A 72,089-nucleotide genomic window follows, 5' to 3' on the forward strand; every position below is an offset into this window, starting at 1 on the left:
ATCCATTACTTCAATGTGAATGGATGATCTGAGAAGGGGATGCTGAAAACTATGTAAGGGGACCTAGCATGAGGGCCTTGAGTGGAGCACCACCTGAGAGCATCTTACACTGATTAAAAGACACACCACCAAAGTGAAAGTCAAGACAGAAAAGGGAGAACAAGGAGGCTCCAATGACACAATCTTTACCCTTCACAGTTTTGCTTTTGGACACCTCTGTTCAAACCCCTAGTGAGGGGGTCAATAGAAACTGAACGGGGTGGAAGGAGTTGAAGTCAGCTAAGACCATAAAGGAAAGTTCCTTATGTCTTATTAAATGAAAAGGGCCCTGGGAGGGGGCATGAGGGCTCTCCTAGAACCCTGTGCCCTAAAGACAATGGCAGAAGAGCAAAAGTTAAAACGAAAACTGTACTACAACTTGTGACCATCTGTCTCTCTTCCACCCCACCTCTCTGTGCTGTTGACTGTTGCCGTGTATCTGTGGCAAAGAAAGAAGACCATGCAGCAGTCAGAGAAATCAGAGGACACCACTTCAACAATTTTCCAAAAATAGGACAGACACCTATCTGCCTGCACTTGGACGCGTCAGGTCATTCAGCTTGGCTGCACAGCTGGAGAAGTTGTTTTGCCATTATAGGAAAAGGTAGGGGTGGAGAATGATGAAAAAAAGGAAGAGACATGACTCAGAGTGGGAAAGAGCACGTAACCAAGGGCAAATATTTCTCCCAGACATAAATGGATCAGGAAGAGATAGGAGCTACAGGTCCTCTCTGGAGCATTCTTTTCTCTCCCTGCCTCTGAGTAGCTTGTCATCGAGCACCTGCCAGTAACAAAAGGGGAGAGAAGGGCAGGAGGCAGGACCTGCCTCTCTAACTGAATGGCACACCAGTTCCAGCCAAGTGCTGGCTCAGCTAACTGGGACAGTGAAACAAGGAGTCATTTGGAAAGTTGCAGGGATAAACACAGCATTTCCCAGGGAGGCAGGTGGCAAAGATAACATGTTTCTTTTACTGAGGAGGATACCGGTTGGAATACTTCATGCATTACAACAGTGGGAGAATTCTGATCTCTGGTACAAATAAGAACATTTCCATTTGTTAAGCATTTATTACTTGCTGGGCATTTATTTAATCTGCACAATAACTCTATGATGTGGGTTCTATTATTGTTTTTCAGATGAGAAAACTGATGTCCTTAAGTTGAAGAATTTTCCCAAGATCACATGGGAGTCAAGATCTGAGCCAAGAGAGTCTGACACCAGAGTTCAGGCTCTTAATCACTACAGAGATTATCGGCTATTTCTAGGATGTGGGTATGGCTGTTCTAATGACTAATTCTGCCTTCCGACCAAAATCTTCGTTTTCATTCATTGTTCAGTCATGTCACCTCTCCTGCTATGAGAAGCACCTTTTTTCTTTCCTTTCTCCCGTAAATGGAGTCAGTACAAAGTCCTCAGTGGTGGGAGCTCCCTACAACCTGGTATCTGGGCTCCCTGTACCTTCCTCACTCTGCCCCCTTCTAATCCCTGAGCCCTCCCCTAATCCTATTCTCTACTTTCCTGAGCACACCATTTCCTTCCCTGTATGATCTGTGCCCTAGGCCCTAACACTCCAGCTAATGTCAGAAAAATATCTTTCAGGGACTTCCCTGGCAGTCCAGTGGTTAAGACTTTGCCTTCCAATGCAGGGGGTGCGGGTTCTATCCCTGGTCAGGGAGCTAAGATCTCACATGCCCCAGGGCCAAAAAAACAAGACATAAAACAGAAGCAATATTGTAACAAATTCAAATAAAGACTTTAAAAATGGTCCACATCAAAAAAAATCTTTAAAAAAATTTTTTTAAAAAGAAAACTATCTTTCACATGCTATTATTCCCATGTTTTGTAAATTTCATAAAATTGTACTACCTTTAACAAAGACTTTCTTATTATGTATCAAAAACACAATGATGATCTTTCTCCTCAATACTAGACACCTAGACATGTAAAATCTTAATAATTACAGTAATAATTTCTAGTTAGGCTAAGCATATACCTTTCGAGATAGGGGCCGTATTTCATATCTTCATTTGGTTGGAAATTTCTTATCAGTTTGTACAGCTTTTAGTATGTTATCCAATCCTACTCTCAGTTATTTTACCTTGAAAATTCTAGGGAAAACCATATATAATTTTATTTTCCTCCAATAGGATAATTTGCTCACAAGAAATTTTAAAAACAGAAAAACCAGATTGGCATATACAATCATATTAATGGCTTGGTTGTATATTGTCATACTGCTTTTCAATAGGCTTATACAATTTACAATTGCAATAGCAATGTATGTGTCTCCACACATTATCAGCATTCATATGTATATATGTATATCTTTAAAAGTTACACATATATGTAATTTTTACTAAGATATTAGGTTGTATTATAGAACATTATAGTATTCCATTTTGCACACATAAAAATTTAACAAACATTTTTCTACAGTGATAACTAGTATTGTGATCCCCACACTCATTTCTTCCCCTAATTTTTCATTCACCTTTAATATAGTAATGCTGTCTGTGCTTTGCAATAACGGTTATGCTGAACACCTATCATAGGGCATGGTGTTTATGTTTCCCACTATTGGCAATGGCTAGCAGAGATCCACCCACTCTTCTGCTCTTCCTTCCCTCTTTCTCCTCCTCTCTGCTCTCATCCAGTCCAGTTAAGTGAATATTTTAGATGGCTTTGAAGGGTGAAGGCTTACAATGTTTTGCTATGAGACAAAGAAAAACTCAATGGATCACACAACATGATATTGATTTCTTTAGAACTCTGTCTTAAATGATCTAACAGTTTAATATTCTTTCTGATTGAAACTTTGCAAATAGTGCACCAAAATAAAGAAATCACCAAATGAACACGTCTGCAAAAACAAACATTTTTTACATACATATTTTCTCACAAAGCAGTTGTGGTAAACTAGTCAATATCAAAATAGGGAGCCATATGTAAAATGAGAAGTCATGACACTGGAATATATAAAAAGAAGCATAAGATACAAGCAAGCCTTCCTCCCCAGTTTAGATATGACCGTGTTGAGGCAGTCACAGAAATAGCACACATTATTTATGGTTAGGTAATATAAACTAAATGAAATCTCCATGAATATCTAGCATATTTGATCAATTTCATGGTAGCCTCCGTGTGCAGGAGCCATGAAGAGGGTGGAAGGGGTGGGGGAGGGCCATGATCAAAGCATTGGAAATAAAACATCAAAAAAACTTTTTTATCATGTAGAAAAAACAAGTGAGCAATCAACTGAATTATTTATGTACATTTTATTTAGACAAGAGGAAGATCTTATGATAATTATAAATTTGAAAATAGACCCCTGAAAAAGAGCCAGAGTTGTTGATATTATTTATTCTAAATGTGAGTAAAGGGCCACATAAAAGATGAAAAATATTGTACAAAGAACGATTTTATTAAAACTATTTTTTTTCTGAGAGAAAGACTAAGTGGGGTCATCTTAAGTGATAATTTTATTAGAGTAGGCACACGCAGAAAGAATTGTGATCCTAAATATATTGAACAAGAGGAAATGGCAAAAAAGATCATAAACTATTTTTCATGTTAGAACTTTTGGAATGATGAGACAGATCAGATGCAGGCAGTCTCTATGCTGCACGATGAACTAGGGATTCATGTAAAGATTTCCATGATTTCATGATTCTTAGAGTTGAAGAAATATTCAGAATTGGAAAGGAAAATCCTCCCAGTCTTAAAATCTTCAATGAAGTTGGCCTAGCATGACATACTTTCTGTGCAGGGTAGGTTTGGGCTACTTTGAAGCCCTCCCTAAGGCCAGTGCTGCCTCAGCTCTTGCCATAGCCAACATGTTTTGGGTGTGGCTAATGGGAGAATTTAATACAGCTCAACTCCTTTCGTAGCAAACAAACAAACAAACAAAGCAAAAAAAAAAAAAAATCCAACAACAACAAAAACCCATCCTGGCTGCTGTCCAGTTTGTAATTCTTGATCTCACATTCCAAGAAGACTTCAGTTTATAGAAATGGAAAGAACTGCCAGTTCTCTGCAAGCAACTTGGCCAACTTAGCCTGTAGGGTTTCCCCTTAAAAGATGCTTCCTTCAATTTCCTTCAAATACTTCTTTAATAGTATGTTACTTCCTTTTCGGAGTTGGGATTCCCTGTAAGTCATCCAGGCTGCCTTACTACTGCTCTTCCTACGATGATGTACAAGCTCTGTTATGCATGTATTTGTGGAGGTTTTTCTTCATTCGTGGTTCTTATTTATGAGGATTTTTTGTTTTGTTTTGTTTTTTAGTTTATTTGCTGACATAACTTCTGCCTTTTTTTTCATTTTCCCAAGACTGATTGATTATTTAATAAAAAGCATGCCACACTGTATAGAAACCAACACTCTCTCCCATAATTCTGTGTATATGGGACTACAGAAATGTCACTGTCCCTGTCCCACATCTTCAAATTGACATTCTCAGGTCACAACAATAAGTCTTCCTAAAGGGGACCTTCTGGAAAAACAAGCTATTTCTTCGGCTCATATTTCCCTCTTTTTGTAGCAGGCACCAGCCATCTATCCAAGAAGTATGTATTGGGGAATAAGGAGGGCATCCATCAGCAAGCCCACAGCTGTTGACAGCCATAAGATTAGGGACAAGCACAAAGGGATAGGTCAACATACTGGCAAAAAATCCTGTGACAGCTAGGGAATAACTCATTTCATTCATGGGGGAAACCCCACCATTTGGTGCAAGGACATTGATGAGGTAGGCCACTGAGTTACAGAGCCACAAAGAAATGATGTCACCTAGGAGGCGAGGAATAACACCCACAAAAAATCTTAGTATGCCCTCTTCCTGATAGATAGTTACTATGGAGTCACGAAGTCCATGGTACTTGGATTCTCTGCCAATGAACTGTACCATAGATCTCAGGGTGCTCATGTGAAAGGGATGAGTGATGAGAGTAGCAGCAGAAGAAGCCATTATCTCTCCAGTTGTCTCCTTGATAACTCGGTCAGAGATGAAACTTCTTTCTGTACATTTCCAAATCATGACTCCTCAACCTTGTCACACTACTGGTAATGTTGTAAAACTTTACCATGGACCACAGTTCCAAGGACCCCTGAACACAGTCTTGGAGTTAAGCCTGTGAACAACCCACGCTTCCCATGGATGCTTGCAATGTGCTGAGCCTAACAAAAAAGACCAGGAAGCTGACATACTTGCCACCCCAAAATATTTCGTCCAACTGTTGGAGGAAGAGGCTCATATCCCACCTGGATGAGCACCTTCACATACAAGAGCAGCTGGGACAGGATGGTGAGACAAGAGCCCAGGAGCACCTGACTGGCCGCGTCCGCCATGATGGCACCCACTGAGGGACATACAGACTGAGCCACCAAGCAACGGAGACAGTCTGGGATCATGTGCCAGGGCCACGGGCTTCACTTGCCCGCCCTCGTGCACGCACACTCACCCTCGCGCACCTCCCTGCCCAGCTTCTGCCTAACACCTCCCTAACACCTTCAGAGAATAAGCATTTTCAAGTTTCCCCTAGAACGCTGCTTTTCAGAGTTTAATGTGCATACGAATAACCTGGCGATCTTGTTAAAATGCAGAGTCTGATTCAATAAATCTGGGATTGGACCCGAGATTCTGGTTTATAACAAGCTCCCAGCTGATGCTGCTGGTGATGCTGCAGGTCCCTTTGGGTAGCAAGGCCCTAGTAATTAGCTTGAGTAAGACATGGAGAGAGGTGAAGATGAAGTAGCTAAAGACAGAGAAAAGAAGAAACTGAAAGACAGATTATTTGACGCTCTGAAAAGATCCTAGGGCTTACCTGGTGGCGCAGTGGTTAAGAATCCGCCTGCCAATTCAGGGGACGCTGGTTCGAGCCCTCGTCCAGGAAGATCCCACATGCCCCAGAGCCACAACTACTGAAGCCCCCGGGCCTAGAGCCCGTGCTCCTCAGCAAGAGAAGCCACCGCAATGGGAAGCCCGTGCACGGTAACGAAGACCCAACAAAATCAAAAAAGAAAAAAGAAAAAAAAGATTCTACAGTCTGTCCCATAACTATAATCCCCCATACTAGCTTTAAAACACATTCACATTCCCTCTGAAGTAAGTTGAATTGATTGACAGTAAAGCCAGCAGTGCCGAATTAAACCCATCCTCCAGTATGTACAAAAGCTGATGTTACAGACCCAAATTTTCCCTGGAATTGGTTAAAAACAAAAAAAACCTTCAATATACTCAATATATAATTATAAGAAAGTAAAGTTCTCTATAAAGACCAGACCACTTAATAAATGGTCAATATGAACTGATATATACTTTTTGAAGAGTGAAATATTTTATGATTAAGCATTGTTGCCTCAAGGGGAGTGGTTGTAGACATAAATTTCCCCCAGGTAAAAGCAACTCCTGGTAAATAGTTTATTTACTAGGGAAAGGGCCAAAAGGAAAGAGTGTTTCCTTTGTTAAATAATGGAGCTCTGACAAAGCCAGATGGGTTGGTTACAAAACAAAGGGCTTTTATAAAGGACTCCTCCCAAATATTTACATTAACTTAAGAAAAATATGAAAGTTTTACAGTGTATATCTCCTTATAATTTCATGGTAGTGTTCAGGGACTACTACCATTTTTATTCTTTATCACTTCATTAAAATAGAATTTTTAAATTAATCGTTCGTTAAAATAAAATATGTGATGTTCTAAATTTAGATTTACTTGTATGCTGTTTAAACACTCTACTAGTATACTATAAAATGCCATTTATCTCAGATATATATTATATTACATTATATATTATATTACATTTTGCTGTCCTATTAGGTTTTCTGAGCGTTAGGCACACTTTGAATAAGATTTGTGGAGTTTCCGTATTTATAAAGGGTGATCAGAATTTTGTTTCACTTGAATAGGAGGAAATGTAGTCATTGTCCACATATCTGAAATTCTACTTCTCTCAACTAGATGTAACGTAGCAATCTGGCTCACCACTTGACACCAATTTTTCTGAAAAAATTGCTATACCCGAGCCTCATATTAAACATTTTCAATCTTGGATTAGCTAGGACTGTAATTAGCATTGCTTTTATTATTGATATAAATCTACCTAGGTTAAAAAAAAAATGAGCCAAATATTGTTATTTTTTATATCTTTTCACGCTTTCTGAACATATTATTCCTTGATTATATCAGTGTTTGGACTAAGAGTTCCTCTCTTTAATAAATGCTGGAACAATTATTTTGGTAGGGCTATTATCCAGTTATTAAAATAGTCAAGGTAGGTAGATCCCCCAATTTCATAGCAGTTAGTTTGATTTCTTATATGGTATCATGATGAAATGATGAATTGAACCTGGAATTTTAGCACAAATAAGAAAGAACTCAATGTGATTTGTGTTCGCTTACATTTAGCATTTTCTCAATGTTTAGATTTACTTGCATGCTGACAAATCAGATTGTATTATGATTTTGTTTTTAATGTAATTTATGGGGGAAAAACTCAAGGAAAAATTTACATATAAAAGAAAAAGGAAGTCTGTAAATTTTGAATATCCACTCTTAGAGACAAAATTTCACTGCATTTTCGAAGAAAAATCACAAGTTTCATCATATTGAGTTCTAAATCTGGAACAATAATGACGATGACAATAAGATGGCCTAATTTTTGAAAGTAAGGTAGATTGTCAGCTGCTTTGAAAATCATATTCTGAAATCTTATTTCAATAATACTGAATAACCAGTCAGATTGATTTGGTCTTGAATAACAAAGATTTGATAGGAAAATTATATAGCAAACTGATACAGTAAAAGCTAAAGACTAAAGATATTATTCCACCATCAATATTTTGAGCTAATTAGAAGGATAGAAGCCTTAATATAAGGCTATCAATGAAATATAAACGTTGGCAGAAGTTCTAAAGTTACATATTTGGAATTTGAACTTGAGGGTTTGTTATAATTCAGAAAGACCAGATAGATCTTATATGTCACCAGCAAAATCTTACCAGGATTATGTTTTCTTCCAGTTTATTGAGATATAATCAATATACAGCACTATATAAGTTTAAGGTATATAGCATGATGATACATACATCATGAAATGATTATCCCAATAAGTTCAGTGAACATTCATCATTTACTATAGATATAAAATTAAAGAAATAGGAAAAAAAGGTTTTTCCTTGTGATGAGAACTCAAGGTTTACTCTTTTAACAATTTCCATATATAACATACAGCAGCGTTAATTATGTTTATCACTCACACATTACATCTCTATTACTCTTATAACTGGAAGTTTGTACCTTTTGACTAGCTTCATCTAATTCTCCCTCCAACGGAAAGAGGAAAACTAGTGAATGATGACACTTTTGAAAGGTTTACTGATGTTCTTTTCTGGATGCCCATGGAGCCTTCCCCTACCTCACCTCCCACCATACCTAGGGAAGGATTATTACAACGAAAAAGCAGAGATAAGGCTTCTCTTGATTCCAAAAGCCTTGGTCCTGGGGGAATTCAGGGCATTAAAGAAATTGAGTGATATATGAGCAAGGCTTCCTGCTCAAGGGAGACGAAATTAGGAAAATAAGCAAAGTAATTTTTGACACATGTGCATCCCTAGCATGAACCCAGATAAAGGAGGATCTAAGAGCAGAGGTACTTGTGCCTCCTGCTTCTGAGTAGGGCCTGTAGAGATAGCAACCCTCTAGAGTTCCTCTGCACGGTGGTAGGGCATTTATTCTGTTCTCTACACCACATTTACCATAGGAGGCTCCGTGATGCTGCATCAGGCCTGCCCACCCAGATTCATCAGACTTGAAAAGAGCCCCAAGAAAAGGACAGAAGTAGCAAAAGGTGTTTCTAGCCCTAAGGGTCATACTGAATCAGCATGAGGACATTATAGCAGCATCCTGAACGGACCAATGACAGACAGGATATGTACCTATCAGCAGATCCAAGATGTACAACTAAGGAAGAGACTCTCCTCCACAGACACCCTGGGACTCCTTGGCAATAAGCCCCTGGAATTTAGATGCAATACAACCTTAACAAAATGGAAGAAACTAGGACTTGATTGAGGTGAAGTTTCTGCCACATGAAGGAATGGGGTTTGTAAAAGAAATTAAGTTCAGTTATTAAAAAAAGAGAAAGTTATACCTCACAGGGGACCTGAATAATATCTATGTTTTCCACTTTAAAAATCTGAAGCAAACCAGGCAAAACAAAATTATTTGATCAGGCTTATGGTGAGTGTTCATTACACTATTTGGTTGAACTATTTTACAACAAAAATACTATAAAAGAAAATACATTTATTCCAATCCTGAATCTGTGGACTGAAATTTGTCTCCTTAACCCTAGCATCTGTTTTGATTTAGGCAGTATCCTCAGTGGTTTAAATGCATCACCTCATTGACTGTTCACGGCACCCCTCTTGGGTAGACGTCAATTATATTTTTCATTTTACAAATAAAGAAAATAAAGCTAATTTAAAGAAACAGTATAAAAAGAATACTTTTTCAGCCATCTTGATCAGATTTTTAAGATGTAGAAATAGTTGTCCTTTTTTTTTTTAAGAAAATAAATAGAAAAAAATCATTTAAGAGAGTCAAAATGGAAAGACCAATGAATTCCTCAAACTGAGGAAGATTCCAGTGAGGCCTTCAAACCAGAACAGGGATAGGAAGGGACTGGGTGATGAGGCAAAGTCTTCTTCTAGAAAGCCATTTCTTTCCATGTATAAAATGGAATGTATGGAAGAAGGTATGGCAGGTATGGGAAGAAGGCCTGAATGGGATCTGGGATATGGGGGTGAATAGGGGAAGGTATGAGAGGTGGTGATGGTGAAAACAGGGTAAATACTCAGCTGAAACACAGATTGTAAAAATATTGCCATTTATGTACTTGCGTATAAATAGTCACTGCTCTAAAATGTACTCCCTCCCCTCTTGTCCTTCTCCCAAGGGCCCCCAACTCCCAATAAGCCAGCAGCTAGCCGGCAGGACACTAAGGCACAACTCCAGAGCTGTGACTCAAGCCTAGAATGACTGCTTGGTGGCTCTGCCATACTAGTTATTAAACTGTTTTTATATCACACCTAGTGATAATCCTTATTATAATCTAAGCTACACTCCCTTTTTTGAACTCATCAACAAAGGCACATTTGGGCAGTATCAAGCTTCTGAGTGTTGAGAAATCTTGGAAAGATGACTGCTTTTTTAAACCTTCATATCATTATAAGTGGTCAAACCTTAGACTCCTAATCCTGGAGCGGGAATTAGATGAAGCCAGCTGAGAGTATGAAGAGGACCTAGGGTGGAAGGGATGGGAAGAGGAAGCTGTGCTCAGGGGTTAGGGGGCCTAGAGAAAGAGATGAGAGAACACAAAAGACAACTTCACAGTATTGCCACAGCCTTCCATGTCATTACACTACTTAAGAATCCCACGCCCCGTAAGTTGTTAACAGGTGCTATAGTTATTTATGAATTTTAAAATGTTTCATTGCCCCACAGAACTCCTTAAGAACACATCATTTTCATGTACTTAAACTTCAGTTTCCTTATTTCGAAGATGGCTGGTTTGATGATCTGTGTCCTTTCAGCTCTCTATATAGTAACATATAATGCATGAGCTGACCTTTAAGGCTGCTTCCTAAAAAAAAAAAAGTAGAGGGCAAATGAGTTGCCATTTACCCATTTTTTTTTTTTAGTAAATGATTTGGAGAAGTTATTAACTTGCCTCTAAGCCTAAAGTTATCTCTGTGGGTATCAAAGAAAAAATATATATATTTTTTACATCATCTATTCATTTCAAATCTCTGCTAACAGTGTTCTACTTCATCTTTTCTTTGTATCTCATAAAGCTGGATGGAGCCAATTATCCCAATCAGCTATTATAACGAGAATATGATCTGTTTCTCTTTGGTGCCAGCTTCTTGTTGGGGCAGGTTAATGAAGAGTTTGTGGTTTTTCTTCTCATTAGGAATTCATTTTGGCATTGACAACGCTTCACTGATCATTATGATTCCATGTGCTGTGCTGACTTTGGGGTGGACTTCCCCAGGGAGGCTGCTTTCCCTCCTTTGAGTGCTAGTTAAGCATTCACTCACAGGCCTCGCCACAAAGTCCATTCCTTGCTGGAATGCAGGACATGCTCTCTCCCTGTTCCTGTTGACTTTTTTCACAGTCAAGATTACTCATTGCAGCTGAAGACTGAATAACAAAAGATGGGAAACAGCTTCCACATTTTTCCATAGAACAAAACTCAACTGCTTTGCAGCCAACATTTTTATGAAGGAGGAGTTAGAGGAATAGCAATCTTTTCGCAGTCATTAGAGGTAGACTAGGCACTACACAACACACTGACCCTGACACCTCCCTTTTCTAGAATATCATGTTTGTTAACATGTCATCTGTTCAAAGCATTTAGAAATGCAATTTGGCAGAAGTAAAATTAAGAAAACCCAACTTTGGGAAGATCTTTAGTATTCTAATGATGACTAGTCAGCATAATTAAAGTCATGCCAACATTTGTGACATTTTCCCTGCCATCTAGTTGAAATTGATCTTTTCTTCAAAAACTGTATTGCCTTTCTGCTATCAACTATAACAAAAACCTGTGCTTTGTCATTCTCTTTTATATGTTTATGTCTTCTCTCCACCTTGATAATCAAGTCTAGGAGTTCCATCCTCTATTTCCCTTTCTCCTCCTCCTTTTGTGTCCATCCCCATTTTCCCTTTTCTAGACTGCCAGTATTTTTAATATATCCTGTGCCCTTTCAGGTATAGTCCCAGCTTTTTCATTTCAAGTCATAATTTGACTTTCGATTGCATGTGGAACATAATGCAAAATGTCCTTTCCATTTTTGGATGGTGAATTTCCTTATTATCGCCCCAAAGTAAAACGACTGATTATTGCTCAATTCATCTTGTGCCACTTTATAATAAGGTAAAGAAAACCCCGATTTAGGAACAGATAAAATATTTTCATTGCTAACAACTTTTTAAAAAATTCTGATCAATTACTAGAAAAACTAAGCCTCTTCTAACTCACAGCCAAGCACTTAAAAAAAAAAAAAAAGAATCTTCTCTGGTAAACTTGAAACTCCAATTAAATATTTGTACAATTGTAAATATTTTATGTATTTTGTAAATACGGCATCACCTGTTTCCTTTGTTCCAAGGGAAAAGAAGTAATAAATTAATAGAAAAGTTAAACATTTTTATTTCTTATTTCAAAGCATTTGAGAGACATTTCAGAAGCGGTTGGTAAACGTTAAATTCTGCATGCCTGCTTCTCCAAGTTTCCATCCACACAGACTAGATGTAAACCAGTGTCACCAAAAGCACACCACACACGCACCCACACAGATTCCTTCCTTGTGTTTAGATATGAAATGCACCTAAAGGTTCCGGGTCATTTTTCATCCCTTCCTCTGTGAAACAGGGAGGTAGTTGTGTCTTAAGCAGCGATGGAACGTGGGCGATGAGAAGAAAAGGCTTAGAACAGGGCAGAATTCTTTCTGAAGCTCGGTTGCCCATACTGGGCATCTCTGCAGGCAGTCGACTTCCTCCACTCCCCACCCCTGCTGGGATGATGCACTGCGAAAACATTAGCTCCCCCACCCCCACCCCCAGACGCCTCTCAGTGGCTTATAGTTGGAAAAATGTTGCCCCAGGTTTAAAATATCTGTCCAAGCAGCCCAGCCGGTGAAAACGCTTTCTCATTGCTCTTTATTCCCGGCGAGCGCTCCCCGCCCTCTGCTGCCAAAACCTTGGGGATGTGCCTAGACCCGGCGCAGCGCACATCCCGGCCAACCGCGAGCAGAACAAACCCTTGGCAGAGAGCCAGGAGGCTCCCTCCCAGCCACCGCCATCCCCCCACGCCAGAGCCTCCCCCCCCCCCCGCTCCCCCATACAATACAAGATCTTCCTTCCTCAGTTCCCTTAAATCACAGCCCAGGGAAATCTCTTCAGAGCCTTCATCCAGCCACGGGCCAGAATGTCGGGGGGCAAATACGTAGACTCAGAGGTAGGCTCGGGTGGGTGTGCTCCGGGATCGCGGCGCGCAAGAAGTGCTGCTTCTGCTATCTCCCACTCCAAATATTCCGACTGCTTTGCTTGCCCCAGCCCTCTCTCGACGTCGGAGCACTCCTCTCCCCTGGCATTGCTGAGGAATGGGCCTGGGCGGGGAGGTCAAGAGGAGGCAGGAATGTTTTATGTTTTCCTGTTAGAAAGGGGGCCAAGGCAGCCCCTAAGCTAGAGGATCGCGGAAAAGGGGGTCGTCGGGGTCCTCAAGTTGGGTCTGCCAGACCGAGGGCGCGTTTCTTAATGGCGCAGGGGCACTGCCTTATTGCGGGACCCCCACGGTCCGGCCCCAGTCTGCTGGGAGGCAGAGAGCCAGAGCAGAGGGTGAGAGCTCATTCACTCGCAGTCTTGGGGACAGTCCCCCCGACTCCCCGCCAGGCGCCTGAACCGGCTGGCCGGGGCGACAGCGCGCGTCTTGTTTGCACTTTCCAAAGCTCTTGAGCCACCTCAAGAACTCTTCCTGCATCTCGGCGCCTGGCAGGCGTGTTTGGAGAGGAGCGGACCTCCCCTCCCCCTAACTACCACTCCCCCCCCCCCGCCCCCTTCCAACCACCTCCCGGCGCTCGGTCTCCGCCTGGGTGTGGAGACCTCTTTTTCCCAAACTCAGCCGCCGTTCGGCGACCGGCCGGCAGCCTGGGAGTGACCTGAGGGTGGGTCGGGGGGTTGTGCAGGTTAGATACCGTTCTAGAGAGTTTAGGAGGGTCTGACACTTGTCTCTACCCAAAGATGGGGGATGCGGGATTGTGAGCACCAAGGGAGTGGTGGGAGCTGCGCAGGAACAGAGACTGCAAAGGGAGGGTGCGGGATGCGGGCAGGTGCGAAGGATACTCGGCTAGGAAGGAACGAAAATGGGGACACTCCATGGGTCGGGGGGTTCCAAATGGGTCTTAAGGATGAAGCCAGAAGGGATTATGGAGAGAAGGGAAATGGAGGCCAGGGACGGAAACAGGTGAAGAGCTCAGGTAGAGGGTGGCGTGGCGGAGAGAGGGGCTGGAGAAAAGTCGGAAGTCTGGTCCTCTCCCCTGCGGGGGTCTCCGCGGGGTGCCGCGGGCAGGGCGTGCGCAGGGCTGAGGCCGGGGCGGACCGCACGGCGGGGTTTGCCCTGACCCCTGGCGGTGGCGGGCGGGGGAGGCAGGAGCTCCCTGCCTGGTACCGAGGGGTGTGGTGTCCTCTCCTCGATCCTCTTAAAAAGCTTGCGGCGCCAAGGAGTTTACTGTGCGCGGAGCCACCGCTTCCGAAGCGGTTAGTTCGATTTTGAGCCTCGAGGTTTGCCGCGCTACTAGGCTGCCTTTTCTGATCGCCGGTTTTTCTTTTTGAAATTTTCTTCCCACCGCCGGTGCCACCCTCCCCCTCCTGGCCGTCCGCCCTCCGCAGGGACATCTCTACACTGTTCCCATCCGGGAACAGGGCAACATCTACAAGCCCAACAACAAGGCCATGGCAGAAGAGATGAACGAGAAGCAAGTGTACGACGCGCACACCAAGGAGATCGACCTGGTCAACCGCGACCCCAAGCATCTCAACGACGACGTGGTCAAGGTAAGGTGAGGCGGCCAGCAAGGAAGGGATGTGCCCCGAGAAGACGCTGAGAGGGCCGGGACAGCTCTCCTCTGTTTGGCCAGCAGCCTGTGTATCTTTCCCTGTCTTTGCCACACACTCACCATTTTCTGGGCTTGATGTGCGGGAACTCCCGCGGTCGTCAGAAATGTTACACCTCCCCTCCCCGCTCCTGCCGGTTAGTTCAGCTGGAATTTAGCTAACCTGAGTTTTGTAGGAGTTCATTTAACTGCACCCTTCTCCTGGCAAATGAACCTCTGGATCTCAGCAAGAGACAGCCCCGCACTCCTTGAGAGGGTGAGATGTTTGCGCTGCAGGTCACCCTTTTTCCGTTTTCAGGTTGAAAGTCTAAGTGAGGGGTGGCGCTCCACTGTATATAGAATTAAGCAGTGAGATCGTTTGGTAAGGTCTTGTGCCAAAGGTGACAACCGGAATACTAAGTGAGCAGGTTCCCTCATCTAAAATTAAGATAACCTGAAGTGATTTTCTTAAAAATAACAAAGTAGGTAGAAATGCTTCTGACTAAAGATGAAATATATATATGTGTGTGTGTGTATATATATGTATATATATACAGAATAGAACCAAATATTTAATATTTATATGAAGGGTATTTAACTGGAAAAACATGGCGCTTGTTGTACACAGCTATGCATATTTACACAACCAAAATAATATGTGCCTTTTGATTTCTCCTATAGACCTCTAGTTAGGTGTGGAAAGTTGCTTCTTTAGTGACTGCTTGGGTAAGCCTTCCCTGAGCTAATGGGACGTTCAGGTTGGAGTTCCTTTTTATACTTTAAGGATGTGCTTGGTGAGATTAAAAATAGGTTAACTGAATGGGTATTGGCTAAACTTCGATCTGACTGGGTGGTCAGTTTTTGATTATGATTATGTTACTCAACTTTGACCCTTTGAACAAATCTCATCAGAGGAATTTGTTGCTTAAACCCATCTTGATTGGGAAATCATAGGCCTGAGCCATCCTTGGCAGAGGGTTTTCTTTCAGGAAGGGGGATGACCAAGGAAATTCCTGGCCTGGAAGATTAAAGTGTGAAGACCCCCAGAGCAGCCAATGGGGTGGGTGAGCAGTTTCCACCCACCCAGCCTCCTATCCAGGATGGGAGGGGCCATAGTTCAGAGACTGTTCACATTTATGGATAATATATTTCAAAAAGGGGAACAATTTAATCTGTAACTGGAAGGAAAATGTAACTGTCAGAATTGACTCTCTTGGCTTGCTGGTGGAGGAAACAGGAAAATTGGAGCTTTAGCAGGCTTTTCTACTAGCCAGATTATGGAATATTTAAAAGCAGCAGTAATAACAAAAATAGCTTATAACTAGAAATTAGAATTGCTAAAAACTATTTACTAAAAACATTGCCTTAAAGGAGGAAAGGGCATTTTTGCTTGTTTCCCTTCTCACGTAGCTTTGGACAAGAAGGAAAAGTGCCAGGAAAAGATGCAGATTTCAGAAGGGCCTAGCTTCATTAGAGCCTCCCTGGTGTTCCACTGCAGTGTTGAGTGGGATTCCTGAAGCAAGTGAACCTCCCAGGATGAGTCAGAGAAGCCAGCAGTGTAGATGTGGGTCTCCACACATAGCATGACTAAGTTGAGAAAGAAAGGCCCCACTGGGAAAAGAGACTTCAACACAAATGGAAAAAAGGCATAACAGACTTAGTGGAAATAGTTTACAAAATAGCATTTCAAAGAGCAAGTGTGGGGATCCTCATATTAAAGAAATTAAAAGGAAGAGTTAGAACAAGCTTCTGCTGGCCTAGAGAAAGCAAACCCCACCCACTTGCTCATAGAACTGTGAGCAAAACAAAACAATCAGACAGAAAAATCTACCTCGAGAAGAATTTGGTAGGCCCGCTTACTCAGATGTCTTGCTTAAAGAGGCCTTCAGAGAATGCCCTGCAAAGAGAGACGCAAAGAGTACATCTGCCAGTAGGGCCAGGAAAGGGGGCCTACACCCAATGGAGACTCCTATTTTATAATTTTTTTTCTTTGAATCCAAGCACAAATGTAATGATAGAAACAGTGATGATCCTCTCCGTGTTACCGAGACAGTAAATAATAAATTTCTCTAAATTTTACTTTTGATTACATAGACTTCTTAAAATAATAAAGACACCCAAAGCTTCACTCTTAATGCATGGTAGCTTAAAACTTCACATGATAATAAAGAAACAGTGGCCAACTGAATCTACTGTTAGAGTTATCAAATCAGGTAAGAAAAGGTCTGTTCTAAAAGCAAGCAGCTCTGTAAAAGCTGCCAATTCTGTCCGATTCTATAGTCACTAGCCACTTTTGGCTATTTCCATTTAAATTCCAAGTAATTAACATTAAATACAATTTAAAATACAGTCTTCGGTCACACTAGCTACATTTTGAGTTCTCAACACTTAAGGCTAGTAGCTACCGTATTGGACAGCACAGATTTAGAACACTTCCACCTTCATGGAAATTACTATTGGACAGCATTGGACTAAAGTGTTCATTCTCTATATATTAAAAATGTCCCCATACCAAGTTTAGAAACTTGTAGATGGAGAAGAAATGAAACACTGATTTACAGTGTGAGGAGCAGCATAGTGTATCTGCACAGTATCCTTTTAGTCCCATAAAACAGCTATTTAGGGCAGGGAAGAAAACTCAGAAGATGGATGCGCTCTGAATTTATACTTCAAGAAGGTAGAGTATTATCACCTATTCCACTAGTAATAATGACATAAATTAGACTGAACAATTTAGTTCCAATAAAGTTGGTTTCTTATTTCACTAAAGGTTTGCTACACCATATTATGAGATGTCTGTATAGACATTTATTGAGAAAAAGAGTAAGTTATGAACGCTTTTTAAAATTTCTTCTAATTAAAATGGTCATACCTTCAGACTGTCCATTCTCCCTCTGAGATTTCTATGTTTTCTTATGCTCACATTTCATTCATATGTTTATTATGTACTATTTTGATTTTCTAATAAAGAAAATGGCTTCAAATTTATGATTCTGATATCACATTAGCCATCAATTTGTTAAACTCATCATATGCTAGACAAGACACTGTGCTACGTACTACAAAGTGTAATTCCTAAAATAAGTCCTAGAAATCACAAAGATTAGAGTTAGTGAAGACAAGATGCGTACAGATTAAAAATACACACACACATACATACACACACAAACACACACACACACAATATCACAACAGTAAGTCACTTCCAAATGCTATCTAATTGGTCCTTTTTTTATTTGCCAGGAAACATATAACTAGATTTTTAAGTTTCATTAATCCATGTTACTTATTCTCTCTCACATATAGGTTTGAATTTTCACTTTCTTTTTCAACTGGCATGATTTTTATGTGGTCTCTATTGTAAGGTTTCTCATTATCATTTTGGAAATATACCAAATATATACTATAATAAATCAAAAGTAAGTAGTATTGAATATTGCATAATAAAAAGTTTATTTAAAAGTGAATCATATTAATTATCTTGATCTTGGTAATCATTTACAATATGGATGTACATCAAGTCATCATGTTGTACACTTTAAATATTATATTTGTCAATTATTCCTCAATAAAGGTTTTTTGAAAGTGAATGGTACTGATATTAAGTGTTAGGGCGACCCTACTTGGATAGGGCATTAGGGTGAGAGAAGGATGCATTATAGATAGTTTAATGGAGAAGGGCATGAAGGAGGTGCAATGTGAGTTGGGTCATAATGAACAGATGGAATGCAAATAGCTGAGAAAAGTACAGGAGGACATTCTAAATGACAAGGCATGGAGATGGGAATGTCACACACAGGGCATAAGTCTGGAAGGTTTAGCAGCCCATTTTGATTGAAATTAGAGTTCATGTGGCATAGTGGTAGGTCATAGAGATGAAACGACTGATCGTGGCCAGATGATAGAATCCTGAATCCAGTACTCCTGATAAGTTTGAACTTTATCATGTCAGCAGTGGGAAGCCAAGAAGACTTCAAGCTTGGAATGACATGATGAAGGTGGGCTCTTTGGAAGATGACTGGTTAAGGTACAGGATGTAATAAAAGGTAGCCAGTCTGGATGAGGAGCAAACAGTTACGATGTAATTGCATCATGGTCTGGACATGAAATGAGAAGAACAGTATGCGGTGGCACTGGGAATAAAACCATATAGGCGCAAAATGACAGAATTTTAGAATTGGAAGAGAATGTAGTGGTTACCAGGTTAACCTCCAATTCCTTTTTTTAACATTAAGAGAAACTTAAGGGTTAAAAAAGTTTAAATTTCTATCCACGTTTTCACATGGTTAGTGTCCAAAACAGATATTTTGAAATATATCATAAGGCATGAATAGATAAGATTATGTGATTTTCATGGATTATTGTCATGAGAGGAGAAATGAGCTGAGATGATTCTGAGCCTAGCTCTGAGACAAATCAGTACATCTGAGAGGAAATCTTTGTTGAAAATAAAAATACGCATTTGTAAATTTCTTTTCTAAAATGTGAATGTAATGATTCTTAAATATACACGGATACAAAATTTTCTTTAGCAGTCCAGAAAAGGGATGCGCATGGTAATCAGTTTGGGTTTCAAAATAACGGCCTAATGCCGCCATGATCCCTTTCAACTATAAAGCATTCTAGAGCAATTAGTAATTAATATCAATATAACAGAGATCTTAAATTTCATGTTTGCTCAATATAATCAAAGCATAAAATTTAAAAGGTCAGACTGGCCCAAAGCACTCAGCACCATGTTAATAGTCTCTTCTGTTGGAATTGGTATTGGTTTTGCTTATTTGTTTGTTTAGGAGATAGCCTCACAAGATGGTGACTGATACTCTGCCACACATGAGATCATGCATGGGATTCAGAATCCCCAGCTTGTAAAAGAGCACTATGGTCATGTGTGGTGGGAAATTATTCTCACATCACTGAGCAAATAACAATATTAAAATGGGGGACATTATTCATTCATAACCATCTGAAACACTTTCAAATTCAGTCAACGGTGACATATATTTTAAATGCTTATTAAAAGAAAGCATTTTTTCTTTCTCCACCTCCAAATTGTGGTCAAAAAAACCCTGAAGAATTAGCTCAACTTTGGTTCTAACTGAATAAAATTTCATATTATTTATTAAAATTTAAGATAAGATACACCAAATATTCTTGAATTATGAAAAAGTTCATGATGTGGGTTATTCTTCCAATTGACAGCAGTGCTGGCTACCTTTTAAAGGGGTTTGAACTAAGAACAGCTGCAATAGTAAGCAGCATCTGGAAAGTCCAATAATTTCAAAAACCACCTGCTTATGCATCCTGCCCACTCAAGTTCATAAAATAACAGATACGTTTATATTCTAAATTAAACTGCTTTTTAGTTTGCCCTACTTTTAACCGTAAGTTATTGTTCTCTATGATGAAATATCCAGAGTGAGCTGATCTCTAGAAGAATAGGGCTGTGTGCACTGGGCTATGGGCTCCTGGGCCCTTTCATGATCCTCCTGGCCAGATTTGCAGCGGGCTGCTATTTTCATACAAAGATGGTTTAGGCCAAAAAACACACACTCTTCTTCCACTCTCTGGACCCTATATATATTATCTAAGTTACTATACACTAAGGCCCTGGAGAAAAAGATTTGCATGCTATACTTCTGTTAAAAGAAGTTTTCTAAAAAGGTAGCCCTTAGCACCTAGAAATATGCTTAACCACAGGTGTTCAGAGGCACCTGGACAGAGTAGAAAGAGTCCTGTGCCAAGAAAAGAAATTTTTGTGACTTTTGTTAACTTTCTTTTTTAAAACTTGAATGTAATGATTCTTAAATATATAGACACAAAATTCTGTTTCTTTAAAAATGAAGAAAAGGCATGCACATAGTAATCAGATCAGTTCTGGTTTCAACCTAAGGGCCAAACTAGAAAGTGTCTCGTCCCATTAGTGTGGGACACCAAGGAAGGAGGGGGAAGGATGTCAGGGCAACAGATTTCTCTTCCTCAGCAGTCCCTGAGAGTGGAGCTTATAAACAAAGAGCAAACTTGTTTAATCAAAGCTAATAAACACCAGCCTTAAAAATATTTTGAGCAAGCTACTTTACATTTCTATGCTTCAATTTCTCTAACTATAAAGAAAAGAATGAGAGTCATTCTCATATAATAGCATTCCCCTCCCAAACCCATTCACCTTTCAATAAATGATTATTATAAATCTATTATTATGTGCCGTGCACTACAATATGGAACAAAGATAGATATGAGCACTGCCCACTAAGAGTTTATGACTGTCTTCCTTGTCTCTCTTCATTGCAGTTTCCTTTGAAAACTTTTGCTGAAATTCCTTTACCAAATTCTACTGTATGGTAAAATCTTAAAATCTTTGAGGCATAGTTTAAAACATGCCTCATCTATAATGCCTCGAATTGTTCCTGAGCCAGTAAGTAAGGCTAGGGGAAAATAAGGAACATATATTTATAATATATATATAAAATATGTAATATATGTATATTTTTTTAGAGTCCAATGTACCACTTTTATTTAGGAAAACACCAAAGGAACATATTTTTTGAACAATTTGCCCCTCTTTTGGTCCTATAAAAATTATAATTAACATAGAAAATATTTCAGTTCTTCTCTAATATTCTCCCTTCCCATATTGGTGCTTGACTTTTAATCTTCCTATTGAAAATTTAAAATTTTCAACCTTTTTAAAACCTCATATCCTCTTTACAAACCCAAGAGGGCTCTCATATTCACCTGGGCATCAGAATCATCACAGGAATTTTTAAAAATACAGATGTCTGGGCCCACTACATAGTTACTAAACTAGAGCATCTAGGGATGGGGCCTAATCTAGGGCCTCTATGCTCCCTAGATTGTGAAGTCAGGCTTAGAAATGATTGTACCCAAGGTTGGCTTAAAGATATACACTTGAATGGTTCTACCCTAAGAAAACAGTTCAGTCACACTATGTAGTTCTAGATGTTCTTCCTGCCAGAAGAACACTTGAAGGTTAGTCCAGTTTAAACTCTGCCAAGGAGTTCTGAAACACCATAGAGGGTTCCCAAATCAGCCTTGCTCAGTGGTCCTCCATCCCTTGAGGCCACTTGGGCTTACAGCCAACTGCAAGCTTAGAGCCTCAGAGTGACCTAGGGGTGGGGTGGCCATATGTTCTAGGTTGTCCCATGCAGACCAGTTAATAATGGTCAATAGTTATCCTGAATAACTATTAATTATTTTTAATTATTAATTATAATTAATTATTACTAGTGCCCCTTTCATTCTCAGAATTGTCCCAGTTTGGAAGAAAAATTATATGGTCATGAATGAATTGGCAATGACCTGTCACTGATTCCTGTACCTGAAATACATTGGAAGTCCCTACTTGCACTATTTTTTTAGCAAAATGGGCAAAATTTCCATTTAAGAATGTCATGCTTTTCTTTCCTCTCCAGTCTCCAGTGTCACCTCTCTCCTATCCTTCATTGGCCACCAAGCTGTACTATAACTTGGAGGAGTTGCTCTTAAGTGCCAATCTACTCTACCCTCAGACCTTAGTTTCTTTCCCTGCAACACAGGGTTAATGAAACTGACATCCTTCCATCACATATTTTGTCAACTACTCAATCAAAGATTAAAATGTTTAAAATAGTTTTAATTTTTTTCAGTTAGTCCAGGAAACGTAAAATGGCATGCTTTCACATGAGCCATTGTTTAGAGTGGGGAAGTGCTTTTAATTTTGTCTTAAAGGAAATCTGCATGATCCATGTACTGAGCAACTACCAAGGGAATTTAATTGGTAGAACAGATTTACACCTGCACAGAATACATATTTCCTGCCTCTCCTATGCTGATGCTTTAGATATAAAATACATTTTGTTTTCTTTATTAAACCTTGAGAAGATGTCTCTTGTTGGTCATTATTTCATAGCAGGGGAGGTACATATTCCTAAAGACACAACTAAGCTTCCCTTTAGCCACTGTTAGTTATTTAGGGAATTAAGAGCCAGGCATTTTTAATTTTGAGAAGGCTTAAATAAGTTTTGATGGTGTATGTATGTGCTTAACATATTATTTCATAGCAATTTAAAAGTGAAAATTTTAAAAGGTACATTCAGTATTTAAACCTTTCTTGAGCCCAGCAAGGACATTATAATACAAATGGACATTGATAGATTCTATGTAAAAAGATAAATTGCATCTAGAGATTACACCGGGTCATCTCACTGATGTAGGCATCAAACACAATTACGGTTTCTCATTTATAATGAAGAACTGAAAAAGATTCTGATTTCTGAACCCAAGTAGTGAGAAAGTAGGAAACTGGGAGGAAAAGAAGCAAAGACAAAGAAAGGACAACAAGGCCCCTTCTCCCTGCCCTGCCACCCGCTCTGTGCTGGACTGGGCTTTGCACGTGCCAACTCCAGGAGCCTCCCACATCCATTGCTTTGCACGGTGCTGTCATGTCTGATGACACGATCAGGTTCAGGCATTGACTGAGTATTAACTCTCAGCTCCTGCCCCGAAGAGTTTATCAGGAAAGCAAATATATAAACAAATCTGAGTAAGGTCACTGTAACTTAGGGATGCGCTATAGTTGGGCACAAAGCAGAGGGTTCTCAACAATCTCCAAAGCTGAGCACCAGGCATGTGTGGCAGGAAAGGGATGCCAGCAGAGGGAGCAGCAGGGGCAAAGGTACAGAGACCTGAGGGCACCTAACACGTTCTGGGCACCAGTGGCAGGTCAGTGTAGCCAGAGCAAGGGACACAAGCAGGAGCCAGATCAGCATGACCTTCTATGCCCAGCCAAAGCACCTGTCCCTTTGTAGGCCACAGCAACCCACAGAGGTGTTTTTAGGCCAGGAAGTGACCTGATGAGATATGACCTCTGCTAACAGAAAGGGCTAACTTCAGTGCAACGGGGCAAACCAAGGGATGCCAAATGTGCAGGTGGGAGTGAAACAGGACATGGAAGCCTTCCTCCAGCACTTTCTACAGGCTAGCTTGCTGGCACAGATTATTTTACTTACTCCTCCAACGGCCCTTTGAGGAGGTGCTATCATTTTCAGTTATATTCATCTGGCAGATAAGGAAATTCAGACCTGACCATTTGCTCAGGATTTCATAGGTAGGAAATGGTACACTCAGAATTTGAACCCAGACAATTAGACCCCAGGACCAGGGTTCTTAACCACTGTGCTCCAGTGCCTCTCTGTAATAGATCATGATCCAAGCAGACAGTGGTGTCTCCATAGTGAGGAAAGACATGACTGTGTTCTCAGAGTGGCTGAGCAGCATTTGGCAGGGGGATTCCAGACATGGTCTGTTTTGGGAGTGACAGGCCTACAGTTCTAAGGTCAGACTTTAGATCCTGGTAGGTGAGCTGGGAAAGGAGGAGGAAGGACCAACGTAAAGACCAAGATAAAACCCCACACCTCAAGAAATATGCAAGCTGGGTGAGCTCCCAACAAGGCAGGGAGGGTCAAATCCCAAAGACAGAAGTGGGGTACAAAGTGGGGATGTGTCCCAGTGATTAGAAGTGGAACACACACTCAGGACCAGACAAGCTACAACGCTGGCTTGTGTTGAATTACCTGAGTCTTTAAAGCACCCTGACTGCCCAGGTTGGCCACAGCTCCTGGGCTGCAGCTGATCCTGCCTGGATGTGCAGGGAGGGCTAGGTGTGAGAAAATGAAGCAGGTCCTGACAGGCACTTTGCATCTAATAGCTTCATTTAAGGTTCTCAATTTGCCTGTTCAGTTTCTACAGATATTCGTGCCGTTACAGCAATACCTTGTAAAAATAGGAAACAATTGAGAAAAATCCTAGTTTTATGCTAGTGGGAGAAATGCCTATTTAATCCTGAAAGTAGTTTCTATGAGACTTCCTCCTTAATAACTACATATTTGTTCTCAAAAACAAATACCAGAAGTAAGGAACAGTGCATTTTTACAACGTACCATTAATCTCTCAGAAGAACAATTAAAATGTTCCATCAATCATGGCTCACGGTTTTTTTTCTATATTAGCAATAATAATATATAGCTGGAAATGGGCATACCAAAACGTGTCAAGGAAATGCAACTGCATTCATTGGATTTCATTGCCAATTATTTTGGTTAGGTCAACAGAGCCCTCTTTCTCACTTGTTCTTAAGTGTCAGGCTTTTTAGTAGGGAGAGAAATTGTTTGTCTAAAATGGTTAATAACCACCAGTTCACCAAAATATTTTGGGTAAGCCTATCATTCTAGTTATAAAGGTAGGAATGAGAGTCATTCTCAGATGGGTGCTCCCTAGAAAGGCCATTCAGCAAATATTTAGGAAGCACTTACTCTGCACCATGCATGGAGCCTGCCATGCATCCTTGTGCACCAGAGCCTGCCTGACAGAACCACAGCCATCCACCAAGGCTCACCTCAGATATCTGGGCCTCTGTCAGCCTTCCCTGACTGCCCTCATCAAAACTGGTCATCTCTTTTCTTGGCTCCCACCACATTCTGTTTTTGTTTCTATTTTAGCATGTATCAAAGCCCTCTAAGCATTCTGCTTCTCTATCCCCATGCCTCTCTCCCCTCTTCTCTTCCCACATCATGTGCAAGTCCTTCAGGACAGAACAGTGGCCCCTGGTGGCCCCAGGACTGTGGCTGCCCAGTGCCCACCCAGGGCCCCACACTGAGTCTGCTGTCAGAAAATGGATGCCAACATCATCAAAAAATCTACAAACAATAAATGCTGGAGAGGGTGTGGAGAAAAGGGAACCCTCTTGCACTGGTGGTGGGAATGTAAATTGATACAGCCACTATGGAGAACAGTATGGAGGTTCCTTAAAAAACTAAATATAGAACTACCATATGACCCAGCAATCCCACTACTGGGCATATACCCAGAGAAAACCATAATTTAAAAAGAGTCATGTACCACAATGTTCATTGCAGCTCTATTTACAATAGCCAGGACATGGAAGCAACCTAAGTGTCCATTGACAGATGAATTGATAAAGAAGATGTGGCACACATATACAATGGAGTATTGCTCAGCCATAAAAAGAAACAAAATTGAGTTATTTGTAGTGAGGTGGATGGACCTAGAGTCTGTCATACAGAGCAAAGTAAGTCAGAAAGAGAAAAACAAATACCGTATGCTAACACATATATATGGAACCTAAAAAAAAAAAAAATGCTCATGAAGAACCTAGGGGCAAGACGGGAATAAAGACGCAGACCTACTAGAGAATGGACTTGAGGACACAGGGAGGGGGAACGGTAAGCTGGGACAAAGTGAGAGACTGGTAGTGTATATATAGACATATATACACTACCAAATGTAAAATAGATAGCTAGTGGGAAGCAGTTGCATAGCACAGGGAGATCAGCTCAGTGCTTTGTGACCCTCTAGAAGGGTGGGATAGAGAGGGTGGGAGGGAGGGAGATGCAAGAGGGAAGAGATATGGGGATATATGTGTATGTATAACTGATTCACTTTGTTATAAAGCAAAAACTAACACACCATTGTAAAGCAATTATACTCCCATAAAAATGTTAAAAAAAAAACAAAACAAAACTTCGTGTCTAGAGGAAAAGTGGACATGCAAAAAGACCAATTAAATAAAAATTTGCATGTACTTTAGTAAAAAAAAAAAAAAGAAAGAAAGAAAATGGATGCCAAATTGAATCTGCTGAAAAGAATCTGAAATTTCTTTTTTAAGTAATTGAATGTCTTCAGTGAGCTAAAAGACAGTAGGATTATGTCATTGAGTGTATTCCTTTGCTCCTTTTCTCTACAGTGGCCACATTTAAAGCCTTATAAGGAAAAACATATCCAAATAATTAAGAAAGAAATCCAAAAACATTCACTCTATTTACTAAGGTAAAGAGAAAACTTGCTCTAATATGTATATAAATTTATTATTTAGAATTTTTTAATCTCCAGTTTGAAGAGGACACAGATACATCTCTCCTGAGCCTTCCAATAAGCAGGCTGAGGCACCTGGATGACTTCCCAGGGCCTGCAGAATAAGGATAATCTCCTAAGTATCTGGCAGGCAGGGCAGGCAGATTCCTAGAATGCCAAGAGATGCCATTGCTGCTGCTTGGCACTGCCCCCTGGGGCCAGAAGTATGAAGGCTGAGAGCTGGGTCTCAGGCCACATGAGAGCTCCCCTGCCAAGAGAGGGGTAGAAGGACTCCCTGTCAGACTCCCCATATATCTTTGGACAAATGCAAACATCAGAGGAATGACTAGGTCCAGAGACAGTCCTGAAGAAAAATCTAAAACCTTTCTCAAAGCCTAAAGGAGACAACAGCTTTGAGAAACCCAAGCCTCTTCTTCCTTCTCTTTCGCTTTATTACTTCTAGATATTAAGTACACAGAGATCTGAGATTTTACTAGCTGGGATGTGGTATCCACTATTTCAACAGCATAGAAGTTTCTTTGTACCGCATAGGTGGTCTCTCAGAGATCTCAGATCTGTTCTCAGAAGAAAACAAAAAAAACAAAAAACCAGCAAAACACTTAAATGTTTCTAGAAGGGGTCAGACATCATTTGTTTCATTATTGATGTCTGGGCCAAGTGAAATGAATGTTAGCTCCTTTTCCAGATATGCTTCTTTCTATCATTTCCTGTGATAGGAGGTCGATTTACCATAATAAGGATAAGAGTAAGACGTGTCAATTTGACCCCAAATAGTTTTCTCATCAGTAAGCTAAGTATAGGAAATCAGGGTCATTATTCAGTTAAGCATAGATAGGACTAGAAAGTTGCCATTAAAAAAGGGTGATGATGTGTAATGTGAATTTTAGGTGTGACTGATATCTAATATACAGCCAAGACCACAGTCCTAGCACATTTAATACTTTATCAATGACTGGAATGAACAAGTTAAAGAGGACTCTCAACTTACAAATGACACCAATTACAATGACCTTATTAACATATATAATAAAAATAACATCAAAGTGATTTTTGGCAAATTACAAATAGCCCATAAAAATAAGATAAAAACCAATACAAAGTAAGGTAATGTTAAAAGACTAGGAATAAAACGTATAGCTATTAAGTGGGAAACAAATAGGTAAATATATGAAAAATAAGAAAATATCAGGAGAGAGTTGTCATTTCTGTGGGAGCTTGTGAAGTGGAAAATCAAGATGCTTGGTAAACACAACAGATATGGAAACCCCTTGTAATAATTCCACAGCCCCTAAGGGACCAAGATCTCCTGGGTGAGAATCACTATTGTAAACACACCCTTAAATGAATCCATCATGCTCCATACCCCTTGAGCAATAGGGGACCAAAACTAAGTCTATCAATTGTTTCTGAACATTAAACATCTCAATAATTTAATGATATTTTAAAGGAAGCACAATGAATGGAATCAAAAGGAGGATGTAATCCAAAAAAAAAACAATGTCACAGACAAGATTCTCTACTTTATTTGCTATTGGTCAGACTTATTAAATATAGGATCTGTTTTGATCTTATGAGGGAGGTAGAGATGCTGGAAAGATCCTAGGGAAGAACAAAAGGAAAGAGATAAGAGATGAAGAGAAACACCCAGGTAGGGCTGGGGAGGGACTGTTTTGTCTGGCAGTTTGTTAGATGAGTTGAAAGTGAACATAAGATGACAACTGCCTTTAGTTACTGCTAGGTTCTTAGGAGACTTACAAGGAAAATACTGCTCAGACACAATCACCATTCAGGACAAGGAAAAAGGAGGAAGGGGTTAGTTTAAAAAAAAAGAAAAGTTAGGTTACATGGGAGAAGAAATGCCAAGTAATAAGAGTGGTTAATCCCAGGAATGTGTCACAAGAGGTTGTTTTGTAAGAGTAGTGTGTTAAATTACTTACTTGTCTATGTAGCTTCGCAAATCCTTCTACTTCTACAGTTACAATTTGGTGTATAAGAATACTGACACAGTCTCATAATTAAGCACAAGCATATGTATGAACACTTTCCTCTATTCCTGCAGGATACCTGGTTTGTTTGGGGGCAAAGAGGAGTTGATGTGGCATTGTGTTAACAGTGGTTGAGAATGCAAGTGGTAAACATCTGAAAGTAGAATACTGCAAAATGCATGCATTGTATGTACCAAAAGGTCAGTATGAAACATTATCTTTATGGCAAGCCTGCCCATCCAATCCCTCCTACACATTGCACAGTCACACAATTTTGCTGCTTGTATAAATCCCTATTGTGATTTAAACTCATGAGAGAGTGTGGCTTCTGCAAAGGGTGGCTGTTTTGTGACTTTAGACCAGTGGTCCTTTACCCTAGCTGCAAATCATCTGGGGAACATTTAAAAATACTGTTGTACCCTCTCCATCCCTAGAAATTCTGATTGAATTGGTCTAGGATGGGGCCCAGGCCTATGTATTCTTTTTTCTTTGGAAAGCTCCCCAGGTGATGCTAATGTACAGCTGGAATTGAGCCTGGTTTTGACTCGCAGAATTTCTTAATAATAAAACTGTGTATCATGACAAAACTTTCAGTACTGTAAGGGCTACAGTGGGGAAATTATTACTTCTCTAGGTCCTCATCCTGCAGAGTCCTTAGAATTTTTATTAGAATATGATATTTATCACTCAAATTCCTATTACAAAAAAAATGCTTCTGGAACTCTGCTATAGCAACTACATAAGATAGACTTTGTATGTGGGATAAATCTCATGTCACTTATGTAATTCAGTCCTGGTGTTTTTCCCTTTCCTTTGCTCATTCTTTCTATTCTCCCCAAGAGGAAGATTAGCAGGTTAGAGTGTCAGAACGTCATCCCTAGCCCTCTTTTTCACTTGGGTTCATGGTTCAGCCATACTAGGAATGGAGCTGACAACATGCACTGGCTTTTCTCCTAATGGTGCAGAGCCCACAGGAAGCTTCACTGGACCTAGGGATGGCAGGTGTCCCACATTTCTCCAGGGCCTAGCACAGAGAAGAGAGAAGTCACTGAGAAGTGCTTTACTGATGCCAATCACTCCTCAGAGCAGATGGGGAAACTGAGCCTCAGATGAAACCTGAATTCCAGATCTCTCTTGGACACTGACCTCAAGTGTTACCTTGGGCCTTGGAAAAGTCACTTGGACCCTTTGGACAGCAGTTTATTCATCTAACAATCAATAAGCTGAACTAGAAGATCGCTAAGTCACTTTTATTTCTAAAATTCTGTGATTCCAGTTAACCAGTATTCATAAAAGTGTGGAACGCTGTAAACGTGCGTAAAAGTCCATGCAGAGATAACGGTGGAGGACCCCCCTCATCAATACTATTTTTATTACCTTCTTCCTAGATTTTACCAATTGTCATTCTTACTCTTAATATTAAGGCTGTGGGACTTAACTAAATCATCTCTGAAATACTGAGCTATCAACAGATGGCATGCTGAATGCAAATATACTGCAAATAAATATTTGGTCCTGAAGAAGATCAAGAGCTGGAGTTCATTTCCCCTTCTCATTTGGGCTCAGAACTCTGCGGTCTTTCCTTTTATTGCCCTTGCCTCCAAACTGGCTGTTTGTGTTCAAAGATGGATCAGAAAATCAGTTCCAAAGTTGGTTACAAACTTTCAGTAATTTTTGTTTTTTTATTTTTTTTGTAACCAGCCAGTTTCTCTTAGTTCACATAACAAAGAAGCGCATAATTATGTGCAACTTTAGTTAGAGCAATGGTCTTAAAAAGGTCTAGCTAAATAGAAAATGCTCAGACTTTCTGAGTGCTGACAGTTATCAAATTCACCTAGTTCATATGGCCACATTTCTGAAGTTCTTTTAACAGCCCATCTGTGAGCAATAGGATCAGATGACTAAGAACTACAGGACAGAAGCACTATTACTTTGAATCATATTTTCCCATTACCCAGCTATAAAGAGTCTGTTTCTCTCTGACCCATATATAGTTCAGAATTTAGGACCCTATGTGATTTTTAATCCCATCATTTAGCACCCCAGCTGTATGAATCTGAAAGTAAAAATGAAGTTGTTTGAATTCCAGCCCCCCTGAACATTCTCAGGGAGCTCATCAGCCCCCTTAAGCTAAGCTACAGGTTTAAATCTAAACCTAAATCTGTAGGTATGAACCCAAATTTCATGATAAACAAAAACTGAATAGATCTGTCTTCCCTGTCATTACTCACCTTTTGATCATTCTTTTACCAAAATTACTATGACTGGGTTAGAATAACAGAATGCAATCAATAAATGCAATCACTAGCCCCTGGTCAGATAATAACACATTCAGAACTTTCTTTCCTAAAGGAGATTTTATCATGTTTGTGCTCTTGTAAATAGGAGAAAGAGAGAAATATAACTTAATAAATTGAAGCATTCACTAATTTATTCATTTATTCAACAAATATTAATTTAGTATCTACTACATTCCAGGGAGCTTACAGTCTAGTAGCAGAAATAATCTCACACACATACAAAATCAAACCATTAAATAAGTGTGGGGTGTGGGGTAGGCTGGATGAAAAAAATGGTCTGGTCTACATTCAAGAGGTTAGTGATTTGGGGAGGGGCAAGAAAGTGACTTCCTCTATTACCTTAAAAGTAAGCTTGAGTAGCCAGAGGCCATGTCTATTTTATTTGCACTGTCCCCTTTTCAGTGACACCCGTAGCCAGCTCATAGACCCTATCCTGGCTCTGTTTGCTCGGTTCATTTATTCCATCCTCAAAAAGTAGGTATTTCATAACTACTGAATGAAGGAATGAATGAACTCACAAGGCCACAGTACTGTAAACCAAAAGTGCCTGCAATAAATATGCATGCATTCTAGGCTATAAATATTTCTAAAGTTCAGGTACTGTCTCATCAAATTGTATTCTGATTTTCTAGAGCACCAGTTTGCAACCAGGGATAATTTTTTGCTCCTCCTCCCAGGGGACACTTGGCAATGTCTGGAGACATTTTTAGTTGTCACAATTTAGGAGGTGCTACTGGTATCTGGTGGGTAGAGGACAGAGATGTTGCGAATCACCCTACAGTTCCCAGGACAGCACCCTCACCCTAACAACAAGGAATTATCTGGCCCAAAATGCCAACAAGTGCCCAGATGGAGTAACCCTGTGGTAGAGCTTGGGAGCTGTGTCTTGGGAGCCACATAATGGGCTGTGATTATCCTTGCTTAGAACTTACAAGGACCCTAGTGTAAATCCTTTTCCTCACTAGCCAAGCAATGTTCAAACCTACAGAGATTTATTTCATTAATTTTCTATTTGTTTAATAAACAGACTTAAAGCACTGGAGGGAAAAATATTCAAGCAGTGAGGTAAGACGAAAACTATTAGTAACACTAGTTTGACTTAAGTGAATGGTAGGAAACAACCTCTGCCATCAGGAAGTGAGTTGTAGAAACTGAAAAAAAGTTAAGAGTGTTTAAAAAGCTCTGGTTCAAACAAATGTCTATGTGAACCAATGGGTAGCTTGAAAACAGTGAAGACATTTCCGTCTCTTATGTCTTTGATAGAATGGAAAGAGCTTTTATTTTCTTTAGTGCAGTAATCATTCATATTTTTCCCATGACATGCCCAGAAGTTTAAAGAATAACAAACTCCCAAGTGTAAACACAGAATTTTGTGAGCAAGTGAGACCTCTGGAGAATCCTTATCATTGTATGTTTGGATAAAATAAGATTTCCATGCATTAAACAATACAGGACTTTCTATTTGAGAAGTAAGCTTCCAACACTTTGAAGGGCTGCAGTTATCTCTCCTCAAGGATGACAAACATAAGCGCCCCCAAGGTATGGCTCCTCCCTGTTCAAGTTCAATGCTCTAGTCTCAGTGCTCCTATCACTGGTCCTTGCTTGGCCTACTTTTACACTGTTCACTGTTCCATGTCACTTGTTTGGTAACACTCAACATCAACAAGTGCCACCAAATCAATACCAGAAGCCTGAAGATTAAAAAAAAAGGAATCAAAAGATATGTAGCCTGCTTTGTACCAGGCCACCTGAAACTAGGTGCTTTTTGTAATAATGAAAATGTGAGGCCATGTGGACAGGAGAGATAGTTCCAGATTCCTGAAGAAGGCTCACGGCCAATTGGTCTCAGGTACACCAAATGTGGTTTCAGGTTCCTGACTGGGATCCCCAGAAGAAAGAGTGCACAGCATACTCAAGGAGGTATGAAAATGCTCTGGAACCCCCAAATCATCTCATCATCAAGGACAGTTTTCAGCAATTTCAAAAGGATGTATATTCGTTTCCAAGGGATGCCTTAAAAAGTATCACAAACTAGGTGGCTTAAAGCAATAGAAATTTACAGTCTCATGGTTCTGGAGTCTGGATGTCCAAAATCAAAATGTCAGCAGGGCCATGCTCCCTCTGAAACCTGCAGGGGAATCCATCCTTGTCTCTCCCTAGCTTCTGGTTTTCTGGCAATCTTTGGCATTCCTTGGCTTACAGCTGCATAACTCAAATCAATCATATGGCCTTCTCCTTGTGTCTTCACATTACCATCTACTTATAAGGATGCCAGCCATCTCAGATGGGGAGCCCACTCTACACCAGTGTGACCTCATCCTAATTATATCTACAAGACCCTGTCTCCAAATAAGGTCACATTCTGAGGTACTGGGGATTAGGACTTCATCATATCTTTTTGAGAGGAACACAATTCAATGCATAACAGGATGTAAACGAGGAGTGTATATTTTTGTTATCAGAGCAGGGAAATTTAACTTAAATTTTCAAAGTGTAATACAAACCCAAGGATCATTAATACTCCCTCCTAAGAAGAGCAAAAGATGGAGAAACCTGGTGGTTGCCTTCAGGTGAAAGGCAAAAGGCAAGGAAGAATAAGGCAAAACGGAATTAATCTAAAGCAAAGAGAGTCCTGTCTACTTGGTGTTGCTGCCACTTTCAGACACATCCAGTCACTCAGTCAGCTGGAGCATCTTCTCCCACAGGGCATGTATGCCTCATGTTTATAATAAACTCCAGAAGGCTAATGCACATGCAAGAGATGAGCTAACCCTTCTTATTTGCTTAATGGCAGAATGCAAAATAAGCACCCACCTGAACAAAATGATTTCAGGAATGCCAAGAGGTTCTCCTGTTCCAAAATAGCTCCTCCATCCTCCCAACACTGTTACTGAAATCCCTGACACTTCCCCACTTCTCCTGGTTTGGGTGCCTGGGCCAGAAGCTCCTGATGTAGTATTGACCATTGCCCCTGGCACTGTCCCAAATATTTTGCATAAGTTAAGTCATTTAATACACAGAATAATCTTATGAAGTATGTACCGTTATACCCACAATTTACAGATAAGAAACTAAGGCACAGGGAGGTTTAGTAGCTTAGCAAAGCTGAGACTCAAAGCAGCCCTCATGCTATCAAGCAGGGTACCATATTGCCTTTGAACAGTAGAGAGCAACACAGTAACTAAATATCATGCCCACTCAGATCTGAGTGTTAGATTTTTCAGATCCTCTCACCTAGCAGAGAGCTAAGACAGCCTAAGACAGTTGTTGTTTTTTTTTTCTCGAAGTGTCTTACCTATAACCACTTGCATCAAAATGAGGGAGGAGGTACAGACACCAGGACCCTACTCTCAGACACAACCGATTCAGAATCTCAGTGCCCAGAAATCTGCATTTTAACAAAGAAATGAGTGGACTAATGTTTGAGAACCACTGGCCCTACAGGAATGGAATAGGGAAAGGTACAATGTTATGGTAAACCAGAAAAAGCCACAGAGAGGTGACAAGGCAATGGGGACCCTCGTAACCAATGGTCAATGACTCAGGGGGTCCTGACCAGAGAAGAGCTTGGTTGCTGGAGAGTGAGGGTAATGCTGAGCATGGAGGTTTGACAGCAGAAGGAGGCCAGCCACATCCTCTGGCTTGGATTCACATGCCCTGTCCCGGTAGAAATGGTTATGCTGAGTCAGGGCAGCATTTTCTGTTAGTTTGGATGGGAAGCATGGTTGCAGGCAAGGGAGAGCAACCAGAGCATGTGGATTCAGAAATTCCTACGTGACTCTGATTGAGCAGGGCTTCATAAGCAGAATAAGGACTGGTGTGGGGTTAAAGAGAGTTGTGTGATGGAGGATCCAAGAGACCTAAGTCCTGAGTTTGGTTCAGTCACTGATTACAACCTCCCTCAGACTCAGGCTCCTGGTCTGTAAAATGGGGGAAATAACACCTGCCTTGAAGGTCCTCACATACAGGATGTGATGAACCAACTGAGGCATATAGTACTCTATAATGTATGTCATTGTTTTCCAAAACCTCTGTACAACTCTCCTGCCTCAGAATATATCTGCCACACTCATACCCTAAGTCCCTTAATGACACAATAAAGGACAGTTGGAGATGATGCTCTGCCTTGCTCTGTGCATCCCCCTATACCCCTGCCAGGAAAAAGAACATAGTCACCTAAATTCATTCTAAAGTACAAATTACAATGTAGGCCTCCTGCACTGGGGACACACACACACACACAGAGGGAAACATGAGGAAAAGTGGAGACTAGAGACACCAAAGAACAAATTCACTCTCCTCACTCTATCTCTTCCCCACTGGTGTGCTCTACTGATCCCCCGAAGAGCTGGGCTGCTACTTCTGCTTCTACCCCTGCTTCCCCTCCTCAACATACTCCAGTGCATGCCCCCTGCTTTGGGGCCAGATCTACACAATTGTAGTTATTCAGATCATTGAGGCAAAACCCAACCAAGCAACAACATGCTTTAATCAATATTTTCTAAATCATTCTTCCTTAAAGCTGAAGATATCTGAGTTTGAATTGCCCCCTCCTCTGTAGGCTTTCCATGCCGTTCAAGTAACTTAAATGATAACCAACCCTACGCTTCATTTTGATCAGATGGTGGTATTATAGAGCTATGGTGAAAAGAACATCTCTTTTAATAAAATGGGATACCAAAAATATCGATTAATAAAAGTGCACTTGTGAAATCAGAAAAGAATTCATAGTAGATAATATGATAGTTAATGTATGCCTACATTCTTTCAATGGACATTTATAGCTCCTTTAAAATATTATACATATTGAAGGAATATTTGCTAATTAATGTGTGCATAGTACTACTAGGAATTGTGGAGGATACCAAGATGGGTACAACAGATACAGACCTGCCCTAGGTCCTGGTTTGGTCCACTCATTTATTAATTAAGTGACCTTTCCTTACTGGGGAAATAAAAGACTATTTTCCATTCTTGTTATGAAGATAACCTAGAACTTCACAAGTTTGTGAAGAGAAGCAGATGAGTGAAACAGGACACTATATGTATAAAATATCATTATTCTGAGGTCTCTATAATGTCTGAGAAGCAACAACAGGGAGGTCAGTCCAAAGGGAGACACTCAAGGGTCCCAGCTAGAGGCCCAGGCCAGGGACTGCAGGTCCCCTCTGCACACCTCATTCTACACCCAGCCCTCTTCTCTCACTCACAGAGGTAGGTATATACCCACCTTTCTGTCCTCTTCCAGCTTGAAACCCTGGTTAGTAACGCAGCCCTCTCCCTTCAGGCAATCCTGTGCTCTCCCACAAGGTGAAGTTGCCTAGCACCTGCCGCCCCAAAGCAGCCCAAGAACACTTCAATGTTCCCACCCCAGGTTTACATTTTTCCTAGGACTGTGTGTGGATCATCTGGAAATCCAAGCAATCACGAGGATTAAGGATACAGTCCAGGCCTCCTCTTTTCAGTCGGGGCTGCAAGAACACTGCAGCTTTTTTCCTGCAGTGGTGCTAGTTCAGCCCAGTAAACAAATGGGTATTTTGCCCTTGCCCCTGAGAAAACACATAGGCATTAGAGCAAAGCTCCTGTGTTCTGGTAACATTTAATTGTGCTAGTTCTCAGCCCTCTCTACACCCACACACTCATGGACAACATTTATTCCACTGACTTCAAAGGCTGTTCAACATGTTGGAAATATGTGAGAGAACACTGAGGGGAGTTTGAAATTAGTCTCAACCCTCCTTCTGTATGTGTGGGTTTGGTTCATGTGTTAGGATTTCAGAAGTACGTAATTGATTTTTAAAACATGCATTTGTTTATACTGGGTTTAGAGTCATGAAAAATAAATCAGGATTTCTATTGCCAGTTTTTGTGTTTTTCATAATAAACAGTAGTCATTCATCCTTGTCCAATAATAAATATTTATAGGTTTAAGTTAGGAAAAGCTTTTCAGTAGAATTTCCATTCATTCATTATCCATCAACTTCCAGATGCCAGCCAGCACATGAGGAGTTTCCAGAAAGAAGCAGGAAGCAGACTAGGGCTTCCAGGCATGGAGGGGGAAGAGTATCGGCAACAAAAAGAAGTTGTCACTAAATCCAAATGGGTGTGTCATTCGCTAGTTCAGTCTTTTGCATAAGATTCCCCAGGCCCCAACCCAGAGAGTGTGATCTGAGTCTGAAATGGGCCTGAGCATCTGCATTTTAACAAGCATCCTCCCTCCAGTTGATTCTTTTGCCACACTACCCCTGTGCTGGTGCATTCAAGACATTATATTCAGAAGTCAAGATTCAGTGATGCGTCTTCTAGGTGGAGCTGGCTCTTAGTCTTTGGTGTATATCTGGGTAGAAAGCCAAGCACTTTACGGATATGTGCTGATAGCACTATCAATTGCCTAAAACTTTTCCAATATTCAGTTTGATATGAATTGTAGAAAGTTGAAAATGCTGCATTTCCTTCTCATATATTTCTAGACTTTGCTCCAGGACCAAATTCCAAGATATTTATATACATTCATTATATACATTTTTCTATAAGCTTAAAAATTGAATTATCTAACAGAAAAAAGAGCAATGTAATAGAAAATAAAACATAATCATCAAAATAAAGATGGTTTGTTTTAGTCATCTCTAGCTGCATAACCAATGACCCCCAAATTTAGTAGCTTAGAACAACAAATATTTATCATCTAACAGTGTGTCAGAAATCCAAGTGTGACTTAGCTGAGAAGTTCTGGTTCAGGGCCTCTCACAGGCTGCAGTCCAGGTGTCAGGGCTGGAGTCATCTCAAAGCCCGACTAGGAGGAGACCCATTTCCAAGCTCACTCGCATGGCCAATGGTAGGATTCAGTTCCTCCCAGGCTGCTGGATTGAGGACTCAGTTTTTCAGTGGCTGTTGGCTAGAGTTCTCCCACTTAGATCTCATTGGCCAGAATTGGGTCACATGTCTACTCTAAACTGACCACTCACCAAGGATACTAAGATTACCCTGGCAAGTCTAAACCAACTATAACTTAACTCTGAGATATAAGAATTATTTCCAAGACCTGAATAAACGAAGATTCACTTGGCAGAGAAGTGGGACTGTGGATTTAGAGCAGGCAACACACGTCTTCTGTAAACATATTGTTTGTTATTATTTATGTGCTCCATATATCCAATACAATCACAATTTTGTGATTTTTTCACAATTTTCACAAAAGTCTAAAAAGATATTTTCCCACAGAAACAGACGAGGCAAGCATCATTGCTTATTAAATCTCAAATATACTTAAAGTTTCCTTCTTGAAAATTCCTTATTCATAAGTAAAATGTCCAAATTTTGAGACAAAGAATGACCCCATGGTTTTTTAATCCTGTGTACATATAAAACGTTTTTTAAATATTTCCATTGCATACATTTAACAAGATGAAATCTTCTGAGACTTACTGTATTAGCCAGCTATTATTAAAACACAATGAGACAGATTGCTTTTCTTGACATCTGCTGATAGATTTTTGTTAACTTACGTTTCTGAAATTATAGCATCATAAGTCAATGTTGCACAAAAGTATTTAATGTCATTTATAAAAATCTAGTTATATAAACTGTTGACTCCTTATAAAGCATCTATTAAGACACAGAAATATCACTGAAGCATATTTATGCCTTTGATCTTGCAGTCTGCATAATGATTCGGACCAGAGGCGCAACTTGTTCCATAGATTACAGAACAGAAAATCAGTTCTTCGAGAAGCTGCTCAACCTCATCTGAGGCATCCCATTCTAAGAAACTAAATGGCACCTGCATGTCTTGGTTTTTGTGTTTGTTTAAAAGCAAATCTCTAACTGCTGTTCTGCTCCAAATCTAGGTGAGCAGATAAAGTTCTGCTCTGAGCAAGACCTGCCCTCCTATAGAGGGATAAGAGGAGCATGTCCCTGAGGGAATGGGATGCCAGAGTGACAGCTTTGATAAGGGATAAATCAAACCAATGATGCATGTGAACGATGAGCACACTGGGGATTGTCAGAAACAGGCATCATCATTCATTCAATGATGTTCAAATTCACATACAAGTCTAGCTGCCTTTTACATTGACTACGGAATGTGGCATCCAGATGATTGAGGATGTGTGGTGACAGCAGACAGCTGTGGAAGAGCCTAGGAGAGTTTCTAAGTCTGAATTCCAATCCTGTGCCTGCCATTAAGTGGGAAAGTATTCTTGATCCAGTCATCTGACAGCTTTGCCCATCGATTTCTCTATCTCAAATGGGACTCCTTTTCTTTAAGGATCCCTTCAGCTTTAAATACCTATGAATCTGCTAAAGCAACTACGCTTTGATTGATGGAATTGTGAACTACCTTTAGATGGAATGACTGATTACTAACAGAACTTTGTTGGGTTCAGTGCGTTATGAATACATATCAAAATGTACAATGAGGATATTTTTCAAAATATTCTCTCCAGTTTTCTTCACCCTAGATAAATGTACAGAAATGTCTGTATTAGTGTTGAGAAAAGGACATTTCTCCTAACCTCACACAGAGATACATTTCAAGTCTATGTCTTAGAAGACAATGAGACACTTACAGGAGACCTAGAGATATGAATGGGGTAGGCAGAGAAGGGACCCGGGGAGTGAGATATAACTTCCTAGGGATATTGTGTGGAGGGCAGGGCTGGACCTAGGCCTGGGAATCAGGAAGTTACAGTTCTAATTTCAGCCTTTCCACTGATTCACTTGGGACCTTGAGAATGTCTGGCCCATTTAAATCGTGCCTCAGTTTCCTTATCTGCCAATTAGAGAGAGTCCTTGGCTAGGTGCCCAGGATTGTGAGAACATAATGTTCAGGGCCATGGAAATTCAATCAGTACCAAAAATGCAAAACATCCTAGTTACTAGATGTCCTAACTTAAAATGGAAACATTAACAAGAGTAATTCCTTTAATAATCAAAATGTGAATGCTTTAGAAAGCATATCTATATGGTTGAAAATTAAGCGAATAAGACTACTGGAAGAGCTTATAGTCCTAGGGATACATAAGCAAAAAAAGGTCAAACTTGGAGTAGGACAAGTTCCAGTTTTGCCACTTATCATCCTTGTGACCTTGGGTAATTTCTTAACCTCCCACAGTAGCCTCATATGTAAAATGAGAATAAGAGCACGCATCTCAGAGGGTTGTGGTAAAGATGATTACAGATGGAAGTTAGTTCTTTTGAAGCATTGATGAGGTTTGAATTCACAGCCACCATATACTTTGCAGCTGATAGTTTCTCTTATTGCAATTAAAAAGCTTAGTCACCCAGAGCAAGTAATTTTTTAATGCCGTTTATTAAGCATTTACTGTATTGCAATGCTCTATCCCCATGCTAAGCACTTTGCATAAATTTTCTCATGATCTCTTCACAAAAGCCTATTACTATTACTGCTGCAGAAATGGAGGTGGAGAGAAACTAAACATTATTTCTGGCTTCATTGTGTTTCCTTAACCTGCCTTATTTTTTTTTCTCAGCTGCATCTAATTGGCTCTACTTTTAATATTATTTTAAGCCACTTAAAGTTTTTAAGACTAAAGCAGCAACTAACTGAATATATTTATATAACATGTTAGTTTTGTCATGTTGCTGTCCACCCCTGGAGACCTGCTCTAAATTTACCTGGATATTTGAGGATAAATAAATCATGCTCACTGCAGTTTCTGGAAAGCACTAAAAAAGCACTGAACTTGCTTTGAAATAATCAAAGCAAGTTAAAATAAAGCTTAAGAATTTCCAAAATGTTCATTGAAAAAAGCATTTATGTTTAGAAAAATTAACTTATCATTGAGAAATCTTACACACATGCATATGTTCATAGATCTTCACTAAGGACCAATTGTGTATATATGTGTATGACCTCATCGTAACACGGTCCTCAGAGACCACACTGTGGGAATTCTTACAGTTACCAGAGGGTTAAATTCAGTAAACTCTTTTTTGTTAATGTACCTTTTAATTATGAAATACTATAATCGTCTTAGAGAAAATTTGAAAAATATTTTTTTAAGCAATATGGTATTGAAGAAAGAGTCGGTATCTTTCAAACCAGATTAGAAATTCAAATCCACCTCTTATTTACCTGGACAACTTATTAAACCTTACATTTTTCTATGAAATGGGAATAATAAATTACAGAGTTGCTGTAAGTTAAATGAGAACAGTGATTGATCATGATAGTCAATCAACAAATGTCAGTAACTATCCATTCCCTTGGAAAAGAATCTCTAGGCAGACGTGCTTAAATTCTGTTCTGTAAAGAGATAGGAATCCTCTGTTCCCATAAAGTGCTTACCAGCCTTCTTTGGTAATAGACTATTTTCTAATAAAAAGCAATGGACCCTTTTCTATTGTACACTCAAAATGTATGCACCCACTTCAGGGCATTCATGGACCAACACTGCCCATCCTTTGACTCAGATTAAGAACACCTGCTCTAGTGCATTCATTCTGACTTCACCAAATCCTCTTACAAAATAAGGTCATCTTTAAAAAATAAAATTCTTTGGGTACCTTTCAGTTGAATGAAGGAAAACAGCAGGGCTTTATTTTTAATAGCTCTAGGAAAATGCATTATCCAAGCAAAACCCCACAGTAGACAAGTAAACTGCACAGAAACTTCATTAAAGGACTGATCTGACTTGCCGCATATTTAGAACAGCCTTTGAAAACACACAAGTAAATGTTTACTTCTGAGTCTAGATCTAAATGAAGAAAACATTAGAACAACAATAAATTTACTTAACTTCATTTAGATAATTGTGGACATACCATTTTTATATATTACATATTCTTAAGGACATTGGACAACAGATCAAGAAACAGAATGTTCTAGAAAATAAACCTTAACTATTGGTAAGTATTATGTACTTTTTACATAAGAGGTTTTATTGTGTTGAATCAAAAGTGGCTCCTTGGCACTGAGAGGCTCCATGGAGTCACCCAAGTCCTCGTTCCCTAATCCTGAGATTAGCTGGATTGCTGCTAGCAGTCATCAACTTGTTTGGATTTCAAACTACATTAGATCCCTTCATATAGCTGCCACCACCAAGCAGTTAAGCTGGCTCTGTCCTATTCTTTTGCTGGTAATTTTTTTACCCTATGCTTCAGTTTAGTCTATATAATCCTTCCAGAGGGATAAAACCTCCTGGGAATTAATTGCTTAAGTGAACACATACTGTGGGAGAGAATGCTATTTGGGAAAGGGGCCAAGTTTGCATTCTGTCCCCACCATTGCTTTGTGTTTGACTTTAGCAAGTCACCTTCACCTCTCTAAACCTAAGTATCTTCTTTTGTAAAATGACAACCTACCTTCCCAGATTGGTTTGAAACCCCAGATCACATGGAGACAACGCATGTAGAAGCACTTGGTAACTGTTAAGTGCTACGTGACTGCAAACTCATTTGATTACTTCCTAGTGGCCACCAAAAGGGACTAGTACAGGTGTGGACCACTGATGTTTGCATCTGTCCTTATTCAAAACCTTGCTGTTTGTTCAATTCAAAAATTAAGTTCTCTCTTAACATTTTCTTAACTGCCTTCCTAATTTTCTTCTTGCTTTTAATGTCACCTCTGCTCTCTCTAGCAGGAAAACCTGAAGCTCAAAGCTCAAAGCTCAAAACTCATCTTAGGCTTTTCTCTCTCCCTATCCTTGAAGTAATTAAGTCCTGTGGATTCTTCCTTTAACATCCTGAAATTCATTATTTATTCTTTTCTTTTTTCTTTTTCATGGCCTATTCCAGTTTTGGCCCTACCATCTCAAACTTGGGATACAGCAAGAATCTCTCTGCCTTGAGTCTCTTTTCCTTTTTTCTCAGGCTGGACACTGATATCAAATTCATGTTGATAAATGACTGCATTGATTGTGGCTGCATTCCTCTGCTCCAACATCTTCAAAGACCCCCACTGTATATAAAATAAAATTGAATCTGGCCTCAACCCATCTTTCCAGCCGTGGCCACACAGGTCTATTTGACTGTGACACTCACTGTATCATCCTTCCTTGTTCCTGGGGCCTTGCTCACTGCATTTTCAAGATCCCTTCTTCCTTCCTTTCCAAATCATACCCCATTTTCCAATCCCTGCTCAAGTCCCACCACCCCATGAAGACTTCTTGAATCCTCAGAGCTCACAATGATCTAATTTCCTGAAGATATTCTACCAGTTGAGTGTTTGAAGAGTTGATAATCAGTTATGAACTAACTACACCTTAACATTGTGTGTGTAGTTGTCTTGGAGTCAATTAACTTAGGTCATGTCATTTACATTTTATTGAGTGCCATGTATACTTATCCATGTTGCTGGGTTTTACTTGAAGGCAGGAATTTTATCATATCCATTTAGTTTCCCTCAGAGCAGCAGTTTTCAACCTTTCACACAGCAAAGAAGCACCTGGAGGACATGTTAGAAAATCTCCTTGATGCCACTCCTAGGGATTTTTGTGAGGCCCAAATCTCTGAATTTCCTACAAATTCCAAGCGAGGCTTATGCTGCTGGGTGCCTTTTAGCATCTTACACAGAACCTGTACATAAAAGCTAATATATATTTATGCATACTCAGAAATGGGTTTTTTTTTCTTTTTTTCTTCTATTTCATGCTCATGTTCTGTCACTTCTTCCTTTTAGATTGATTTTGAAGATGTGATTGCAGAACCAGAAGGGACACACAGTTTCGATGGCATCTGGAAGGCCAGCTTCACCACCTTCACTGTGACGAAGTACTGGTTTTACCGTTTGCTGTCTGTCCTCTTTGGCATCCCAATGGCACTCATCTGGGGCATTTACTTTGCCATTCTCTCTTTTCTGCACATCTGGGCAGTTGTACCGTGCATTAAGAGTTTCTTGATTGAGATTCAGTGCATCAGCCGTGTCTATTCCATCTACGTCCACGCCTTCTGTGACCCGCTATTTGAGTCTATTGGCAAAATATTCAGCAATATCCACATCAACACGCAGAAAGAAATATAAATGACATTTCAAGGATAGAAGTATATCTGATTCTTTTTTTCCCTTTTAATTTTCTTGGTGCCAATTTCAAGTTTCAAGTTGCTAGCAACAATATATGAATGAATTTTCTTGGTTCAGAGCAAAGAAATCACTCAGTTTTCATAACTATTATTTGTCTCTTCTGAGCTATTTCTTCTATTTTTGGGGTGTTATGAATTTTTAAAACCCATTTAAAATATTTTCCTTACATTTGGATCATTGTTTTATTGGCTGAGATATGAACCTATCGTTGAAAGATAATTTGAGAGAAATATGAAGAACTGAGGAGGAAAAAAGAAAAAAAAGAACTAACAACCTCAACTGCCTATTCTAAAATGTTGATCATTTTATGGTAAGGGAAGAATTCAAGGCTATTGCCATTGAGTGTACAGGTATGTGGGCAGTTTTCAACCAACTCTTCCCTCTGAACTGTTAGTGAATTGCTGCCATTCACCTTAATGATCCAGTGGAATCTAGTGATCTTTATCAAGTTAGAAAATATAATCTGCACGTGATCCGACTAATGCCTTACTCTCTTGAAATTTTAACCTGTGATACTTTCTATGCCTGAATATTTGTTATATAGATGATGACACCTAAGTGCCTTCCTGTTCTTCAGGTTTTCCTTTTCAAATAGGGTCCACCTCATCAACTTTCATTAGGTCAGCAGCCTCCCTGAAGACCAAAATTAGAAAAATCCATTACCTAGTTCTTCACACTTGTTTCTGACTCTGAAATACAGAATCAGATGAAGTTCATGTCTGCACTTGATGACACAACATCTTTACCCATATCGAGTATGGTCCACATCAGCCCCATTAAACGAATTAAGGTGGATAAATGGGGCCAAGCCCTCTCTGGGCTAGCAGGAGTAGAAGCCAACTTTCCCTGTCTCTCACCAGCTGAATGAGGTCAGCATGTCTATTCAGCTTCGTTTATTTTCAAGAATAATCACGCTTTCCTGACTCCAAACTAATCCATCACTGGGGTGGTTTAGTGGCTGAACATTGTGTTCCCTTTTCAGCTGATCAGTGGGCCTCCGGGGAAGGGCTCATAAAATGGAGGCCATTGTGTGAGACTGTCAGAGTTGTTGCAAATGTGACCCCTTCAAAGTAAAGCACTTGCAACTGTCTGTAATGCTGTGACACATGGCCCCTCCCCCTGCCAGGAGCTTTGGACCTAATCCAAGCATCACTTTGCTCAGAGAGAAGATGGGGGAGGAGGCAGTAATAAAAGATTGAGGTAATTTTGCTGGAATAAATTCAAATTCTTCTGAACTCAAACTGAGGAATTTTACCTGTAAACCTGAGTCATACAGAAAGCTGCCTGGTACATCCAAAAGCTTTTTATTCCTCCTGCTCATATTAAGATTCTTCCCAGGGGGACTTTATTTTTAACCTTCAGTTATGCTTTTATTTTTATTTCCATACACCTGTTGGAATTCTGCTTGTTTTTTTTTTGTTTGTTTGTTTGTTTTTTGGCCTCTTCCAGTTTTCCTGACACCTTAATTGCCAACCTGTTACCTACTTAGGTTTTTTGCATTTAAAACAGACACTGGCATGGACATAGTTTTACTTTTAAACTGTGTACATAACTGAAAATGTACTATACTGAATAATTTTTAAGTGCAAAGATATTTTTTATCTTTATATGAGGAAAATCACTTGGGAAATTGCTTTGTGATTCAATCTGTAAACTGTGTATCCCAAGACATGTCTGTTCTATATAGATGCTTAGTCCCTTGTACAAATCAAGGGCTGGTCCAAAAGATTGCTGAAATTTTATATGCTTACTGATATTTTACACTTTTTTATCCTGCATGTCCTGTAAAGTTATAAGTCTGCACAATAAAAATGTTTAACAGTTTGTCAGCTTTATTATTTTTCCTCAAATCAGGTCTGTATGTGTTGACTTCTGTGGTGTGTGTGTGTGTGTGTGTGTGTGTGTAATGAGCATATTCATGGTGTGTGTACATATTTGTAGTATGTTTTTGGGGGTGGTGGTCTTCCACTTTTCAACTATTACAAAGTCATTTAGTTGGGCTCTTTCTTCTAAGGCCATCAACATTCATGAGTTACTTCAGGTGAAAGTTATAATTAATAAGAAATATTTGTTTAGCAGTTTACTCAATGTTTTGTTTTATGTCATCTAATTTGAGCTCCCAACAACTTTATGTGATAGATATTAACTTTCTCCTTGATAAATGATACATTCAGGGAGGGGGGTTTGCTTTGAATTTTTGCCATTTCTTAACTGGAATTTCTTAAGATGCACACTTCAGAAATAATTTATTTTGGCCTTGGCTAAGTTTACATTAAGAACTTCTGTATTAGTCAGGGTGCTCCACAGAAACAGAACCAATAGGAAATACAAATATGAAATATACATATATGAATATATTAGGAAACTACATATAGAGAAAGAGAGAGAGAGATCAAGGAGTAAGAAACTGGTCCATACAAGTTAAGGAAGCTAAAAAGTCTCAAGGTCTGCAGGGTAAGTCAACAAGCTGGAGACTCAGTAGAACTGATGGTGTAGTTCTAGACCAAAAGCTGGCAGGCTGAGACCCAGGAAAAGCTGATGTTTCACTTTGAGTTCAAAGGCAGGACAAAACCAATGTTCCAATTCAAAAGAAGTCAGGCAGGAGGAATTCTCTCTTACTCAGGAAAGGATCAGTCTTTCTGTTCTGTTCAGTCCTTCAACTGATTGGATGGGGCACACCCACATTAGAGAGGGCAATCTGCTTTACTCAGTCTACCAATTTATTTATTTTTTTTATGTTTTTTTTTCCTTCTTAGTCATCCATTTTATACACATCAGTGTATACATGTCAATCCCAATCTCCCAATTCATCACACCACAAGCCTCACCTCCTGCCGCTTTCCCCTCTTGGTGTCCATATGTTTTTTCTCTACTTCTCTGTCTCAATTTCTGCTTGGCAAACCAGTTTATCTGTACCATTTTCTAGGTTCCACATATATGCGTTAATATACGATACTTGTTTTTCTCTTTCTGACTTACTTCACTCTGTATGACAGTCTCCAGATCCATCCACGTATCTACAAATGACCCAATTTCGTTCCTTTTTATGGCTGAGTAATATTCCATTGTATATATGTCCCACAACTTCTTTATCTATTTGTCTGTTGATGGGCATTGAGGTTGCTTCCATGACCTGGCTATTGTAAATAGTGCTGCAGTGAACATTGGGGTGCATGTGTCTTTTGGAATTATGGCTTTCTCTGGGTATATGCCCAGTAGTGGGATAGCTGGGTCATATGGTAATTCTATTTTCAGTTCTTTAAGGAACCTCCATACTGTTCTCCATAGTGGCTGTATCAATTTACTTTCCCACCAACAGTGCAAGAGGGTTCCCTTTTCTCCACACCCTCTGCAGCATTTGGTGTTTGTAGATTTTCTGATGATGCCCATTCTAACTGGTGTGAGGTGATAACTCATTGTAGTTTTGATTTGCATTTCTCTAATAATTAGTGATGGTGAGCAGCTTTTCACGTGCTTCTTGGCCATCTGGATGTCTTCTTTGGAGAAATGTCTATTTAGGTCTTCTGCCCATTTTTGGATTGGGTTGTTTGTTTTTTTTAATATTGAGCCGCATGAGCTGTTTATATATTTTGGAAATTAATCCTTTGTCCGATGATTCACTTGCAAATATTTTCTCCCATTCTGAGGGTTGTCTTTTCATCTGGTTTATGGTTTCCTTTGCTATGCAAAAGCTTTAAAGTTTCATTAGGTCCCACTTGTTTATTTTTGTTTTTATTTCCATTACTCTAGGAGGTGGATCAAAAAAGATCTTGCTGTGATTTATGTCAAAGAGTGTTCTTCCTATGTTTTCCTCTAAGAGTTTTATAGTGTCCAGTCTTATATTTAGGTCTCTAATCCATTTTGAGTTTATTTTTGTGTATGGTGTTAGGGAGTATTCTAATTTCATTCTTTTACATGTAGCTGTCCAGTTTTCCCAGCACCACTTATTGAAGAGACTGTCTTTTCTCCATTGTATATCTTTGCCTCCTTTGTCATAGATTAGTTGACCATAGGTGTGTGGGTTAATCTCTGGGCTTTCTATCCTGTTCCATTGATCTATGTTTCTGTTTTTGTGCCAGTACCATATTGTCTTGATTACTGTAGCTTTGTAGTATAGTCTGAAGTCAGGGAGTCTGATTCCTCCAGCTCCATTTTTTTGCCTCAAGACTGCTTTGGCTATTCGGGGTCTTTTGTGTCTCCATACAAATTTTAAGATGATTTGTTCTAGCTCCGTAAAAAATGCCATTGGTAATTTGATAGGGATTGCATTGAATCTGTAGATTGCTTTGGGTAGTATACTCATTTTCACAATGTTGATTCTTCCAAGCCAAGAACATGGTATATCTCTCCATCTGTTGGTATCATCTTTAATTTCTTTCATCAGTGTCTTATAGTTTTCTGCATACAGGTCTTTTGTCTCCCTAGGTAGGTTTATTCCTAGGTATTTTATTCTCTTTGTTGCAATGGTAAATGGGAGTGTTTCCATAATTTCTCTTTCAGATTTTTCATCATTAGTGTATAGGAATGCAAGAGATTTCTGTGCATTAATTTTGTATCCTGCAACTTTACCATATTCATTAATTAGCTCTAGCAGTTTTCTGGTGGCAGTTTTAGGATCCTCTATGTATAGTATCATGTCATCCGCAAACAGTGACAGTTTTACTTCTTCTTTTCCAATTTGTATTCCTTTTATTTCTTTTTCTTCTCTGATTGCCGTGGCTAGGACTTCCAGAACTATGTTGAATAATAGTGGTGAGAGTGGACATCCTTGTCTCGTTCCTGATCTTAGAGGAAATGCTTTCAGTTTTTCACCATTGAGAATGATGTTTGCTGTGGGTTTGTCATATATGGCCTTTATTATGTTGAGGTAGGTTCCCTCTATGCCCACTTTCTGGAGAGTTTTTATCAGAAATGGGTGTTGAATTTTGTCAAAAGCTTTTTCTGCATCTATTGAGATGATCATATGGTTTTTATTCTTCAGTTTCTTAATATGGTGTATCACATTGATTGATTTGCGTATATTGAAGAATCCTTGCATCCCTGGGATAAATCCCACTTGATCGTGGTGTATGATCCTTTTAATGTGTTGTTGGATTCTGTTTGCTAGTATTTTGTTGAGGATTTTTGCATCTATATTCATCAGTGATATTGGTCTGTAATTTTCTTTTTTTGTAGTGTCTTTGTCTGGTTTTGGTATCAGGGTGATGGTGGCCTCATAGAATGAGTTTGGGAATGTTCCTTCCTCTGCAATTTTTTGGAAGAGTTTGAGAAGGATGGGTGTTAGCTCTTCTCTAAATGTTTGATAGAATTCACCTGTGAAGCCATCTGGTCCTGGACTTTTGTTTGTTGGAAGATTTTTAATCACAGTTTCAATTTCATTACTTGTGATTGGTCTGTTCATATTTTCTGTTTCTTCCTGATTCAGTCTTGGAAGGTTATACCTTTCTAAGAATTTGTCCATTTCTTCCAGGTTGTCCATTTTATTGGCATAAAGTTGCTTGTAGTAGTCTCTTAGGATGCTTTGTATTTCAGCGGTGTCTGTTGTAACTTCTCCTTTTTCATTTCTGATTTTATTGATTTGAGTCCTCTCCCTCTTTTTCTTGATGAGTCTGGCTAATGGCTTATCAATTTTGTTTATCTTCTCAAAGAACCAACTTTTAGTTTTATTGATCTTTGCTATTGTTTTCTTTGTTTCTATTTCATTTATTTCTGCTCTGATCTTTATGATTTCTTTCCTTCTGCTAACTTTGGGTTTTGTTTGTTCTTCTTTCTCTAGTTTCTTTAGGTGTAAGGTTAGATTGTTTACTTGAGATTTTTCTTGTTTCTTTAGGTAGGCTTGTATAGCTATAAACTTCCCTCTTAGAACCGCTTTTGCTGCATCCCATAGGTTTTGGGTCGTCGTGTTTTCATTGTCATTTGTCTCTAGGTATTTTTTTATTTCCTCTTTGATTTCTTCAGTGATCTCTTGGTTATTTAGTAACGTATTGTTTAGCCTGCATGTGTTTGTCTTTTTTACGTTTTTTTCCCTGTAATTCATTTCTAATCTCATCGCGTTGTGGTCAGAAAAGATGCTTGATATGATTTCAATTTTCTTAAATTTACTGAGGCTTGATTTGTGACCCAAGATGTGATCTATCCTGGAGAATGTTCCGTGCGCACTTGAGAAGAACGTGTAATCTGCTGTTTTTGGATGGAATGTCCTATATATATCAATTAAATCTATCTGGTCTATTGTGTCATTTAAAGCTTCTGTTTCCTTATCTATTTTCATTTTGGATGATCTGTCCATTGGTGTAAGTGAAGTGTTAAAGTCCCCCACTATTATTGTGTTACTGTCGATTTCCTCTTTTATAGCTGTTAGCAGTTGCCTTATGTATTGAGGTGCTCCTATGTTGGGTGCATATATATTTATAATTGTTATATCTTCTTCTTGGATTGATCCCTGGATCATTATGTAGTGTCCTTCCTTGCCTCTTGTAACATTCTTTATTTTAAAGTCTATTTTATCTGATATGAGTATAGCTACTCCAGCTTTCTTTTGATTTCCATTTGCATGGAATATCTTTTTCCATCCCCTCACTTTCAGTCTGTATGTGTCCCTAGGTCTAAAGTGGGTCTCTTGTAGACAGCATATATATGGGTCTTGTTTTTGTATCCATTCAGCCAGTCTATGTCTTTTGGTTGGGGCATTTAATCCATTCACGTTTAAGGTAATTATCGATATGTATGTTCCTATGACCATTTTCTTAATTGTTTTGGGTTTGTTTTTGTAGGTCCTTTTCTTCTCTTGTGTTTCCCACTTAGAGAAGTTCCTTTAGCATTTGTTGTAGAGCTGGTTTGGTGGTGCTGAATTCTCTTAGCTTTTGCTTGTCTGTAAAGCTTTTGATTTCTCCATCAAATCTAAATGAGATCCTTGCCGGGTAGAGTAATCTTGGTTGTAGGTTCTTCCCTTTCATCACTTTAAGTATATCATGCCACTCCCTTCTGGCTTGCAGAGTTTCTGCTGAGAAATCAGCTGTTAACCTTATGGGAGTTCCCTTGTATGTTATTTGTCGTTTTTCCCTTGCTGCTTTCAATAATTTTTCTTTGTCTTTAATTTTTGCCACCTTGATTACTATGTGTCTCGGCTTGTTTCTCCTTGGGTTTATTCTGTATGGGACTCTCTGCGCTTCCTGGACTTGGGTGGCTATTTCCTTTCCCATGTTAGGGAAGTTTTCGACTATAATCTCTTCAAATATTTTCTCTGGTCCTTTCTCTCTCTCTTCTCCTTCTGGGACCCCTATAATGCGAATGTTGTTGCGTTTAATGTTGTCCCAGAGGTCTCTTAGGCTGTCTTCATTTCTTTTCATTCTTTTTTCTTTAGTCTGTTCCGCAGCAGTGAATTCCACCATTCTGTCTTCCAGGTCACTTATCCGTTCTTCTGCCTCAGTTATTCTGCTATTGATTCCTTCTAGTGTAGTTTTCATTTCAGTTATCGTATTGGTCATCTCTGTTTGTTTGTTCTTTAATTCTTCTAGGTCTTTGTTAATCATTTCTTGCATCTTCTCAATCTTTGCCTCCATTCTTATTCCGAGGTCCTGGATCATCTTCACTATCATTATTCTGAATTCTTTTTCTGGAAGGTTGCCTATCTCCACTTCATTTAGTTGTTTTTCTGGGGTTTTTTCTTGTTCCTTCATCTGGTACATAGCCCTCTGCCTTTTCATCTTCTCTATCTTTCTGTAACTGTGGTTTTTGGTCCACAGGCTGCAGGATTGTAGTTTTTCTTGCTTCTGCTGTCTGCCCTCTGGTGGTTGAGGCTATCTAAGAGGCTTGATGGGAGGCTCTGGTGGTGGGTAGAGCTGACTGTTGCTGTGGCGGTCAGAGCTCAGTAAAACCTTAATCCACTTGACTGTTGATGGGTGGGGCTGGGTTCCCTCCCTGTTGGTTGTTTTGCCTGAGGCAACCCAACACTGGAGCCTACCCGTGCTCTTTGGTGGGGTTAATGGCAGACTCTGGGAGGGCTCACGCCAAGGAAAACTTCCCAGAACCTCTGCTGCCAGTGTCCTTATCCCCACGGTGAAACAGAGCCACCACTCGCCTCTGCAGGAGACCCCCCAACACCAGCAGGTAGGTCTGGTTCAGTCTCCCCCAGGGTCACTGCTCCTTCCCCTGGGTCCCGATGCACACATTACTTTGTGTGTGCCCTCCAAGAGTGGGGTCTCTGTTTCTCCCAGTCCTGTCAAAGTCCTGCACTCAATTCCCACTAGGCTTCAAAGTCTGATTCTCTAGGAATTCCTCCTCCCTTAGCTGGACCCCCAGGTTGGGAAGCCTGACGTGGGGCTCAGAACCTTCACTCCAGTGGGTGGACTTCTGTGGTATAAGTGCTCGCCAGTCTGTGAGCCACCCACCCAGCAGTTATGGGATTTGATTTTACTCTGATTGCGCCCCTCCTACCGTCTCACTGTGGCTTCTCCTCTGTCTTTGGACGTGGGGTATCCTCCTTGGTGAAGTCCAGGGTCTTCCTGTCAATGATTGTCCAGCAGCCAGTTGCGATTCTGGTGCTCTCGCAAGAGGGAGTGAGAGCACGTCCTTCTACTCCGCCATCTTGGTTCACCATCAACAAGGTCCATTTTAATTTCTTTTCATATTAATTTTCAGCATAATATTTTATTTGATTAAATAGTTCCATCACTAAGAAAAGTTGAAAACCACTGCCTTGATGAAATAAATACATCTTTTATAGCAACTTAGATCTTAAATGAAAGGCTAGTGCTTGCTTTTGTGATTATCACTCAAATATGTCCTAATAATATTTTTTTGAAATCCAGGCTAAACTGAGATGACCAAACTCAGAAAATATCTATCAAAACCATGAATAAATATACAGTAGCCTTGTAAACTCTCATACTCCAGATCTAACAGAAATGAGTAATAATTTGAGTGGGATGAACAGGAAAAAACTAGGAGTGTCATTTATATTCCTGAGGAGGAAACAAATTTAACAGTGAGGTTTTGGCATTAGGACAAATATATGGGATGACATCAAATATTGCTCAGGCAACTTACAAATAAAATATCAGCCTTCAGTATCTACATTGGACTAAAACAACTTCTTTAGTTCTTCTTATTTCACCTTCAACCTCAAACAATAATGAATGCAAATAATAAGAAATACTGTAGCAGAAAAAAACTTTGACGTTAGAAGCAGGGAACTGTAATCAAATCCTCAACCAACTTCAAAACCAAATCTGTGACCTTGGATAAGTCACATAACTATGTCCTCCTAAATCAGCAGTCATAATGCCTCCTATCTCATGAGACTGTGGTTCAAATTAAAAAGTAAAAATGCCTAAAACAGAGCCAAACCTCAAGGGAAATAGAAAGTTTCAAACAGCCCTTCACTCCATCACCCTATCTCATTCTTTCCAGTGTCTCAGGGTCACTTACCTGCTTTTCTTAACACATCCAATTGGAAGAATCAACATTGTGAAAATGACCATACTACCCAAAGCAATCTACAGATTCAATGCAATCCCTATCAAATTACCAATGGCATTTTTCACAGAAGTAGAACAAAAAATCTTACAATTTGTATGGAAACACAAAAGATCCCGAATAGCCAAAGAAAGCCAATCTTCAGAAAGAAAAATGGAGCTGGAGGAATCAGGCTCCCTGACTTCAGACTATACTACAAAGCTGCAGTAATCAAGACAGTATGGTTCTGGCACAAAAACAGAAATATAGATCAATGGAATAGGATAGAAAGCCTAGAGATAAACCCACACACATATGGTCACCTTATTTTTGACAAAGGAGGCAAGAATATACAATGGAGAAAAGACAGCCTCTTCAATAAGTGGTGTTGGGAAAAACAGACAGCTACATGTAAAACAATGAAATTAGAACACTTCCTAACACCACACACAAAAATAAACTCAAAATGGATTAAAGACCTAAATGTAAGGCCAGACACTATCAAACTCTTAGAGGAAAACATAGGCAGAACACTCTATGACATAAATCACAGCAAGATCCTTTTTGACCCACCACCTAGAGAAACGGAAATACAATAAAAAATAAACAAATGGGACCTAATGAAACTTAAAAGCTTTTACACAGCAAAGGAAACCATAAACAAGACAAAAAAACAACCCTCAGAATGGGAGAAAATATTTGCAAATGAAGCAACTGACAAAGGATTAATCTCCAAAATTTACAAGCAGCTCATACAGCTCAATATCAAAAGAACAAACAACCCAATCCAAAAAGGGGCAGAAGACCTAAATAGACATTTCTCCAAAGTAGACATACAGATTGCCAACAAACGCATGAAAAGATGCTCAACATCATTAATCATTAGAGAAATGCAAATCAAAACTACAATGAGATACCATCTCACACCAGTCAGAATGGCCACCATCAAAAAATCTAGAAACAATAAATGCTGGAGAGGATGTGGAGAAAAGGGAACCCTCCTGCACTATTGGTGGGAATATAAATTGATACAGCCACTATGGAGAACAGTATGGAGGTTCCTTAAAAAACTAAAAGTAGAACTACCATATGACCCAGCAATCCCACTACAGGGCATATACCCTGAGAAAACCATAATTCAAAAAGAGACATGTACCACAATGTTCATTGCAGCACTATTTACAATAGCCAGGACATAGAAGCAACCTAAATGTCCATCGACAGACGAATGGATAAAGAAGATGTGGCACATATATACAATGGAGAATTACTCAGCCATAAAAAGGAACAAAATTGAGTTATTTGTAATGAGGTGGATGGACCTGGAGTCTGTCATATAGAGTGAAGTAAGTTAGAAAGAGAAAAACAAGTACCATATGCTAACACACATATATGGAATCTAAAAAAACGGTACTGATGATCCTAGTGGCAGGGCAGGAATAAAGACGCAGACGTAGAGAACAGACTTGAGGACACAGGGTGGGAAGGGGAAGCTGGGACGAAGTAAGAGAGTAGCATTGACATATATACACTACCAAATGTGAAATGGATGGCTAGTGGGAAGCAGCTGCATAGCACAAGGAGATAAACTCGATGCTTTGTGACGACCTGGAGGGGTGGGATAGGGAGGGTGGGAGGGAGGCTCAAGAGGGAGGAGATATGGGGATATATGTATACATATAGCTGATTCACTTTGTTGTACAGCAGAAACTAACACAACATTGTAAATCAATTATATTCCAATAAAGATATATAATATATATATATATATATATAAACACACATCCTAGCCATTCTCTTGCCTGTCTTCATAAACCATATTTCTTCTTGTGCTTATCAATATGGACTGAGTCAAAATGTCCAAAATCTACCCGACGTTTTACTTCAAGGACCTATCATTGTCCGACTTCCATTTCTTGTCTCTATAGTCACACTAAAGGAGGGACATCTGACTGGCTCAGACTAGATCATAGACTGGCTTCTCCTACATTTGTTGTCCATTCTAATCCTATCGGTGACAGCTATGGCAGCAGAGTCACCTGGTTTGAAAGGTTATCCATTCAAGGGGTTATGGAAGGAAGGGAAGCTAATTAGAAATAGGGATATGGCCAGCAAACCAGCAAACATGTCTCTTACCATCTAAATATCCATAAAACTCTAATCTTCCAAACTCTTCCACATCTGTGTCCTCTATATTCCCATGAGATAGGAACGGAGGTGTCCCATAACCTCATTTTACATATGGAAAGAATAAAACAACACGGATAAATGACTTACCTAGGGTCACTTAATGAGTGACTGGTGGAGCAAGAAATAAATCCAGATTTTCTGAGAGCTTAGGCAGCCTGGTCTCTCTTTAACAATTAAGATTGCAAAGATTTCTAAATACAGCAAGGGCAACAAATGCTGAATCAGTATCAATTGTAAAGACAGAAACACAGGCACAACTAGAAGAAGGAACTACCCCAGCTCACTAAAGGGAATAAATCAGCTTGAAATGGACTTGTGTCTCGACAATGCTGTGCTTTCACTCCTGGGCAACTTCCTTCTGCAGAGTTATATTAATGCCAGTCAGGAAAGAACCTAAGGGTTAAATCCTTGGCACTAACCCTAGAGGGCAATGGAGAACTTTTCCGCCCATAATTCAGCCAGTGAATAGGAGTCTCTTTCATAAAAGTCTCAGAAAACACATTTAATATTCAGTCACTACCCTCAAATTAAATGAGGATTTATCTTACTCTAAAGGACAACTATTTCATTATTTGTACAAATTTAAATGGCACATGATAAAAGGAGAAGAGACACAAAACAGCCACTGTCGGAAATTTCAATAAAAGATCACTGCTGGCCACCCTTAGAACCTTGGAACCATGTTAAACATAAATGTCTTCTGCACCTGACCCACGGTGGGTAGAGGAGGAGATGGGAGGAAGGTTCTCCCAGCTTTACGCAGCAGAGTGCAAAGAGAAGCATCATTGGGATGAGGTCTAATAGCCTGCCTTATGAATAATGTCACCAAGCGAATTTGGGAGTTGTCATGGTTCCCACCCTATGGTCCAGGCTCATTTGTAAAACAGAGCAAAGGGAGCCCAGTGCTTTGAGAATGCCAATGCAAAATTATAATAATTGCTTATTACATAATATAGTTATTAAAGTATTTTCTGTGTTGTTCAGGAAACAAGGCATGTTCATGGATAGAGAAGATGAAAAAAAATGGGCATAATTGTGTTTTCCTCCTGTAACTTTCCCAGGCAGAGACAGTCACTCTGCCCTCGAGGCCTTGAGACATTTTTTTCTTATCTCCACTGAACTGTAAGCTACTGGGGGGCAGAGACCAATTTTTAGCCATCAGTATGGCCACAGAGGTCAGCATAAGGACTGACAATAAATATCTGCTAAACTGAACTGACACTCTGTTACAGAACTTACCATGATGTATTCTGTTGTGCTATAGGCATACAATAATTATGTTTTTAAAATGGAGGGGCCCAGTCTGATCCCTTTACATCTCTGTCACTGTGGAGCAGTGCTATACAATAGAACTTTCTTCAAGTATAGAAATGCTCTATTTCCAGTATAATAAATGGAAAGCCTTGAAGGAACTTTCTTCCTCTAAAAATCTGTATCTGCACTGTCCAACAGAAACCACCAGCCACATGTAGCTATTGAGCATTTGAAATGTGGTAGTGTGACTAGGAACTGAATTTTTAAATTATATTTAATTTCATTTAATTTAAATTTAAGTCACCACTTGTGGTTCATGGTTACTATGTTGGACAGAGCAGCACTGGAGTCTAAGATGATGCATGGCACATAGTTACTATTCAAATGTTTCTGAATGAATGAATGACTACCTAATGCTTCCTAAAACCACATCCCTCCAAACAGCTATCAGCTGCAGAGTACTGGAAGCATTCAATACCTAATCATTAACTTGGCTGAGTTGGTATTAAATATGTGATCTAAAGGAAGAGTGAATTTGATCATTCTCTGGATATTGTGAGGAAAGCCTTTTGTGGCTAATTTGAACGATACACTTAAAAGTAACTGATTTGCTTAAGAATAAGTCATCTACAAACTATATTTTCAATCCCAGTCTTATAGCTTAGGGCAGAGTGGTCAAGTAGAAAAACAATCTACTTGGGTTCTAATCCCACTGAATTGCCTACTGCCTGATATACTTTGGAGCTCAGTTAGCATAAAAAGCACTTGAGTTTTTTTATCTGCAAAATGAGGGAATCTTGGGGCTTCCCTGGTGGTGCAGTGGTTGAGAATCTGCCTGTTAATGCAGGGGACACGGGTTTGAGCTCTGGTCTGGGAAGATCCCACATGCCGCGGAGCAAGTAGGCCCGTGAGCCACAACTACTGAGCCTGCGTGTCTGGAGCCTGTGCTCCACAACAAGAGAGGCCACGATACTGAGAGGCCCGCGCACTGCGATGAAGAGTGGCCCCCGCTTGCTGCAACTAGAGAAAGCCCTCGCACAGAAAACGAAGACCCAACACAGCCAAAAATTAATTAATTAATTAATTAATTAATTTTTAAAAATGAGGGAATCTTATCTGCCTTGCCTACTTTCCAGGATGTGGTGAACAGCAAATAAGATCACATGTGTGACAATATATAATGCTATATATATAGTGCTATAATGTGACAATATATAATGTTAAACAAAGGTAGATTATTATTTTAAAAGTTACTTATTTTTAATTAAGTAATATCTAAAAATAATGATTACCATAGTAATGGTGCTTGTGCTATTAGCAAATGATTGGATGTGTACTTTCCTGCACAGGAAAAACATATATGTGCCCTCCAAAAAGGTCAAATTACTTTCTTCCACTTTAAATTGAATCCCGTTTTTTCTCCGCCATTTCCTATCCCATAAGGTCACACCCTGCTTACTGGGTGGCTTCAAGTGACAATTCTGCAGCTATTCCTCTCACCCATCTCTCAACACTGTTGGATGTGGCTGTTGGCATGACAGGTTTATGTTATAGGATCTGTGTTCGTAGAAAAAAAATGTATTGGCATATTATTTTCCCAGCCACTCCCCCAAGGAGGAGATTTCACATTGTGTTTCTAAAGGCCCCCCTGAAGAATGATTATATGGGCTCCTCTCAGAAGCGAAAGAAATGGAAAAAGCAAGACTGGAAGGCAATTTGGACAGTATCCTTCAAGATTAGGGAGACAGCAGCTGTGTGTAGACTTCACAAGCACTTGGAGTCCCTCTCCCGATGTCTTGCAGTGCCTCGACATGTGACAGGACCTCAGAAGGGATCTTAAAGTTCCTAAAGAGGAGGGACCCTGGGCACCTAGCTCCTGGCCTTGGCAATGACCCCAGTCCCCCAGGAGAACCCCCAGCCGTGAGGAATGGTACAAATCTGAACACTGACTGCTACATCAGTGTGATCTTTGGAGACCAAATACAAGAGACCCTCAGGGCATTCGCATGGCACCAAAAAGGACCCTACCATGACAAGGTTTGACGTTTCTACCAGTCAGGCTAAACGGGAGCTTGGAGCATTTTAAATTTATTTAGAAAAAGGAAAGAAATGTAATATTACTCACATCCTGTGTTCTGAAGAAAAAATCATGCTGCTATCAACTTTATTACTGTGTCTCAAAGCAGGGTTTCCTTCTACTCCACATTTTTTATAGAGGCCATAGTGAGGTGGCTTTTTGACCCACCCTTTGTCAAAGCCTCTATTTCCACAGAACTGTGAGGGCTGAGCTGGAAACAAGCCCAGTTACACTCACTAGGCTGTGTTCAAAAACCACTGTTTCTCTTCAACCCTCAAACAATTTTCTTAGATCAAGAGAGTGTACCTAAGGAACTGACAAGCAAATTTGGTTGCTCATGAGTTTTAGGTTATTCTGGCAGATATCGGTCACCTCCAGTAGCTATGGGTGAGAATTGTAATTATCCTCCCCCACAATCCATTACCAAGTGATATATTATACTGAAAACACATTTCAGATCAAAGAAGCCACCTGTTCAAATACTCATTACAAGAAGGCCCCAAAACAACTAGATAACCTGACATGTGCAATGAAGTCCCAGGAAATACTATGTATGTATAAAATGGTAACTCAAGGCAGACGCCATCAGTGTCCTAGTGAAGAATTCAGCTAAATTTCTGGTCAGAAGTCAAGCCACAGGATCCTGTGTTAAGCTGTTGAACAAAACCTGAATGAGGACCTGTCCAAGAAGGCCCCTATGAGGCTCTCCCTAGATTCTTCCTACCTGATGTTCATACAAAGGCAGCAATGCATGTACAACATTTCCAGCTAATCCACTTAACTTGATCACCACTCTTTCACCAACGAAAAACCATTCTAGTATCCCTTACACAAACTAGCAAACCTTCTTGTACTTATTGGAGATAAAGTTTTAATAGGATTGCAGGTTATGGTTTTTCAATGCCAGTTGACTACCCCCGGAGTGTAAATTCCTTAGTCCAGTATTTCAAAAGTTAACTATCCACCACTATCCACTCTAAACATACATACACATATCCCTCTGCTAGTGCTAAAGAATTATAAAGTAACTCAGAGACTACAATAGTACTGCTCTCCTTTCTGAAGAGTTCTCTCCTGGATGGCTAAGAGATTTGAACTCTTGCTTCTTCCCAGTCATAGGGCTTAACCTTAGAGTTCAGTGTTTCCCTTCACTGTCTTTCCTCTAAGTCTCCCATACAAATAAGTCTCTGGTGAATCACAGAGCTGGCTATTGATAACCACATATATGTGAGATGATGATGAGTACACAGCTTGTGTACGCCCTGCTCCTGGTTTTCCCAGCCAAAACACTGGACCCATTCTTAACAGCAAGTGCAAGCCCCGTAGTGCTGTTCTGAACTTTCAAGAGCCTCCCGGTTTCCAGTCATCTATTTGTTCCATTTAACCCCACAGTGCTTGTTCTCGCTGGAATGGGGATACCTGCAAAAATCCCCACATGGAGAATCCTGGTACCTGCAATGTAGTGATTTTTTTCTTTCTTCCAGGAACAGAGGATGTTAATAAATTGTGGATTCTATCAACAAAGGTCACTGCACAGCTATCCTGAGGGACAATGAATAACAGTTTTGCAAATCCTCTTCTTGAACTTTCTTTCTTTAAGAATCCTGTTATGCCAGTATCTGTTTTGAAAGCTGTCTCCTTCAGCTAGTGTTTCTCAAACTGTGAGTGCTGATCTATCACAGAATTGTAAAACTGATTTAATGGTTAATGGCTTTCATTCTTAAATGAAAATAGAACAGAACAGAATAGAATGGGACAGGATGAGATGGGATGGGATGGCATAGGAAGGCATGGGTTGGAATGGGATGGCATGGGATGGGATAAGATAGGGTAGAATAGAAATAACAGAGTAGATCACAGATAGCAAGGGTAATAGAATGACTTCAGTAAGACTTGTTTCACTTTCATGAGCGTGGGTGTGTGTGTGTAGTGAGTTGCGATATAGAGCGTATTTCTTACTGAGGATAATACCAAAAAAATCTTTTAAGCCACTATCATAATTTATGTGGAGATAAATTTTCTTTGGGTCCCATATAAAATAAAAGATAGTTCCAATGGGAAACTGCCATGTACCTACTAAAATTAGCTAGAGAGGAAGGTTGGGAGTAAATACCACCATGATCCCAAAATATCTGCCTGGGAAAACATTATTTTTAAAGCGTCAGAATAACCCCCTCATGCAGCCCAGGCTATTTTCTGGAATAGTAGAGCTTTAGTTTGCTTTCTCCCAGAAGCAGACACTGAGACAAGAATTCACTTGCAAATGGTTTATTTGAGAAGAGCAGGGAACATCAGTTGGGAGCTAGGAAAGTGATACAGAGAAGTGAAGACAGCTGTAAGAGTCAGTTACCACGGTCAGCTTATGTACATGGGAAAACTCAGGTAAATGGTACAGTACACACCAGAGAATTATCCCACCCAAGGAGCAAGACAGCAGGCATTTATATCCAATTTCCAATTCAGCTGAAGCCTGCTGCTGGGGCAGGGGGGTGGAAGTGACAGGTGTTAATTCCTTGGCACTTCTAGCCTGCCCTGCTGCTGGGCAGAGTGAGGCAGAGAAGTTTCCACTCCTTCCACCAAAAAAAAAAAAAAAAAAAACCCTTGCACCTTGAAATGCAGATACTGGGACCCTCCCACCATGAAGGGAGGGGGATTTGCTGAAGTTCCATGGTCACTTGGATTCACTGAGCTAAGATGGACAGATCCAAGGCATCTCCATATCCTAGGCAGGGGAATGTCTCACCTGTGGGAGGTGTTATTCATAGGTGTGGAACAATTCCACAGGACTACCAAGGGGACTGGTAATTCCATACTTTCTCATCACTCATTCAGCTGCAGATTCACAAGGTAGTTCCTGGCTCTGTCAAGTTGTCTGGCCAGATAAATAAATGTAATTACCAAGATGGGTTTAGATCTGTAGTGAAATAAACCTTGGTGACTTAACCACAATGTCAACTAGATTCAAAGAAAGAGAAAAAGGGAGTATGTAATTCTATATTCAACTCCAACCAACTGAAGAAATTCAGCACCTTTGCCCTAGTAAGCTCCAGGGTTAATTCCATGGACTCTGATAAAGCATTAGAGACTCCTCTCCATCAGGTGGCGTAGTTTGTGCATGAGACTGGCTAGTTTGTGCAAGAAACTTTTTTCCCTTTCCTCCTGGACCTACAGCTAGACCAAATTTCCCAGCCTTTCTTGCAGTGGCCATGTGACTCAGATCTGGCACTGAAATCTGGGAAGAAATTATGTGCTCTCTTTCCAGGTCTGAGCCATAAAAACCTCCCATATGTTCCTCCATCTTTTGGCTGGATGTCTAGACTAAGGGCATCTATGAAAACCACGTGTTGAAACGACAGAGCATCTCTCAGCTTGGGTCCTCCAAAGACTGTGGGGAGGAAAGCGCCATCCCCTACCCTACCCCACTCTCCAGCACTAATGGGCTTTTACAGGAATAAAAGCTGAGCTACTAAAATTTCAGGGTTTATCTGTTACAGCAGCTGCACTTACATTAAACAACACAGCCCCCCATGACAGAGGCTAGGCTCACAGCCAAGTTGGTTACCCCAGCTGTCTGCAGCCTGCTCCCCTCTTCCTCGCAGTTGTGGAGGTCCCAGCTTTCTTTACTGCCCAAGGAGGTAGTTTTAGACATATGGGGTGTGTAAGATGGCTGGGAGACACTGTCAAGGAGTTGTTTCTCAAGGGAAAATACTTGCACTCTTCCATGTTTTGTAACCAGAATTTTCCATGGTCATGCGGTGAGTCAGAAGCAAAGCAAGGATTTGTATTCTCCCTCTGCTAGGGTATCTCCCTTCCTCCAGGATGGGGTCTAGGCTCTGTGCTGAGAGATATGGGGAATCAATTACAAGAAGGGTCATGAAATTAGGATTCTACCTTCCAACGTAGACCACTGAGAAGACTTTAAGCCCACCAGCCTCAGACAAGTGAGGAAGTTTAAAAGCAGCTGTACAATCCCTTTTTGGTCTAAATATAGCACTGTTCACTCCCTCTCCCAAGTGACTTTACCCCATTAGTATCTGCATGTTTTTAGAAATGCATATTCTCATTGTTTAATCTGTAAATTACATAGTCCGGACTCACTTATACAAAGAAGTGAATTGAAAAGTTCCACCCTATGGTGTCACCACACTTAGCAGCTAAGTGCTGCCATCCAGATGCACAGCAAATTAGTTTAAGAACTGGGAAGAAAACATGTGCTAACAGGGTGTCTTGAGGCTCCGGACTCTGTGCCTGGTCACCAGGACCAGCTTGTTTCCTCCAGAAAAGAATTCATGCAGCTCCCGCAGTTTTGTGTGTCCTCAGGGAATTTAGGAACGTTTCATCAGCCTTACCCTGAGGAGAAAGATTCCTCAGAGCAGTGCAAAAGGCACAGGGCAAAGAAAGGGGGAGGAGGCTCATGACACGTAGCAGGCCTCCGTTTACAGAGAAACGATGGGCCTGGGAGTGCCTTGCTTGGCCTATATTTAGTTTGTCCAGTGACATCTTTGCACTTCAACGCCATCTCTCACGCTAGCAAAGGCCTGTGAGACCGAACGTTTTTCTCATTGTAGCAAGGCTCTGACTCACTAGTTTTAAAAAATATATGAGAACAATAAGACCCAAGGGGACAAGAGAATTCAAAAAAAATAAAAGAAACAGTTGAGCATTCCTTATAGGCTGAATAAAATAATGACAGTCCTAGGAGTTTTCCAGGAGGCCTCTAATAAGCTCTTTTTTCACTAGAGCATAAATCCAAATTGCACCAAACACTAGTTTATAATTTCCAATGATTTCTGAAAAACATAAGCCTATTTTAATAATGAGTATTTGCAAAACAAAAAACTGTTAGTACTGACCACAGACCAGCATTGTGTCTCACTGCCAACAGCCTTTGAGAGGCTGACTACAAATTGCAGAGGTGCCACATTCAAGCCAAGTGGTGGCCTGTTTTGGTTTGGTCTTGACCCCCGAAAGAGGTTATAGACAAACTGAATATTTTTCAACCAAATCTCTTCTAAATCTGTGAATAACTTACTGCAGGGGTTGGCAAACTTTTTCTGGGCCAGATAGTAAATATTTTTAGGCTTTGCAGGACATATGGTCTTTGTCACAACTAGTCAACTTTGCCATTCCACACATTGGCTGTGTTCCAATAAAACTCTATTTTAATGGGGAAAAAAATAGGCGGCAGGCTGAATTTGGCCTGTGGCCATAGTTTGCTGATCCCTGACTTAGTGGTCAGAGCCAGTGTTGATGAGGCCACACTCACAAATACTACCCAGGGCTTCACCCTGTCCTATGGCCAGGGATGTTCCCCCCACCCGCACTCCAGCAGGCTGTTTCAAAAACCCTGTCCTGGCCAAGAAAGCCAAGCAAGAGAAAGTGAACCTATCCCTGTGTTTCTACCAGCACCACAGTATATCACTTCAAACTTTAACTTTGTAGGAAACAGAAAGTTACTGGAAATCTGAAATAACCGCATATTTTTTAAGTTTGAATCTGAAGACAGAATGAAGTTTCTGGCAACTCCTGCATCCACCAACAGAAACTGGACTCTTAGCCAACTTCTATGAAGTTGGGTCTTTGTAAGACCCAGCTTTTGTGATTATAGATGGACCATGTTCTGGGGCCATTATACAAGATTTGGTTTCCAGGTGGAAACCAAATTTTGACCCAGAGGTGTGTGAGCAGTATTTGTGGAACGGGGAGCATGGTAGACTCAATTAGTTCTTGCTTAAAAAAATATTAATGGATGGTTGAGTGTGGCCATTTCTGTTTTCATAGTACCTGGTTGAAGTTCTTTAGGAAAATAACAAAAGGAATTACCTACCTGATAACAGAATGCAGGCTTATAAATAACTCATTTAGGCATGTATAACTAATACATTTTCCCCAAGGAAATGGTAAATTCTTACCATTCCAAGTAAAATCTCAAAATCTAGGTCTTCGTTCTGTCTCTTTTCATAGGGCAAAAAGTATGGAGTTGGATGAGAAAAGAGGAGGGTCTTTTTTCTCTTTAAGTCAGTCTAACTTTTATAAGACAGGAATTATGAAAGAGACCAGGGCCTGATTTTGATCCAGCCCAGTTGTGAAGATCAGGTACAGAGTCGGGTGCATCCAGCCTGTGTATAAGTAAATATGACATCAGGGGAAGAGGTCAAGAGGCAGTAAATACCCCAGTGGCATTTGTCCTGATCACCTATGTCTAAGCCTGTCTGATTCACCTATCACCAGTAGCCAACAGAAGGAAACAATAGCATGTGACTGTGTTCATGGTGATCAGCTGAGAACCTTTTCTCATGCCTCCATCCTTGCTCTCAATCCAACTTCCCCAGCTCTGCCCACCTTCTGAACGTTGACTTTAAGAAGGCAGAATCAAGTAGCTATTTAAAAATCAGGCTTTAGTGCAGTGGTTCTAAACCCTGGAATCATATTAAAACTCCCTGGGGAGTTTGTAAAAATCCCAATACTGAGTTCTCATCCCAGACTAATTAAATGAGGACTTTAGGTGTGAAACCGGGTATCAGTCTGTTTTAAAGCTCCCTGGGCGACCGGTTAAAAATCAGATACCCTGAGTCAGAAGTCCATCAAAACCAATTACCTATTCTCTCTAAGTCTCAGTTTTCTCATCTATAAAATGTGATAATCACAGTGTCTATATATATACTGTATGTGTATTATAAGGCTGTCAGGATTAAATTAGTTGATTCATGTCTAAACCTCAGCATAGTTCTTAAATGTTAGCTCTTAGCACCAAATATCTTCTTATTGGTTTCCTAGTTTTGAACTTCAGTACCTTCCAAATACTTAAGCTTTTCCTCATCCTCAGTGTCCTTCAGTATCAAGGTAGTTTAGGTATGGTTCTGGGCACTGCCTCTAATTCTAGGCTGTGCAGCTGGCACTCTGGCCAGGCTCACCCCTGCCTCCACTAAGGGCTATTGGACAGGCATTGGACGGACAACAGTGAAGAACACACCAACAGACTGAGGACAGTTACACGTAGGATGATCAACTGTCCCAGCTTGCTCAGAACTGAGGAGTTTCCCAGGGTATGGGAATTGCATTGCTAAAATCGAGACAGTCCAGGGCTGTCCTGGATGGTTGGTCAGCCTAGTTGGAGCATCTGGGAAATCAATGCAGGCAAGAGTTATCTTTAAGGAAATCAATTAGCAGGAAGTCAGGGTCTCAAGGTTAGGCTCCACTCCCGAACAAGGATGAAGTTTGAGAAGAGAAGGGGCTGTAAGAACAAGGCAGACCCCAGCCCTAGAGACATTAGGCCAGTGCTTTAAGGAAAGCAAGAATCCAGTTAACAAAACTGGAATTCAAGAAGGCAATATTATAAGGTCAAGACCCAACTAGAGAATAGGTGGCATGAGTATTGTGCTAAAATTCTTAAATCCCTAAGATTTCAACAAGGCTGAACTATCTCAGCCCCAAGGAAAAGAAAGATGCAGATGCTGGCTGAAGCACTCTGCCTTGCACCATCCTCTTTTTTTTTTTTCTTTTTAACATTCTTAAAATTATGGTAAAATACACATAATATAAAAATTACCTTCTTCACCAGTTTCAACTGTACAGTTCAGTAATGTTAAGCATATTCACATTGCCATGCTACCAATCTCTAGAAACTTTCATCTTGAAAACTGGAATTATGTACCCATTAAGCAACAACTCCTCATTTCCCCCTCCCCCAGCCCCTGGCAACCACCGTTCTACTTTCTGTTTCTATGAGTTTGACTACTCTAGATTTCTCATCTAAGTGGAATCATACAGTATTTGTCTTTTCGTGACTGGCTTATTTCACTTAGTATAATGTCCTCAAGGTTCATCCATGTTGTAGCATGTGTCAGAATTTCCTTCCTTTTTAAGGCTGAATAATAGTCTCTGGTATGTACACACCAGATGTTGTTTATCCATTCATGTGTCAACGGACATTTGAATCACTTCCGTTTTGGCTATTGTGAATAATGCTACTATGAACACGGGTGTACAAATATCTCTTCGAAACCCTGCTTTCAATTCTTTTGGATAAATACTCACACATAGAATTGCCTTGATCTCTTATTAAGCTCTCAACCTGACCTCCATGCCTCCTTATAGAATCTCTGTGGCTTTTCTCAGGGTGATGAGAGCTTGCTACCCTTCCCATGGAAGAGCTCTCCCCTGCTACCACTACGAAAGCTGTAGTTGCTGTCTCTGCTATACCTTCAAACTCTTGGGATTAGAATGTTAATTTTTTCTGCATGATCATCCATTCATTCATTTATTGAAGAAATATTGACTGTGACGCTGAGACATAAGACTGAGAAGATGACAGCCAATGAAAAGTGGAGGGGAGAAGATCATTCAAAGTCAAGCAAACGTCATGTGTGAAGTCTTACACTTGATTCACCTCCTCTCACCTTCCCTGATTTTCTGCTACATGCTCTTCTACATCAGGCCACTCAGCCCTTGGCTTCACACAGAGTCAGTGATGCCACCCGGTACTTTCCTAATCCTTTGGCCAGGAAAGGTTTCTCCTTGACCCTCCTCTGACCCTTCCTCTGACCCACCAGCAGCAGCCGTCTCATCACCCCCACCAGCCTCATACTTGCTTATTTCTGACAAACTCACAATAGATGCTCTGAATGCACTGACTCCTAGAAATAGTGATTCTTCCTCTCTGCTCTCCAGAGGACTGGGATAGGTTCTTTATCTTGCCAAAGTCTTTTGAGGTAGACAAGAACAGCCCCCAAGGCAAAGGCCCTCTTGGAAACTCCTGTCCCTTGGGAGAAAACATTCCATTATAATTTTCTCTCTCTCTTTTCAAATTTCCCTTTTGATAAATCATATTGGAACCCTATATTAGCCAATTTGCAGTACTGAACATTAATAACTCTTCCTACAATTACCCATGAATTGTGTCTTCAACACACAGGGGAAACTTTCCGGAAGAACAAAGTATCATACTGTATGTTGCTAGTCACATTTAGAAGGACAGGTCTTGGTCTGGAATCTCATCCTCTAGTCTGCTGCTTTCTAAAAAATCAAGAAAACTCACAGAAAATTGGCTTATTGACTTGATCATTTCAGTGTTTTTGGACATTTTAAGTTAATAATTTCTCCTGTTTTTTTGTGCCAAAATTGTTTTCAAGCAAAATGAAACAAAAAAGCAGATGTATGTTCCATTTATAACGGTTCTCGAAGGCCAAAAATGAATCAGGAGGTAGCTTAAAGTTGACTTTCAACCTCATTGTGTGAAACTTCGACAGAATTTCCAAAATGCAGATTTTTAAAAAGCTGCAGTAAGGGTTTAAGATGATGTTCTGTGAATTCTAGTGCATAGACTGCCATCTACTGTGCATTTATGATAGAAAGCTAGCTAAACTGCTCTAGGACCAGGGAATTTAATAACTTAAGCAGGATCTGTAAAAGAAAAATATGTCACAAATATTATTAACTTTTATAATAAAGATAAGTATCTAAATGACTGAATGGAATAAATTAGTAGAATATTCAGTCACAGCAATATTCCATCTGGAAATACTTGTTACTAAGGGGTTTTCATCTGCCACTTTGTTGAATATAGAATAGCTGTGTTCAAGCTAATAAAGTGATTTTCAAAATGTGGTTACTTGATATGGCAGAGAGAAGAGATAACTCATATCATGCTTCCTGTGGCAAAGTAAAAGTAGATATGTGGAGCTTCTCTTTTTTTCTAAAATGATTGCAGAATAGGACATTCTGTCTAATCACACATTCTGAAAACATACATTATAAGTGTGTACACAGTTAATAAATTTACAGAAGCTTACCATTTTCAAAGAAATTGAACTCAAATCACATGCACAATGCTGAGTTTTTCATAAGTAAAGTTCAACCTTCATTTCAGAAGGCAGTCCAGGGTTTTTTAGTGCCCTGTAATCAGTATTGAAAACGTTATTTTTCATAATATTGTAAAATATACACTTAGTTGAGCTTTGACCTGTTGTTACTCAGGATAGATACGTGCTATCCTTTGATTGGATGGCAGAAAAATAGAAGAGTTTTGCATTTTTAAATGTTCAAAGTACATACATATGGGAGTGGCAAGGTGGGTTTTTTTGCAAAGTAACTTTATAGTAAGGCAGAAATTTGGGGTAGAGCAGGCTTAGGTATGGAAAAGATAAAATTCACTATAGATATTACAACCAACTTTTATAATTCACATGTCATTTTTCTACTTATTTTGGACCAGATCCTCCTATGCATATGTACCTTGTTAGAGAGGTCCTTTCAATGACAATATAGTAAGTTGCTCCCAGTCATCTTAAATCTTAGAAAAATGTGTGTGTGTGTAGGAATGTATATGTACATGTGCTTGTGAATATGTATGTGTAATGTGTATGTCTATGTGTATGGGTATGTGTGTGTGTGTTGCTGGAGTTGTTTATCTGGCAATAGGGGTTAAATTAAAGTATCTTCTATGATGCCAATAATAGAAATCAAGACATTATACACTAATGAAAGAGTTAGTTGAGTGGGCTTAATTTTAACTGCAAGAGCACAAAAGAAAGTATACCTAATGATAAATAATTTGGAATGAATAAAATGGGATGAAGTTTCTATTCAAAATCCTTGAGTGTTTTCAGAGTAGATTTTAAGAAAGCTAAAATTTAAGTTAAATAACATTTTTAAAAATTGTCAAGGGTTTATTTCTTTGTAGACACCATAAGAAGAAGAAAAGTATATATTTCGATAGCTCATGGGACTCCTAAGCTTTTTTTTTTTGAACCTGAACTCTCAAATGCAGAAACTTACCTTAGAAAAATAACTGTAGGGGTTAGGCATTGAAATTCACACTTACTAAGTGCTACAAAGTGTTCTCTATTTTTGCATCTTTTAATCCTTGTTTGTGAACCAAAAAAAAAAAAATCTTTGCTTTACCTTAATTCAATTAAACCAGACCTACATAACTGAAACCATGAGGGAAGATACAATTATGGAATCAATCCTAAAGCACTTGTATGGTTAATTCTGGCAAGAAAAAAAAAAAGGGAGTGGTGAATGTGAAATATAGTAACAAGAGTAACATATAGCCAATCAGCATAGAAAGCACCAATTAAGTATACTGGTGAATACCACCCCAAATTCATCAAGAAGTTCCCATATTTCCTACACTCTATAAATCTGTATTGTCCAAGATGTCAGCCACTAGCTATATGTGACTATTTAAATTTAAATTAAAGTTACATTAAATAAAATTAAAATTTAGTTCTTCAGTCTCACTAGCTACATTTCAAGTGCCAAGTATTGAGCAAAGCAGATATAGAACATTCTCATGATCACAGAAGCTCTATTAGACAGTGTTAATATAAATCATTAAAATCCGATTTTACTTCTTTGTTAAAACTTGTAACATCAGTTTTTTTAAGCAAAAGAATAACAATACTCCTCCAACTAACAACTGTTTTATTTGCCAGTTTATTGGGTGAACATATACCAAGCTTCAAAATGGAGTTGGCATACATATCCAATGCTTTAAAAAGATATCTCACAGGCTACTAGAGTTTGAAAGGGCCTATAGATAAATAAGATATTTCATCATTCTCATTTCACCAATGAGGGCATTCAGACAGACTTGAAGAGGAAAATAGTTTGCACAAGAACACAGGAGCTAGCCAGCTCCACATCTAGAACCCAGCCTTCTGACTTCAAATCCTATTCTGCAATTTGAATACCAAAGAGTAAGCTATATCTGTCCTGAGACTATATCATAACCTGAATAAATCTTACAAGGTATATAAAGAAATTAAATGAAATTTTTATAATGGAAACTCTCTTAATACACTTTATGTGAAATACTTAGCAGTACTCAAAACTAACACTAGGTGTCACATCATTAGATTTGAAAAAGTTAAACCTGATAAACACAGAGTTATTACAGGTTTGATCAAAAATTATCTGTCTTCCAAAGCTCATTAAAAATTATATTGTATGGTAAAGTAGCTTTGTTTGACTTGGTTGTCCCTGAGGGTTGGAGCAATATAATCAGTTGGTCCCTACTTCTGTGTTCTAAGAAGAGAATAATATTTACTAAATTGATTTTTGTTAATTATTTGGGAAAATCTTTAATTGTTCTTCTCTGCATTTGAGAAGAAACCAAAATATTCAATGCTTCTTAACTGTAACGAGACTTAAGGTGGCATCATACTTCACCTTATGTTGTGTGCTGAATATCTGAAAGGTGGCATAGCTCCAGCGCAAATATAGAAAGTCTCTCCTTTAGATAATTTATGGAAAAAGACACAAATATAAGTCAAGAAATAGAGATCTAACCCCAGCTGGCAGAAGACAATATAGCAGGTTGAAGACCAAGGACACTAGGGAAGGATTTAGGCAGAGGAAGGAGACAGTCCATGGCAAAGCAGATTAGGACAGGGGCTTAACATGAGGAGCATGTGGCAGAAAAGGTTGTGAGTTCAAAGCCAGCTCAGGGACTGAAAGGCAGAGAGAAGAGGGAAGCTTGGCAAGAGAAGGAAACAGGAAGGAGTGTAGGTAGAGATAAGGGCTACAATCTAGCCAGCCACGACTCTGCTCCTCCCTCTGAAGATGAGAACTTGATATAAGGGAAATCAGGGGACAAAGTCAAGGAAAGAGGCAATAGAATTAGAAGACCTTGAAAGGAAAATAAACCCATGAACCCACTGTAACTCTGGGGAAAATGGGAAGGGTGAGATTAAAGAAATCAGAGTTCAGAGCACCAGAGAAATTCAGATGAAAATATTCAAACCAAAATATGGGCAGATGATATCACTTTAGCATTTGAGAACAGGAATTCCACAATCAGTGATAAAGTTGATTTGACTTGATAAGTTTTGCAGCAGATCATGCCATGCATGCTCCTATTTTCTGATGTATGGACACTCTGGAAACATCAGGGTCACCTCAAGCATATCACTCTAGATTCCTAGACTTATGTTCCAGTTGCCTAACAGCCTATGATCCTATGATCCTAATGATCCTGCTAGGGACATTTTCAGGTACTGTGGGAAGCAAGCCATGCAGTTAAAAAAAAAAGTGGACAAAGTTTGCCCTTGGGGAGTTATCCTTTTAATGCCCTCTCACCGTTTTTAGGAGCCCATCCAAAAGTCTGTGGATCATTTAAAACTGCCTTTCCATATCCCCTCCTCCACACATTACAATATTCCACCAAATCTTATTCCCTCAAGGTATCAAGTTTCTA

The 72,089-nt window shown here is 39.8% G+C and overlaps 2 protein-coding genes and 1 pseudogene across 4 annotated transcripts in view; 2 read left to right on the plus strand and 1 right to left on the minus strand.

Moving 5' to 3' along the window:
* CAV2 (caveolin 2) overlaps positions 1 to 2,067 on the plus strand; it is a 12,365-nt gene extending 10,298 nt beyond the window's left edge. Inside the window, exon 3 of the mRNA XM_068549339.1 lies at positions 1,177 to 2,067. Within this exon, the coding sequence (XP_068405440.1) occupies position 1,177 (1 nt within the window). The 3' untranslated portion in view covers positions 1,178 to 2,067. The remainder of the gene's footprint in view (positions 1 to 1,176) is intronic.
* A 2,413-nt stretch (positions 2,068 to 4,480) lies between these two features.
* On the minus strand, positions 4,481 to 5,385 carry LOC137768558 (mitochondrial carrier homolog 2-like; annotated as a pseudogene).
* Positions 5,386 to 12,955: 7,570 nt separating this feature from the next.
* CAV1 (caveolin 1) lies at positions 12,956 to 45,735 on the plus strand. Of its 3 annotated transcripts, none has more exons than XM_068549340.1 (3): positions 12,956 to 13,062; positions 14,493 to 14,657; positions 43,510 to 45,735. In XM_068549340.1, exons 1-3 carry the CDS (start codon positions 13,033 to 13,035, stop codon positions 43,849 to 43,851), a joined length of 537 nt encoding a protein of 178 aa, XP_068405441.1. In that variant the 5' UTR covers positions 12,956 to 13,032; the 3' UTR covers positions 43,852 to 45,735. The 3 variants fall into 3 exon arrangements, with proteins under 3 accessions (XP_068405441.1, XP_068405443.1, XP_068405444.1); XM_068549342.1 differs by lacking the exon at positions 12,956 to 13,062 and adding an exon at positions 13,665 to 13,768; XM_068549343.1 differs by lacking the exon at positions 12,956 to 13,062 and adding an exon at positions 13,773 to 13,789.
* The last annotated feature ends 26,354 nt before the right edge of the window (positions 45,736 to 72,089 follow it).

Source organism: Eschrichtius robustus, chromosome 8 (genome assembly GCF_028021215.1).
Source record: "Eschrichtius robustus isolate mEscRob2 chromosome 8, mEscRob2.pri, whole genome shotgun sequence".
In the NCBI taxonomy this organism is placed as follows: domain Eukaryota; kingdom Metazoa; phylum Chordata; class Mammalia; order Artiodactyla; family Eschrichtiidae; genus Eschrichtius; species Eschrichtius robustus.

Bases quoted from the DNA above. Each gene is read 5' to 3' on its own strand.
- CAV1 (XM_068549340.1), top strand. From the start codon at position 13,033: ATGTCGGGGGGCAAATACGTAGACTCAGAG. The intron at 13,063-14,492 runs GTAGGCTCGGGT...CGCCCTCCGCAG, and splicing joins GCAAATACGTAGACTCAGAG to GGACATCTCTACACTGTTCC. The intron at 14,658-43,509 runs GTAAGGTGAGGC...TCTTCCTTTTAG, and splicing joins TCAACGACGACGTGGTCAAG to ATTGATTTTGAAGATGTGAT.